This window comes from Phallusia mammillata, chromosome 1 (genome assembly GCF_965637545.1).
Source record: "Phallusia mammillata chromosome 1, kaPhaMamm4.hap1.1, whole genome shotgun sequence".
Taxonomy (NCBI): domain Eukaryota; kingdom Metazoa; phylum Chordata; class Ascidiacea; order Phlebobranchia; family Ascidiidae; genus Phallusia; species Phallusia mammillata.
In genome coordinates, this window is record NC_137252.1 from 4,895,231 (window position 1) to 4,965,598 (window position 70,368).

The 70,368-nt window shown below is 35.0% G+C and overlaps 2 protein-coding genes and 2 long non-coding RNA genes across 10 annotated transcripts; 1 reads left to right on the plus strand and 3 right to left on the minus strand.

Moving 5' to 3' along the window:
- The first annotated feature begins 2,233 nt into the window (after positions 1-2,233).
- LOC145209138 (uncharacterized) lies at positions 2,234-4,578 on the plus strand. 6 transcript variants are annotated; one of them, XM_080079388.1, is made up of 4 exons: positions 2,249-2,264; positions 2,613-2,802; positions 3,088-3,185; positions 3,284-4,578. In XM_080079388.1, the coding sequence occupies exons 2-4, from the start codon at positions 2,759-2,761 to the stop codon at positions 3,463-3,465; spliced, it is 324 nt and encodes a 107-aa protein (XP_079935514.1). In that variant the 5' UTR covers positions 2,249-2,264; positions 2,613-2,758; the 3' UTR covers positions 3,466-4,578. The 6 variants fall into 6 exon arrangements, with proteins under 6 accessions (XP_079935516.1, XP_079935512.1, XP_079935517.1 ...); XM_080079387.1 differs by having other exon boundaries at positions 2,260-2,278; XM_080079390.1 differs by having other exon boundaries at positions 2,234-2,802; positions 3,268-4,578.
- On the minus strand, positions 4,295-4,988 carry LOC145209140 (uncharacterized). Its single transcript, XR_013855015.1, has 2 exons — positions 4,882-4,988; positions 4,295-4,677 (listed from the first exon to the last, which is right to left on the minus strand). It is a non-coding gene; the product is annotated as an uncharacterized LOC145209140 (long non-coding RNA).
- A 5,620-nt stretch (positions 4,989-10,608) lies between these two features.
- On the minus strand, positions 10,609-14,516 carry LOC145209179 (uncharacterized). 2 transcript variants are annotated; one of them, XM_080079439.1, is made up of 5 exons: positions 13,222-14,516; positions 13,017-13,061; positions 12,613-12,666; positions 12,204-12,428; positions 10,609-12,078 (listed from the first exon to the last, which is right to left on the minus strand). In XM_080079439.1, the coding sequence occupies exons 1-5, from the start codon at positions 13,409-13,411 to the stop codon at positions 12,011-12,013; spliced, it is 582 nt and encodes a 193-aa protein (XP_079935565.1). In that variant the 5' UTR covers positions 13,412-14,516; the 3' UTR covers positions 10,609-12,010. The 2 variants fall into 2 exon arrangements, with proteins under 2 accessions (XP_079935565.1, XP_079935566.1); XM_080079440.1 differs by having other exon boundaries at positions 10,614-12,078; positions 12,234-12,428; positions 13,222-14,510.
- A 26,553-nt stretch (positions 14,517-41,069) lies between these two features.
- Positions 41,070-41,614, minus strand: LOC145237129 (uncharacterized). Its single transcript, XR_013861949.1, has 2 exons — positions 41,552-41,614; positions 41,070-41,170 (listed from the first exon to the last, which is right to left on the minus strand). It is a non-coding gene; the product is annotated as an uncharacterized LOC145237129 (long non-coding RNA).
- Between the last annotated feature and the right edge of the window lie 28,754 nt (positions 41,615-70,368).

The window sequence follows — 70,368 nt, forward strand, 5'->3', positions numbered from 1 at the left end:
TTAAAATACATAATATGTCTTGTACGAGTTTAAGACAAGTCAATTATGAAAACATCTTGGCTTTGTTTTTCTCCCTCATTGTTGGGTGCACTTTGGGCTTTTACATGTTAGTGTTAAATGTTGAAAACAAAAATGTTTTTGGGGGTAATGGGTAAGACAGCAGTTCTTAACATTCTTAAGCTTTAAACCTCACAAACTTCTGCTAAACATTGTTGCCCCTCTATCGACAATATTTGATACCATATCTCTTAACCATACTTTGACGCGTTTACCCCTAGTAAGGTACACCGTCAGATTCCCTGCATAAAAAAGTATGCTCGGAGTGGGAAAAAAGGTGAAAACATATTTTGCTTACCATTTTCCGTGTCCCTGCAAAAATAATTATTTTATAAAAAACATCTTAAAAGACAAAAGTATGAACTTCATATTATACTATATGTTTCCTTTCAGGAGAGCATTCAGTTTAAAAAACTGATCATTTCAGATTATATCTTTCCCAATAACTTTGGCCAACAAAACATACCCCAAATGTTTTGTAACGTGGGTTACTACTCCCTTGACACACGGCACAAGATTTTATTCATATTGTCAACTAGACGGCTCCCAGCTTTACCAAACGCATTTGATATTGGATGAGGTTGTGGTTCAAGTTTATAGTAGATGAAAAGAACCAATTACCGATCGAAAAATCCCCGTTTTGTTCCATGCCGATTTAACTATGAAATTTCATGAATGGGTATTTTCCCCGTGTTACGTGGCACGATTTATATTGAAGCAAAAATCTATTCCCTTTTTTTTCTTGAAACAGTTTGACGGAATATTGTGAAGCGCCAACAAAAAAACCTTTTGAGCCCATTTTGGTATTTTTTCACAAACTGGGAGATTTTTGTATCGTTTTAAAAAAAAGCTAAAAATACCCTGCTATTAAATTCTGCTAACACTGATGATGGTTAAGTTTTAAGTTTTGTTTATTATTTTAATATAAATGCAATCAGTGATTACATTAAAGCGGGGTGCCGACAGTGCACTATGTTTCGATCTCAGAAGATGTAATCAGTGCAGTAGGTGACAAGATATATAAATTCAAAGTGATATAATTTGTAACACAAGGCACATCATTGCCACAAACATATTCTTGTATTTCTTAACAATCAAAGTCTTTCCGTTCCAAAAATATTTTGATTTTATGAGATTAGTTAGTTTATTCACATTTGAGAGTATTGATGATTAGACCTTGGCAGGGTGTACTGAGGTCAAAATCAAATAAACGACATACAGTTTACAACAGTGTTAAGCATTTCAGTTAAGTAAATTGAAATATGTTTCAGTAGGTAAAGCTTCGTCTTAAACAAAACAAACATTTTTCAGTTGTCCAAACTATTATACACTAAGTTTGGGGCAGTATTTCTCAATCTCTGCAACATATACCACTAGTGGTCAACGAGGGCTTTTCAAGAGATGCGTAAGAGGTTGTTTGCTGTACATATTCCAGTCATAACAAGAACTACTGCCAGTGTTGAGATACTACAAAGACAAAGAAAACTTAGTCACGTTTGCTTTTTTTTCATTTTCTAGTTTTGAAAGTCCATCAATGCTTGGTTTATTGCTTCGGCAAGGAATACCTCCATTTCAGCTGCGGTGTTTATAAAAACGGTTAATAAAAATCTAATTTAGACCAAAATATACGATAGATATACCAATACAAGAACGCACATTACGTCGGTTTGGTAATTGCTCACAGTACGCCAGTTTGCTACCGCTAAGTGACGTACTTAAATATTTTAAAAGCAGTTTGTGTACAAAATGTTAACGGTGGGCAGGAACTTAGCCGAATGGCCCTCGTTCCGTATCCACACACCCACATCAAAAATAAAGTAATCCAGGTTTGTCGCCGGGAGTGTCCTTGGTTCGAACTCCGTGAAAAGAATACTAACGGTTAGGAGGGTTAGGTTAGCCTGAGGTTTCATAATAATAATAACAACAAAATCGACCCCAAAACTTTTTTGTGTTAAACTTAGTCCTTAACTCTATCTTGGTTTTACTGATTTATTAACTGCGCGCTCTCTCCTCTACCGCAAAACCTTTTGTACCGTGAGTTTCTATATTAGCTTCTCTACCAAAATATACAGATTTAAAACTATTTGAAACAATAAATTTGTTGGCCATTAAAACAAAAGTAATTATGGTCTCTGAATATAACAATAAATAACATATCTTTGGTTTCGAGGTAAGCACTTTTTTCCAAGGAATGCAGCCTGACTACGGTAACTATAGCCAGGTGATTGTTTCCGTCATGGTAGTTGGTTTCAATTTGGCGCGTGGTGATACCGGTTTTGTTGCTTCTTGTTATAATGTGACATGTAGTCTGCAGTCTGCACCAACTATTTTTGTTAAAAAAACTTTACGGATAACATTTTGAATTGTAATTTATTTTGCGCAAAGTCGCGAACATCGTCTGCAACCTGTTTAATATCACACAATGTATTTTTGTTTGTTTGTTTAGAAAGACTGTAGCCTATAAAGAACAGCTACACTGTACTATAGTTTACTAAAATTTTAAAATATTTTATAGTATACTAAAATAGTATAATACAGGTCATGTGCCCTTTAAGTCTACAGCATCAAGTCAGCCACTGGTGAAAGCATTTGGTTCTGATGGGCGAAACCTTTTTTCCTGACTGACATGCCATGACCATCACCATTGGGAACATATTGCTCAACTTTAACAATTTTGCCTGCCAATTACAAAAGCAACAAAATGGTGTTGAAATCAGGGACAAGAAATCAACCAATAAGTGTGAGGTAGGTATCAGATGGCAGAACACAAACATATTTTTTGTGTCAGATTAAGAACAGACATAAATAACAGAAACTTCACAAGTTAACAGAAAAAAACCCTAATTTTTGAAAGGATTTTGCTTCATTAAAAATGTCCAGTTAACCAAAGACCCTTGCCTTAAAAAATGAATACTCACTCAAAATAGTACACACTGTGTTCCTCATAAAAACTTAACTTTTAGTTGCTAATTTTACTAATTTAGAAAGTTCAGGTTTTTACATCAATATTGATTCTGAATTTATAAACAGATCTCATAAACAAGTAAAAGATGCTTCTTGCAATGAGGTGGTGTTTACACAAGATGATAGCATCAACAAGAAATTTGGTCAGTTACTATTGTCATCCAGTGAGTGCATGGTGTTTATGACTGAAAAAAGTGCAACTTCTAGAAATACTTAAAAACATTTTTTTTCTATTTTCTAATACAGATTTTGTTGGTTGCAGACTTGCAGTACACTTTCTTTCTGTGCAACCCACTCTCACATAAAATCTCCAGCATGCACGCCTGTGTTATCGGGCTGATAATTGTGCGCAGGTATTTTTGCAGTGTATATGGCTATGCTAAATTTTCTTCCAATGTACAAAATTTATTGCTCATACAATATGTAAATCTGTTGCCATGGTAGTTTTATTTTTGTTGAAAAGGTTTAGTATTTCTTTAGCAATGTCTACATCAGGGGTTCTTAACCAAGGGTTCTCGTACCCCCAAGGGGTGTGAGAACTGTTCCTAGGGGGTGCGGGGATGCTGAATCATTAAGGTTGGTTAGATCTATTCTATATAATTAAGAAACCCAGGGGGGTTAAGAACCACTGGTCTACATTCTACAGGCAGTCAGAATAAAGATTACATATTGTCTGGGTGTTGGTTATTACCCATTGATAAATTAATCATTTCTCCAACCAATTAGAACTTGGTTGTCGAATACAGTAGTACAAACATTTTTTTTTTCTTGTATGATATTTACCACAAATGACATTTGAAGATAGTTTATATAATGGAAGCTGTTTTTATGCATGCTGAGTGCAGATTTTTTTCTTGGTACTATTGGGTTATTTTTACATTTTTTGAGGAAGACTCGGTTAAGGTTTAATTAACATCAGGAGCTAAATATACCAATAACTTGAGGTTTTTGTTCTAATTGACAAACCTGCCACATCTTTCAGCAAATGTGTTTTTGGTTGTTTTGTTGGTAAAAGCCTTCTCACTACGGTCAAATTTTACTGTACCTATTTCAATCAAATTGTATACTTTCAGTTTAATATTGTAATAAAAATAAATATTCCTTATTTTCTTTTTGAAGTTTTTGAAAAACTGATGTTTGTTTATTGATTCATTTACAATACAATTTCAAAATCAATATGATTACCTAATTTGCCTTTTTAATGACAGTCACAGGCTTGTACTCCATATAACTAAAGGACTCATATTTTATGTGTGTTTAATTTATGAATAAAACAGCCTTTTGCAATGCACTGGCACAAACAGTAAAATGTTACAAAACAGAAATGTGAAAGAGAATGTGAAACATGGATTTTTTTTGTTTAAAACAAAAATATGGCTTCTTTAGTTACAATTGTATGATTAAATGCTTTTTTAAGAAAATCGCAAACATGTTTGCTTCAAACTAGCCAGTAAACTGTGTTTTATGTTAGGATATTAATGCATGATCAAAACATTGTGTATGGTGTAGTAGGTTCTGGGTGGAGTTTATACCAAAAATAAAAAGGCATTTGCACAGCTTTGTGGTCTTCATTTCTCAGAAAAAGTTTCCATTTAAAAAGGGAGAACAGTTCCGTTTTGTTAGTCATTTAAGTCGCAATATGGCTGGGTCTCCCAACTGTGTTAAAAATTCGATGTTGAATAAAATAGTTCGAGTATATATATTAAAAAAACAGGACAGTGAAGTTCATGAGTAGGAGCAAAACTTCATCAGAATTAACCCTAACATTGAATCTTTTATATGGGAGTGTTTATACGCATTTAATGTTTAATAAGTACCTCAAACTCCTTTTGAGAGCGTACACAATATAACTTAACCTACCTAAAACCAAGAACACAAACTGGCGCCAGTTTGTTTACAACGGTATGTGACGTCATAATGCGTACATTTTTATTCATGGTAGTCAGGCTGCATTCCTTGGAAAAAAGTGCTTACCTGGTTTCGAAGTCTCTGCAAAAGAAAAACAAAATAGTTTAACTTTCTAAACGAACGTCTTGAATAACCCAGCCTAATGTTTTTTCACACCAATTTTTCTTCAGAAAAACAATATTTTTTTCTGCAAAGAGAAAATTGGCACATCAATTGAAGGCAATGACTAATCCTATTGACAACACGTTTCTGGTGCCGGTTCGATCCGGTTCACGTGTTTACTTGTCATTCGGTTATTCGCCAAAACAACGTTAGGCTGAGGTTTACTACTTACCCCTGTTGATATCTCTGATTTAACTTTATTTGCAACGTGAGCAAGTCCACTTTGAGCACCGTGCTTGGCCACATTTTTAAACAAGGGTCTACAATGTGCTCTATTACTGCTCTGCGAACTGAAATTGTAAATAACCGCGTGTAATATGTAGATCAACAAGTAGAAACATAACTAAACAATCAACCAAAACAATCTGATTCCGAGTCTCTGTAAAAAACAACAACAATATTTGGCATCTTTTAAAACACGTTTCACAAATTTCTACTTACCCAAACTTTTCTCTCGCGTGTTTGCATACTTTTCCGGCTCCTGAACTGACGATTCCTTCTATACAAGGTTTGAGTGAATGATTGACCACATATGTTCCCATGTGTCCTTCATTTCCATTTAGAAGTATAATAGAAAGCACAGCAACACACTTGAAGAACTTCGTCTTGTTGGCAATGATTTTTTGAGTTTACAAAGTTTTACAGATTGAGGTTATATGCAAAAGTGCATTTCTGTTTTAGTTTGTCAAGTTTTTTTAAAATTGAAAATTGTAAAAAATCTATTAATAGGAATTATACCGGGAAAACGTGTTTTAGGTCTTATATTTTTTCTATTTAAATCGACTATGGCGATGTAGATCAATAGTACAACAAAGGCGTATTTTTGCTTAGAAGAATGGGTTAAGAAAATTTACCAGAAAAAGTTTGCAAAACGTTTGGGTGCAAATCCCGATTATGAAAAGTTCGTGACCAAATTTTTAATGCGTGACATTATTGTGGAACAAATCGTGCAATCCGGAGGGGAAAAAGTATTTGGAAAATTTCGGACGTCAAAAACAGTTTCTGTTATAAATACTGGCATTTTATTGGGTCAAAATTATTACTCGAAGATTAAAAAAAAACTGAAAAAACGCACCGTCATGAATAACAAGATTTTCTTCTGCGCTATCGTGGTTTCTTCTATGCTCCTGGTTGAAACTGAAGCAGGATGGATTTCAGGGATCGTTCACGCCGTAAAGGGTATTGTCAAACTCGCCCACAAGCATCACCATCACTCGCATCCACATCACCAGCAACAAGAGGGCGAAGGACAGGAAGGAGACGGTAAGAAATATCAACCTTGTGTGTGGTTGGGCAGGAACTTGACTGAATGGTCCGGCGCGCCTCTCTCATATAGGAACATAAAAAACTGCTCGGAATTCGTTCCGGGAACACGTAGGTTCGAACCTCGGAAAATAACCTTGCGTGTGGTTTATGAAGCACAGTTTGCCATAAAACATCTACACATGTTTTTGAAAACTAGCTGTATAAAAAGACGTATTGGCTGAGGGCTCATTCATAGCAAATGATGTAGTTTCTCTGCAGGCTCGTAGCAAGCTCTCTAAAACAGAGCGCTTTGTTTTGTAGCAATACAACAAAATATCATAGCCTATGTCCACTATCGACAAAAATTGTGATTAGTATCAGTTTGGTCGATAACAGAATTGTATTAAAGTTTTAAATTAAAAAACAATTTGTTTTTGTTTGTTTTTCAGCTCTCTCGGAAGCCTACATCAACGCCCTACTTGATGATATTGATGAGCAGTAACTGACGTAAGTATAGCACTACTTAAGCTGTACGTGGGATTATTGATCAAAAAATTTTTTTCGCAATAAGACTCAAATAAAAACAAATCCCAAAACTCAAAGTATGACGATTTTGGATTGCCACGGTTTAGATTTACAAATGTTGGTGTAAAAGTATTTGGTATCAACGAAAAATTAAATCTCACCTGGTAATAACCTGACAAGTTTACCTTTAACTCTTTGTTAAAAAAATTGTTTGCAGAACGAAACAGACGATGTTAGAATACATCAAGAAACCAAACATTGAACACGGATTTCTTGTTCATTGAACATGAAAGAAAAATATTTATTCAGCTTTTTTACCTTTTTATTTGAAATGCCTAAACTGCAAAATAAAAAGATATTGAAACAAGAAACCAATTTGCAAATTTTAACATGGTGATTAGGCCTATGCGTTACCCCAGACCAAAAAAATACATTGATCAAGACAATGCATCTATAAAATCCTATGGATGAACAAAATGCATTAAACTGCAACCAGTAGAAAAAATTCTGCACTTTGGGATTCAGAAGCGATATAAATATCTACAAGCTTCAGGGAAAATATAATTGTATCAAAGACAAACTCACTCACATTGTTTTAACTTAGTGTGCTAAAATTACAAAACAAATAAGTTCTTTATTACCTTAATAAATCCTGGTTAGCCCTAGTACCTCAGATATTGCATATTTATATTATATCAGAAAACAAACAAATTATCTCAGGTTTTAGCGCGAATGAAGATTACAAAGTTGAAGCCACGTTGGAAAATGGCTCCTAAACTTTTTTACGGTACTCTTTAGAGCAGTGTTTTTCAAGCTTTTTTAAACGACGGAACACTTCGTGCACAAAACTAATTGTCACATCGCCATTGTACATATTATTATGTTTTCTATGTTTCCCGCCTATAGCATTAACTTACTTGTATGGCTCAATGTTGTGCACCGGGTGACATTATCTATCACACAATCGGTGCTAATGATGACACATCTTTAGCATGGTTTTACTGAGGTCACGACATGTAAGCGTGGCTACCTCGTGTTTATTAGCGACTGGATGTTATAGACTCTATAACATCTATAATATAGAGGCAGCATGCTTTATTTAATTGACTGGTTATGTTTGTTTCTTTGGTAACGAATAGGAAACTTGTGCTAGCTGAACTGTTGCCGGTCGTCCAATGTGTAATTGTGCATTTCTGGACCACGGATCCCACAGCGTCGTCGGCCAACTTGCTCTTGCTGTAAATAACTGAATTATTCCGGTAAGGCTTGTTGCTTAAAGTCTCGCAATTCGTTACCAATGTGTTTTGGTGATGTTTATTGAATTTGATGCTGTATTTGCAGATCCTAAAATCTTTTGATCGCTTTAAATGTTACTGTGACTCTGGTCCTATAATAGTTCGGTAAGGGTCAACTGTACTGATAATTTCTCGTCTGTTCTAAATTAGTGCATATTTGCAGAAACCGCTTTTGCCTTTGTGCTCGTCTTGCTGCTAAACCTTCGAGCGCCACCTCTGTCCTTATTGCCTTAATAAAAGAATTCGTTATTCTTGCTCTTGGTGCCTTGGAGTTGTTAAACGCGAGGAAAGGCGCGTTGAGAACCCTTCTGGGAATATAAGCGACCGCCTCTGCTGTGCTGTCTGGGCGCATAGAGTCACGCCCTCTACCAATTAAAAGACAGCGCAACACCAATTATCTCAGGTTTTAGCACGAATAAAGATTACAAAATTGGGCCATGTTGGAAAATAGCTCCTAAAGTTTAGAAAATTACGGTACACTTTCGAGCAGTGTTTTTCAACCTTTTTTGATCGACGGAACACTTCGTGCACAAAACTAATCTTGCGGAACACCAATCCATTAGGATGCCATAAAACATTGCACATCAAGTCTTATTTTACCCCACTATATCATGACTTGCGTCTTCTAAAATTTAAAGACATTTGCCACCTCGAAGTAGCTAAATTGTTGCATGCGTTTCATTCTAGTGCACTACCTTCCACATATAACTCCCTGTTTACACCAATACATAGCCACAACACCAGAAGGGCTGATTGTCAGAATTACTTTCATCCCCGGGTAAACACCGCGATCGGCGCAAGATCAATTCGCCATCGAGGACCATAATAATGGAAAGAAATACCATACGACATTAAGTCTCTGCAACGCTTGTCCTTTTTCAAAAAAAGGTTTCGCTCTTATCTATTGAAGCAATACGAACCCTCAACAAGTCCTTTTCGCTCATTCAACGTTTCATAAAACAACAGCATGTTCCCTCATACCAAATTACCCTTGTTTTCACTTTTTTGGCTTTTAGTGTGTTTTTTTTTAATTTTTCTATCATACCAATTAACTAGATAACTTAGTCACACACAAAAGAACAAAAAACTGCCGTAGGATTCGGTATTTTTGAACAGCCATTCGGGTCGAAGATTGTGCAGCACCTTCCCCAGAGAACAACATCTGGGATCTCGCCATCAATCCTACAAGCGCAGAGAAGGAGATGCTCGACGGCAACATTTTCATCGTCGTAAAGAACTGTCCTAGGGACAACCGGGTTTGCCTACGGCTCACAGGAAATGTTCCGAGGGACCGAGCTGGCGTTTCTGTTTAGGCGGGTTTCATTTTGGCCAGCAGAACCCGCGTCTTATGCAACCGGACGTACCCCCGCCAGATTCGTGCGGTCGGTTGCGATCCTATGGCAGAACACACCCAGAAAACGGATTTCAACCAACATTCAAGCAACAGGACACTTGACTCGATAACCCAGGTTTTTTTTCGGTGTCCTTGTGTTTACTCAACTGTCCAACAATGGAACTGTGATGATTTAGAGACAATGCAAAAAACAATTTTGACTTTGACTTTCATTATGCATCAGATTTTAAAACAGAATACCTTTTATATTTTTATAATTACCATATCGATAAAACAGCAACCGTTAGCAAAATAAAAAATGACAGAAACATCTAAGATTTTTAAAGGTTTTCAACAAATATGTCTGTAACACCGAATTTGGTGAATTCCAATAAATACATCAGATAAATGTTGGACAGTTAAAGGCGTTATGGCATTCAATCTCGACTTTATTTAATTAAATTCAATAATTTTCAAAAAAATGCAATCATATAGTTATATTATAAATTACAATCCACTTTTATTTCATTTAAGTCACGTTTATTTATTTAGTGACAAGACGCAGTCCGAAAATAAACGAAAGCGTTGTTTGCCAAAATTAAGTTTTCTCCTTGAACCGTAGATGAAAATACACTGGCTAAACAAATCTTTAATTAATATCATAAACCTAAATCATAAGTTATTTACTAGCAAAAGTGAAGATAAATGGCACATTCTGACGACTATTTACTTTTTAATAGAGACGTAATGGAAGACTTAGGCAAAGATCGTAGGCAAAGATTGTTTCTACTGGCAGTTTTTGTGTACAATAAGAATAACTGAATATACTCAACCAGGTTATTTTCAGCTCAAAAGTGATGGTGAAACGAAAAGAAGTCGGATACAATTATTACTTCTTGAACTTTCAAAAATAAACGGTGTGCAAATGCCGAATGTAGATAACCAGCATTGAGGTACAATTAGGTATAACGACAGAAATAATTTAAAAAAGGGTTTTTCTTGCCTATGTAATGGTTGGGAACGAGATTTTTTTTTGTAACATAATTTTTGTTAGCATAGGTAACGGTTTCTAACCACCACATAATGTTACAATTTTTGTTCGGAACATAATTTTTCAAGTTCAACGAAAAACCGTTAGATGGAGGTAGAGGTCTGCAAATTTTAGCATTTACACCGCACACCTAAATTAATTTTATGTGTTTATTAGTTCGGAATTTGATAAAGTGAAAGTTTTCAATGGAAAAATGGGGCTTAGGGATTCAACAACAATGTTGCAAAAGAACATTTGAAACATTCAATAGTAAAATGGGGCTTAGGGCTTCAACAACAAAGTTGCAAAAAGAACATACAGCGATGAAAATAAATGATTAATTACAAAAAAAGGGAAGTGAACACCGAACATTGGAAACATTCAATAGTACAATGGGGCTTAGGGTTTCAACAACATTGTTGCAAAAAGAACATGCAGCGATTAAAATAAATGATTTTGTACAAAAAATGGGAAGTGAACACCGAACATTAGAAACATTCAATAGTAAAATGGGGCTTAGGGTTTCAACAACATTGTTGCAAAAAGAACATTGGGAACATTCAATAGTAAAATGGGGCTTAGGGCTCCAACAACAAAGTTGCAAAAAGGGCATACAGCGATGAAAATAAATGATTATTTACAAAAAAAGGGAAGTGAACACCGAACATTGGAATCATTCAATAGTAAAATGGGGCTTGGGGCTTCAACAACATTGTTGCAAAAAGAACATGCAGCGATGAAAATAAATGATTTTGTACAAAAAATGGGAAGTGAACACCGAACATTGGAATCATTCAATAGTAAAATGGGGTTTAGGGCTCCAACAACAAAGTTGCAAAAAGAACATACAGCGATGAAAATAAATGATTATGTACAAAAAAAGGGAAGTGAACACCGAACATTGATAACATTCAACAGTAAAATGGGGCTTAGGGCTTCAACAACATTGTTGCAAAAAGAATATACAGCGATGAAAATAAATGATTATGCACAGAAAAGGGATGTGAACACCGAAAATTGGAATTATTCAATAGTAAAATGGGGTTTAGGGCTCCAACAACAAAGTTGCAAAAAGAACATGCAGCGATGAAAACAAATGATTATGTACAAAAAAAGGGAAGTGAACACCGAACATTGATAACATTCAACAGTAAAATGGGGCTTAGGGCTTCAACAACATTGTTGCAAAAAGAATATACAGCGATGAAAATAAATGATTATTTACAAAAATAATAAAAGTGAACACTGAACATTGGAAACATTCACTAAGATAAGGGTTAATGGCAATGCAAAACAGAAATGCAATGATTTTAAGTTTCCAAAATAGCTTGAGACATGTAAAATGTAAGTTAATGTATGTTTGTTTGGCAGTCAATAAATTAGGTAATTTTAAAGCTGCATCACAGACTATCAACTACAGTGAGAAATATGAATAGAAAAAAGTTATTTTACAGAAACAATGTAACTGCATGACATGTTATTTTAAATAATTTAGAAAAGTCTTTTCTTTTTTGGTGATGCTTCAGAATCTGAGCTGCATTTTTCTTTAGTTGGTGTACCTGGAAGTAGACAAAAAAATATTAATATTTCCTGGAAAGATTGGAATTTTATATTATTTCATGTATGTTTAATGGGATGTCATTAGGCTGTTACAATTATCCTACTTGTATCTAGTATTACTAACCTTTAAAAAGTTCAAGTCTAGTAAACTTACATAGCGACTGTTGGATTCTTTTAGCTTTGTAAAACAGCTTGTCTGCTGGCCACCTCGCTTTGCATAAACCACCTTCAGGAATTTGAGAGAAGTCTTTAAATTTCTTGTTGTCCAATGTTTTTAAGTCAGAGATTCGAAAAATTTGTAAAACTTCATTATCGTCCACAAACTGAACCATAATATACAATGATTCATCTGCAACATAATATAAATAATTGTAAATACAATTATAACTGCCATGACTTGGACTATAACAACTTCAATGCACTATGTTCAGAGGTAGTTCATGACAGCGATTGGTTGCAGTCAAGTAAACTTGTCAGTTATTAAAATTGCATTGAAATAAATAAAATACTGAAAGCAAAAAACGCAAGCCTACCAGTGCTGAGTTTTTGATTTTTTGTCGTTGTGGTTGCGATTGTTTCTCCACTTTCTGTGACACAGTAAATGAAATTAGACAAGTATAATATTAAGTTAGGGCAAAATAAGCGTAACTCTAAAAATAATGAAGTCAATATATTTGACATAACAGTCAAAATTCTTGCAGAGTTTAGTTTAAAATTTCCTTCTTATGGCAGGAAGATGCTTGAGTTGTGACTCTTATGTCAAATTTATTGGCATTGCTGCTTTTGTATAATGTAATATAAAGTTAGATTACAGCCCCAATGGTTGTTATGGAATGACTGTATAGGTGGCAAGCACACCATGTACAACTAGAGTGCTTACTTATAACATGTGAATGCCTGTCTAACATTGATTGTAGTATGTAAGTCATATACATACCAGATTCTGATGACTCCTGATCCGGTTGAGATTGAGATATATCTTCTATACAAAACAAACAACTATTTAATATCATATTAAAACATACTTATATCATCTAGAATATAATGATGAAAAGGTTTTAACTGACCAAATTGCGAAACAGAAACTATTGAAGAAAAATCCTGTAGGGTAGTTGAAAATTAATTAGTAAACGGGTACTTACTTGAAACCACCTCCTCCATAGCCATCCTAGCTGTTTCAACAATTTTCAAAGGATGAGACAAGTCATAAACCCGATTTGCCATTTCGATTGAGTGCCCCTCGGACCTGGCAACTGCTTTTTGAACTTCTACTGGAGCATCTCGCATTTTGGTTGTTATTATTTTTCTGACATCAGTTGCTGAAACTGCCATTTACGTTGATAGAAACCAGTTTGAAAAGTCTATTGAATGTAGTGGCTTCCATTTCAGCACCAGCAGTAACCAATGATGGAAAAGCTTGAGATTTCTCTCCCGGCTTATGTTTCAAAAAAGCCCATGCACGTCAGATGACACCTTGAGGTGATCATATTCAAGTTTGGACAAAACAATGCAACCATGTCGATTTTGTTCTTTCTGCTTTTCAACTAAAATTGAAAAATTCCTTGGGCAGTTTCCTCTTTTCCTAACAGTTCATCTCGCCTCATTCCTCTAAATATTCCACCCCTGCATCCTAGTCTGCATATTACACGACAGAAAATGTCACCCAACAAAAGCTCCAAATGTTGTTTTTTTAAGTTTCTAAACTTAGTTTGACAGACCCTGTCCATTTCTTTTGTGATCTTGTTGTTATTTTCATATTGCAAGATTGCTTTCTTTGGTGTGTCGAGATCCTTAAGCTGCTTTCTACTTTTTTCTTTTACATATTGTTCACGTTTCTCTTTCTGTTTCTTTCTGAATTTGTGGTAGATGACGCAAAGGAGCGTAGGCTTTTACAGTGACAATAAGTGCTGAATCAGCAAGTTGCATATTGTTGACTCATCAATTATTGTCAAGACGTCCCATAGCTAGTTCAAAATGATTCTAAAGAATATATTCCTTTTTTTGCAACATTAGCTATAGCATTAACAAAAGTTGTAACAAAAGGTGTGTTACAAAACGATAAAATACTTTGGTTGGTAAATTATTGCTTCCATTCCAATCAAAATTACACACATCAAGGTACAATGAACATGTCACAATACAAACACGAAACAGTGATAGATTTCATCGTTTTAATAGAATACATAACACATCACTAGATAACGTACACCCATATTTCGCAACATGGCTTTAAATGATTTTGTTAAAAGTGACTCTTTCTGTTGTTGTTCTAATCTTTGGCACTTTCTGTAGTTCATGCTTTGATTAGCCTACATCTGTCGTAGAGTACTTGTTTTCAACCAGTGCACTTGAAACTTTTTTTCATACTTCTAAAGAAGTGAATATTTGATTGTGTACTGAGAGGAATGCAGTGTTTACAGACTATCTAGTGTTACATTAGCGAATTTTTATGTGAACAGTAATGTTATGACGCACAATATCAGCTCCAAAATTTAAGACTTAATGCAGCTGAGAAGCGCACACCGTCATCATTCGCAAGGAGCGACCGTTAAAATTAAGGCGCGCTGACATACAGACAAGCACCTTTCGGTTATAAAACACGAACGGTTTGACATAAATTCAAACGGTTTTCACTGGCCAACTACAAATTTCACTTAGATACAGCATGCAAAGTTATAGGTCATTCCAATGAGTGAATCGGAATTCAGAAGCGTACATCATCATTATTCGCAGGTCACGACCGTTAAAATTAAGGCGCGCTGACATACAGACAAGCACCTTTCGGTTATAAAACACCAACGGTTTGACATAAATTCAAACGGTTTTCACTGGCCAACTACAAATTTCACTTAGATACAGCATGCAAAGTTTCAGGTAATTCCATAGAGTAAATAGGAAATAAGAAGCGTACATGGTCATTTTGGGCAGGTCACGACCGTTAAAATTAAGGCGCGCTGACATACAGACAAGCACCTTTCGGTTATAAAACACGAACGGTTTGACATAAATTCAAACGGTTTTTACTGGCCAACTCCAAATTTCACTTAGATACAGCATGCAAAGTTATAGGTCATTCCAATGAGTGAATCGTAATTCAGAAGCGTACATGGTCATTATTCGCAAGGAACGACCGTTAAAATTAAGGCGCGCTGACATATACAGACAAGCACTTTTCGGTTATAAAACACGAACGGTTTGACATAAATTCAAACGGTTTTCACTGGCCAACTACAAATTTCACTTAGATACAGCATGCAAAGTTATAGGTCATTCCAATGAGTGAATCGGAATTCAGAAGCGTACATCATCATTATTCGCAGGTCACGACCGTTAAAATTAAGGCGCGCTGACATACAGACAAAGACCTTACGATTATAAAACACGAACGGTTTGACATAAATTCAAACGGTTTTCACTAGTCATCTACAAATTGCAGTCAGATGCAGCAAGCAAAGTTATAGGTCACTCCAGTAAGTAAATCGGAAATGAGAAGCGTACATGGTCATTATTCGCAGGTCACGACCGTTAAAAATTAAGGCGAGCTGACATACCGACAAAGACCTTTCGGTTATAAAACACCAACGGTTTGACATAAATTCAAACGGTTTTCACTAGTCATCTACAAATTGCAGTCAGATGCAGCAAGCAAAGTTATAGGTCAATCCAGTAAGTAAATCGGAATTCAGAAGCGTACATGGTCATTATTCGCAATGAACGACCGTTAAAATTAAGGCGCGCTGACATACAGACAAGCACCTTTCGGTTATAAAACACCAACGGTTTGACATAAATTCAAACGGTTTTCACTGGCCAACTACAAATTGCAGTTAGATACAGCATGCAAAGTTTCAGGTAATTCCATAGAGTAAATGGGAAATAAGAAGCGTACATGGTCATTTTGGGCAGGTCACGACCGTTAAAATTAAGGCGCGCTGACAAACAGACAAACACCTTTCGATTATAAAACACGAACGGTTTGACATAAATTCAAACAGTTTTCACTGGCCAACTCCAAATTGCACTCAGATACAGCATGCAAAGTTATAGGTCACTCCAGTAAGTAAATCGGAAATGAGAAGCGTACATGGTCATTATTCGCAAGGAACGACCGTTAAAATTAAGGCGCGCTGACATATACAGACAAGCACTTTTCGGTTATAAAACACGAACGGTTTGACATAAATTCAAACGGTTTTCACTGGCCAACTCCAAATTTCACTTAGATACAGCATGCAAAGTTATAGGTCATTCCAATGAGTAAATCGGAAATGAGAAGCGCACACGGTCATTTTGGGCAGGTCACGACCGTTAAAAATTAAGGCGCGCTAACAAACAGACAAAGACCTTACGATTATAAAACACCAACGGTTTGACATAAATTCAAACGGTTTTCACTAGTCATCTACAAATTGCAGTCAGATGCAGCAAGCAAAGTTATAAGTCACTCCAGTAAGTAAATCGGAAATGAGAAGCGTACATGGTCATTATTCGCAGGTCACGACCGTTAAAAATTAAGGCGCGCTGACAAACAGACAAAGACCTTACGATTATAAAACACCAACGGTTTGACATAAATTCAAACGGTTTTCACTAGTCATCTACAAATTGCAGTCAGATGCAGCAAGCAAAGTTTTAGGTCACTCCAGTAAGTAAATCGGAAATGAGAAGCGTACATGGTCATTATTCGCAAGGAACGACCGTTAAAATTAAGGCGCGCTGACATACAGACAAGCACCTTTCGGTTATAAAACAAGAACGGTTTGACATAAATTCAAACGGTTTTCACTGGCCAACTCCAAATTTCACTTAGATACAGCATGCAAATTTATAGGTCATTCCAATGAGTGAATCGGAATTCAGAAGCGTACATCATCATTATTCGCAGGTCACGACCGTTAAAATTAAGGCGCGCTGACATACAGACAAGCACCTTTCGGTTATAAAACACGAACGGTTTGACATAAATTCAAACGGTTTTCACTGGCCAACTACAAATTGCAGTCAGATGCAGCAAGCAAAGTTATAGGTCACTCCAGTAAGTAAATCGGAAATAAGAAGCGTACATGGTCATTATTCGCAGGTCACGACCGTTAAAAATTAAGGCGAGCTGACATACCGACAAAGACCTTTCGGTTATAAAACACCAACGGTTTGACATAAATTCAAACGGTTTTCACTGGCCAACTACAAATTGCAGTCAGATGCAGCAAGCAAAGTTTTAGGTCACTCCAGTAAGTAAATCGGAAATAAGAAGCGTACATGGTCATTATTCGCAAGGAACGACCGTTAAAATTAAGGCGCGCTGACATACAGACAAGCACCTTTCGGTTATAAAACAAGAACGGTTTGACATAAATTCAAACGGTTTTCACTGGCCAACTCCAAATTTCACTTAGATACAGCATGCAAAGTTATAGGTCATTCCAATGAGTGAATCGGAATTCAGAAGCGTACATGGTCATTATTCGCAAGGAACGACCGTTAAAATTAAGGCGCGCTGACATACAGACAACACCTTTCGGTTATAAAACACGAACGGTTTGACATAAATTCAAACGGTTTTCACTGGCCAACTCCAAATTGCAGTTAGATACAGCATGCATAGTTTCAGGACATTCCATAGAGTAAATCGGAAATGAGAAGCGCACACGGTCATTTTGGGCAGGTCACGACCGTTAAAAATTAAGGCGCGCTGACAAACAGACAAAGACCTTACGATTATAAAACACGAACGGTTTGACATAAATTCAAACGGTTTTCACTAGTCATCTACAAATTGCAGTCAGATGTAGCAAGCAAAGTTTTAGGTCACTCCAGTAAGTAAATCGGAAATAAGAAGCGTACATGGTCATTATTCGCAAGGAACGACCGTTAAAATTAAGGCGCGCTGACATACAGACAAGCACCTTTCGGTTATAAAACAAGAACGGTTTGACATAAATTCAAACGGTTTTCACTGGCCAACTCCAAATTTCACTTAGATACAGCATGCAAAGTTATAGGTCATTCCAATGAGTGAATCGGAATTCAGAAGCGTACATGGTCATTATTCGCAGGTCACGACCGTTAAAATTAAGGCGCGCTGACATACAGACAAGCACCTTTCGGTTATAAAACACCAACGGTTTGACATAAATTCAAACGGTTTTCACTGGTCAACTCCAATTTCACTTAGATGCAGCATGCAAAGTTATAGGTCACTCCAGTAAGTAAATCGGAATTCAGAAGCGTACATGGTCATTATTCGCAATGAACGACCGTTAAAATTAAGGCGCGCTGACATATACAGACAAGCACTTTTCGATTATAAAACACGAACGGTTTGACATAAATTCAAACGGTTTTCACTGGCCAACTCCAATTTCACTTAGATGCAGCATGCAAAGTTATAGGTCACTCCAGTAAGTAAATCGGAAATGAGAAGCGTACATGGTCATTATTCGCAAGGAACGACCGTTAAAATTAAGGCGCGCTGACATATACAGACAAGCACTTTTCGGTTATAAAACACGAACGGTTTGACATAAATTCAAACGGTTTTCACTGGCCAACTCCAAATTTCACTCAGATACAGCATGCAAAGTTTTAGGTCATTCCAGTAATTAAATCGGAATTGAGAAGCGTACATGGTCATTATTCGCAAGGAACGACCGTTAAAATTAAGGCGCGCTGACATACAGACAAGCACCTTTCAGTTATAAAACACGAACGGTTTGACATAAATTCAAACGGTTTTCACTGGCCAACTCCAAATTGCAGTCAGATACAGCAGGCTTGTCAAACTCGCGGCCCGCCGGCCGCATGCGGCTCACGAACAGTCAATAACATTTGTAGTATTTTTTTAGATTTTTTTGATTATACTAAATGTTTCTTACTTTTCAAAGCTATTATTTAAACAGACATTTAGCGAAATTTAATTTGTGAACACAAATTCTTATGTTTTGAATAGAAACGATAGTAATTAAACCGTTCCTCAAACTTTCAGTCAAGGCTGTGCAATCTGCGGCCGTACGGCCACATTAAAATATATGTACTGGCGGCCGTGATGTAATTAAATCTCCTTTGCCAAAACTTTTGATTTTCAAACTGCCCGAAAGAGATGTTGTGTTACTGAAAAGAGTATTACCAGCCTAGCAGTCATATGCGTCAGTCTTTTTGTAGGCCTATTGTGTGCAAACAATACGATAAAACAGGTAGAAAAAGCATCACAATATAGATTATGACGTAATAAACATTAAAACTGATCTTTATTGTGCAACTCAATCTGTTCATCAAGTTGTAAGTTAATGTGATAATAAATCCGGACCCCCCTTTTCAAAAAGTTTTGCGTAAATTAAATAGGCCCAAATCGTTTCCGTTTACCGCTGATAACAGGGAGTCGTTATCTCAAAGCCCTGAGCCTTCAAACTCTTGTATTCGCTTGTTATCTAATCGCCAATTGTGACGTAACAAGGGTTTAATACGGAGTTTTATGCGCTAACAATCGGAAAGTTACGTTCCGGCTAGAACGCTGGTTGCAATTTCTTGGATATCAAACTGTTTTTGCATTTGTATTGTTTCGACCTGCCAAAAACGTAATAGTTTTGTCCCACACATTAGATCGATGTTAATCGAGTTATGTTATTAGGGTACACGGAATTTGCGACTGCCACAATTTATGCCTTCTACAGTTACCACCAACTTTAGTGCATTTGTGACATTGCGCAACTTAACAGTAGCATTATCGCTTCAGAAAGGCGTTCAGTCCTTGAGAATCTGTTCCCCCTTTTTAAGCAACGATTTTGACGCTTATCTTGCAGCTGCAGTTTTGCTGAGTAAGCTAGATAGCAGCGGCAAAATCAGGAAACTACAAAGCTGTTGCGAAAATTATTTGTTCTTTCTGTCAATTGGAGTTAGTGGCAGTTTAACATGTGAATTACGTATTCAGTCTCGTGCGGTCTAGCGTGTTTGCAAACACTTTTCGTAACAAAACTCCGTTCCAAATAGTACTTTTCGTAACAATTTTTTTTCCAGCTAACACTTTTCCGTAACAAACTTTTTTACAGCTATAGCTTTTTGCGAACTCAATTTATTTGAAACCGATGATTTTCGCAACTTAAAGTACGTTTCAAACTAACACTTTTCGTAACAAAATTTTTTTCCAGCTAACACTTTTCGTAACAAAATTTTGTTCCAATTAACACTTGTTGCCTCAAAATTTTGTTCCAACTAACACTTTTTCGTAACAAATTTTCTTAGAGCTTTAGCGTTTTGCGAGCTAAATCTATTGAAAACCGATTATTTTCGCAACTTAAAGTATGTTTCAAACTATAACACTTTTCGTAACAAAATTTTGTTACAGCTAACACTTTTCCGTAACAAAATTTTGTTCCAACTAACACTTTTCGTAACAAAATTTTGTTCCAACTAACACTTTTCGTAACAAAATTTTGTTACGGCTAAAGCTTTTTGAGAGCTAAATTTGTTTAAAACCGATGATTTTCGCAACTTAAAGTATGTTTCAAACCAACACTTTTCGTAACAAAATTTTGTTACAGCTAACAATTTTCGTAACAAATTTTTGTTACGGCTAACACTTTTCATAACAAAATTTTGTTCCAGCTAACAATTTTCGTAACAATTTTGTTCCAACTAACACTTTCCGTAACACAATTTTGTTCCAGCTAACAATTTTGTTCCAACTAACACTTTCCGTAACAAAATTTTGTTACAGCTAACACTTTTCGTAACAAAATTTTGTTCCAGCTAACACTTTTCGTAACAAAATTTTCTTTCAACTAACACTTGTTGCCTCAAAATTTTGTTCCAACTAACACTTTTTGTAACAAATTTTCTTAGAGCTTTAGCGTTTTGCGAGCTAAATTGATTGAAAACCGTTGATTTTCGCAACTTAAAGTATGTTTCAAACGAACACTTTTCGTAACAAATTTTTTTTCCAACTAACACTTTTTATAACAAAATTTTGTTACGGCTAAAGCTTTTTGCGAACTCAATTTATTTGAAACCGATGATTTTCGCAACTTAAAGTATGTTTCAAACTAACCCTTTTTATAACAAAATTTTGTTCCAACTAACACTTTTCGTAACAATTTAGTTCCAACTAACACTTTTCCGTAACAAAATTTTGTTACAGCTAACACTTTTCGTAACAAAATTTTGTTACAACTAACACTTTTCATATAAAAATTTTTGTTACGGCTAACACTTTTCCGTAAGAAAATTTTGTTCCAACTAACACTTTTCGTAACAAAATTTTGTTCCAACTAACACTTTTTGTAACAAATTTTCTTAGAGCTTTAGCTTTTTGCGAGCTAAATTGATTGAAAACCGTTGATTTTCGCAACTTAAAGTATGTTTCAAACTAACCCTTTTTATAACAAAATTTTGTTCCAACTAACACTTTTCGTAACAATTTAGTTCCAACTAACACTTTTCCGTAACAAAATTTTGTTACAGCTAACACTTTTCGTAACAAAATTTTGTTACAACTAACACTTTTCATATAAAAATTTTTGTTACGGCTAACACTTTTCCGTAAGAAAATTTTGTTACAGCTAACACTTTTCGTAATAAAATTTTGTTACAACTAACACTTTTTGTAACAAAATTTTGTTACAGCTAACACTTTTCGTAACAAAATTTTGTTACAACTAACACTTTTTGTAACAAAATTTTGTTACAGCTAACACTTTTCGTAACAAAATTTTGTTACAACTAACACTTTTTGTAACAAAATTTTGTTACAGCTAACACTTTTCGTAACAAAATTTTGTTCCAACTAACACTTTTCGTAACAAAATTTTGTTCCTACTAACACTTTTCGTAACAAAATTTTGTTCCAACTAACACTTTTCGTAACAAAATTTTGTTCCTACTAACACTTTTCCGTGACCAAATTCTCTGCTAACAAATACCTTTTCTAACACATTTTAGTTCGAGCTAACACTTTTCCGTAACAAAATTTTGTTCCACTTAATAGTTTTGTAACGTAATTTTTTCTAATTAACAATTTTGTATCTCAATTTTGTGACAGCTAACACTTTTCGGAACGAGATTCAATTTGTATGGTTTCACCATGTATGTGCAGATTTAAAACACAAAATGTTTAAAATATGCTTAAAAAATTCTCTTTGTCGCCATCTAATGAACAAAAAAATACGGTAACAAAATTTTTTGTTACCCCCAATTTAACGATGTTTTTCTGTTCAAAAATTTTCGTTACGACGTACCAGAAATTTTTGTAACTTGGAACAAAATTCGGAACAAAATTTTCGTTCCGAAACGAAATTGTTCAATTTGGAACGAAATTTTGTTACTCGGAACGGTTTCGCTAACGGTATTTCCGAGTTAATGGAAAATTGCATTATGCCCCATTACCTGTGTAACGGTTATGATATTATATGCACAAAGTTTTTGTTTAACGTCGGCATGTTGTTTGCAATAATGTCGCACAGCATGTATGGGAAGTGTTTAACCTCTTTATAACGGGATTTAAGTGTTGGTATTTCCGTTCTCATGCAAGTCATAATATATTTTGAGTTATTTGGTTATTCTAGAATGTTCTGCACAAACATAAGGTGTTCGTTTATCATTACACACACTTCCTCTTGTTTATACTGTCGTTTCCGTTTCAAGTTTAAAGTAGAACACGTATTGAGAAGAAGCATAGCAGCTCGGTTAGATGGCGCTATGACATTATAAATCGCACCTTTGCCATAAAATAAATTCTTTAGGGCAGGAACTTGGCCGAATGGCCTGGCGCGCCTGACCCACATACAGACATAAAAAACCCTGATCGGGATTCATCCCCGGGAGAGTCCTGGGTTCGAACCCCGTGAAAAAAAAATAAACAAATTCTTTAACTTAAAGCAAAAAAGTTTTACTGTAAACCCAAGTTTTCGCATTTCTATAAATAGCTTGTTTTCGACTTTGTCGCCGGTTTGTTTTTTGGGCTATTCTAGGTCTATTCTTAGACTATTTTTAGTCATCTGGTAGTCCATTTTCTTCTATTTTTCTCCCTTTGGGGATGTAGAAGCTGATTTAATCGTTCGCCATTAAAACGTTTACTCAAGAATACAAAGAAAGAAGAGACATCTGTGTGGCTGTTGATTAGTCAGCTGTTATTGAGATGTAAAGATCAGACTCTCCAAACAATTTCCAATGAACATCATAGTTTACACTGTAGCCGCCTTTAACAAGTCGTCATCGAGGCAGTCGTGCCTATACCTGCCTTTGTTAACCGCAATGAAGTTACATGCGTTATTTAAACATTTATTTTTAAAACCAACAAATGGAACTAAACGGACTCGAGTGCTAAACAGCCAACAACGACGCTGCATTAATTCTTTACTCAGTTTAAGAAAGCGATTAATCTTGCAGTGTTAGTGGTCATTGATATAAAGGCATCAGGCAAGCCGCGAAAGAAATAATGTAATTGATGAAAAATTATAAATTACAGTTTGTTTGCTTTGTTAAATTTGGGAAACATTCATTAAAAAAATAGGAGGTAAAGAACATTCTAGCTACGTACACTCACGTAACCCGTCAAATAATTTAGGGTATTTCATCGAAGATAGGGCATTAAATCGAACTGGTTTCTATCTGGAGCTCTTTTACGTCACCTTGCGGTGAATTGCTGGCATGATTGCTGGTTACATTTGTGTTGTGGTAAAAGTCATGGTAGTTTTGCCGAAATCAGTATTTAAAAACGTTATTTAAACTGCATTGTTTTGATGTCGTGTGTAATTTGGTCTGGCAGCAATCAAGTACTATAAAAATACGAATATTTGGGTTCTCGGAATGTAGACACAACACAATCGCAGCGTTAACGCATAGGTACTGCAATAAGGCAGTAAACCACTGTATTACGATCGCAAACAATTTTGTGCATATGAAATCTGTGGCCTACTTGAATCTGTTTGTTGTTGGTGATCAGTTACTTTTATTCAAATCGGACCCATTCCACACGTGGTGTACCGGCGATAATAAAATCACCATGATGGCACTATTGCCTTAGCTTCACTCATTTTCAGTTTCTACTTAATAACGGTTGAAAGTTTATAACTTTAAAACACTGCTGCACATAGTTTCTATAATTCTTATATAGCCACAACTTCCAAAAACTTTCTAGGTATATTTCCATCCTAAAAATCGTGAGTTACTTTGAGTCAATGAATGTTTTAGGCAACGTAGTCGATAACGTGATCACGTTGAATAGGATTTTTCAAATCGTGGCACCAATGGCTGAAAAGGCGTTTTATCAGTAGACACTTTTCCAAGAAATTTTGGTAACCATCAACACGTTGAAGTTTTAAATATCAGAAATAAGTACCTCCAAACCATCACTTGTGACTGAAACATCGACATCATGAACAAGATCGTTCTCTGTTGCTTCTTGGTTTCCTCTCTGCTTCTGGTTGACACTCAAGCTATGCTCTTTGGGTAAGCCTTACTTTACAGCGAATGTTTGTAAATTATTTTCCAAGGCTTAACTGTTGGGCCACGACTAATATTTTTTCTCAGTTTGATAGGAGATACAAAGAGAAACATAGAGAAAGATGGTAAAACTGAACTCAAAAATTACTGTAAGTAAAATCTAATATTTGTTATTACATCAGTTATATGAGCATTTTTGCCACGTTTGCAGTTGACATGGATGACAAAATAGCGGCTGCTTTTGTTAAAGCCTTGATGGATGAGACTAATCAACACCAAGAATAATACAAAAACTTGCTGTAAGTTTTGTTTTTAATTTCATTTACTTCATATGTGTTTTATCAAAACATCCCATTAAAGCTCTTCACTACCTATTGTCACTAAATTTAAAACGGTCTTTGTTTTAAATACAGTGATAACACTCATTTAGTTTTGTAACACTTTAATTTTTATTTCCGCAGTTGGAGCAAACACCTTTTCCTGAAACCTAAACCAAAACAACCGTTTTGCAACGCAAATAAAAAACTTAAAAAACCTTTATATTTGAGTTATTGCATCGTCTTGACTTCAAATAAAGGAGATTTAACTGGAACATGAAACAATTATTGTACGTATCTAAAGGCAGCAGATAGGGCAATTTTTTAGTGATTATTAATTATGTAGAGATCAACAAGGTTTTTCTTATGATTAAACGGTTTTTAAACAAGATACCAAGCTACTTACACAAATATATGTGCGGAAACCAAAAACGTCAAAATATGTAGAAGCATCCACTGATTTATTGTGTGAAGGACGACCACGACCTTACATGTTACATTTGTAATTACTGCAAAACGAATGTCCTTTATGATCGAAGGTTTTAAAACTTTGTTCACATTGTTTATGCTACAGATCTTCCCAGATTGTAATTGTCTATAGACCAATATGTCATGTGTTTGTCGAAAACAAAGTGTGTGTGCCTGTAAGATCTATTGAATATCATACCAAAACGTTTGACTTCGATGCCGGTTTAAACCATGCGTTTATATACAAGTGTTCCTTAACCTTCAACCCAAAGACTCAGTTGAAAATATCATTATGCCCGCACCCCATATTTTTTAACTGGATAATATTTAGATAATTATTTTAGATAATTACCTAGATACTATTTAGATAATTAAACATTTTTGATGAGTCGTTTTGCTGATGTAGAGATAATGCGAGGCAAAAAAGGTGAAGAAACGCTTCTGTAATAAGTTACAATAAGAAACCCGACTTAGAGACCCAGCAGAAACCGAAATGTCCTCTATTTTTGCATCCTCAATAATCCCAAAAAGAGGCTCTCGTTTTTTTTTTTCGATAATCGCTTTAACTTTTTTGGGTTTTTGATTCAGGTTTACATCTGTTAAATGAACAGTAGGAGGCAGTAACCGGATAAAACTATTTTGAACTGGGATATTTTGAAAAGGACAACACCAAAAAGCATTTTTCTTCAATTTTTCACTAGAGAAAAAGGAAAGGCTTTAAAACTTTCGGCCTCAAAAGTCTTAAATTTAAAATACGGTTTGCTAAAATTTGGCAGGATCTACTAGGATTGCAGAAAATTTTTGAAATTAGTTAAAAAAAGTCAAAATTGAAACTGCCATAACGCCTTTAACTGCCACACATTCATCTGATGTTTTTATTGTAATTTACCAAACTCGGTGTTACGGACATATTTGCTGAAAACCTTAGAAAATCTTGGGTGTTTCTGTCATTTTTAATGTTCGATTTTGCTAAGAGGTTGCTGATGCTTGGATTTTTTAAATTATAAGCAAGACATTCTGATTTTAAAATTTATTTGATTCCTTTTCAAAATCTTTATTATTTCTTGTTCAAAACGTCCAAATAATATGGAAAAATAAAAAGCTGAAAGTATCCATGTAGATGTTTGAAATGTTCCATTGTCTTTGTTTCATCTACAAACAAGTATTTATGTTACGAAAAAGCTAAATAAATGTAAGTGGGTTTATCGTAATGTGAAAGTTATTAGTTTGTTTGAATTTATAATTTCAGTGCAACACCTCGTAAATTTGTTCCAGGTCAATCTTTTTTTTAATTTTAGTTGAAATAATTAGTAATAAAAGGTTTCTTGCCACAAACACCACACAACCAAATAAATTTTACTCACTTCAGTTATTGTCCATCATATCAGCAAGCATGGCATTAATGTATGCTGCTGCGAGGGCTGAAAAAAAAACGAATACCAATTAATTATTATTATTTGTTTCAATTAAAACTTCACGAAAATATATATCGACCAAACTAACAAAAATTACATTCTTAAGTCTCAAGAGAAAACAACATTGTTTGTGCACTGTAGTAGTATTACTTAGTGATGCGACCATGTGATCTCTGGTAAACAGCTGAATATTTTGACAAATTTCATTTAAATGGTAAAGGTACCCCATGCATTTTCCCAAATGAAAACGAAAAATTGCTCGGGCCAACATTACCAAAAATTTTCACAAACTAAGTTTTATTAGAACATAAATTGTCACAACAACAATTGTTAAATTGTCTGTATCACAATGTATTTACTTTTACCCACAGCAAATCTAATAAACAAGTTTTATATTTCTTACCGTCCTCCATTGATTGTTGCTTTCCTTCGTCCTCTCGTGGCTGATGCTGTTGGAGTAAGTCATTTTTTTGATGATCTTTGCTGACGGCATGGACGATATGCTTTACGACGTGAAAGGCACTTTTAAGCCATCCTGCTTCGGTTTCAACAAGCAGCATAGAAGCCACCACGAAAGCGCAGAGGAAAATTTTGTTATTCATGATAACGTAATTTGTTTCAGCTAAAGGTCTTGAAGTAATTGTTTTAACCCAATAAAATGCCAATATTTATAACAGAAACTGTTTATGATGCCCGACTTTTTTCAACTACGTTTTCCGCTCCGGATAGCACGATTTGTTCCACAATAGCATCACGATGAAAAAATTCGTCACGAACTCTTTGAATCTAGGTTAGTAATAAAATTTTTGGAAAACTTTTTAATGAGAAATTTTGCAGTTACCTCATTTTTTCGACGAAATTTTACGCTTAAGCTGGTTCTTTGTTCGACATCAGTGTAGAATTAAAAGGAGATAATGTAAAACTTTATGCACCATATTGTCCCGGTGTAATTCCCCTAACGAGATTCAATTGACTACATTGCTATGCTTAAAAATGGAATACTAGTTTCGTAATATAAACAAACCGCTTCTTCAATTATAATTGCGTCGGCTTTACCACCGAGCCTGTGTAGCTTTAAAACTCGGTGTGTTAAATTTGGCTCAAAGTATATGTTTTTTTTATGGCAATGCTTGGGAGACAGGCTGATTCGGTATTGCGCCTTTAATGGGCCTGTTGTACTATAGTTTACAATTTAACATCACGATAATAGATGTGCACTAGCGTGTCTAGTTTCCCAGCCACGATAATATCGTTCTAGGGTCGAAAACAGCACAAACCGGTCTGCGGCTAGTTTGTCAATGTAATAAACTTTTGCTTTAGAGTTCTAATAATATCAGATTTTCTAAAAAAAACACCAATACAACCTCCAAAAGGGCGACGAACTTTAAGAACGTTTAATCTTACTGTTGTAATCACAAGATTTGCATTTTTTGAAGAAAAATATCTCCGAATCTATTAAGGTCTACCAAAACCACACTTTTCTGCATTTTTAACTCTTTCGATTCAAAGTTTGAAATGATTTTAATCAGTTTGGATTTTCGAGCTTTTCTTGGGTTATGCATTTTGTTTTTTTGAGGTAACACATTTTGTTTTTTTGAGGTAACCTGAGGTAACACATAATAACTGGGTTGAAATTTGCGAATGGATTCCTTGTTCCTATATCTTTTTATTTTCCAGTTAAAGCATTTTAAACAAACAATAACAAAAAAACTGAATAAATATTTTTCTTTGTGTTGAATAAAAGGTTTCTTGGTGTGTTCTATGATCTTTTATTTCGTTCTGCAAACAAATTTTTAAGTTAAGAAAGAATTAAGGTATTAAACCCATTAAACTTAACACAATGTGAGATTTAATTTTTCGTTGATACGATTTACTTTTACAGCAGCATTTTGTAAATCTGAAACGCGGCAATCTCAAATGTTTGTACATTTAGTTTTTGGATTTGTTTTTATTTGAGTCAATTATTAAAATATGTTTTTTTAATAACTAACCCCACGTAAAACTATAATAGTGTTACCTACGTCAGTTACTGCTCATCAATATCATCAAGCAGGGCATTGATGTAGGCTTCCGAGAGAGCTGAAAAAACGAACAAAAATAGGTTAAATTATTTTTAAATTTTAAACTGTAATACTGTCGGCCAAAGTGTATCCACTTTATCTGTTTTTTTTGCTATTTCTCACCGTCTCTTTCCTGTCCTTCGCCCTCTTGTGTCTGGTGATGTGGATGCGAGTGATGGTGATGTTTGTGGACGAGTTTGACAATACCCTTTACGGCGTGAACGATCCCTGAAATCCATCCTGCTTCAGTTTCAACCAGGAGCATAGAAGAAACCACGATAGCGCAGAAAAAAAACTTAATGTTCATGATGGTGCGTTTTTCAGTTATATTTTAAATCTCTAATTAATAATTTGACGAAATAAAATGTCAGTATATATAACAGAAACTGTTTATCATGTCCAAAATTTTCCTATTAATTTTTCCCATCCGGATTGCACGATTTGTTCCACAATAGTGTCACGCATTCACAATTTGGTCACGAAGTTTTATATTTGGGATTTGCACAATTTTTCTTGTAAATTTTCTTAACCCACTCTTTGAAGTAAAAATACGTCTTTGTTGTATTATTGTTCTACATCGCCATAATCCGAATTAAATAGAGACATTATAAGACCAGAACGCGTTTTCCCGGTAGAATTCTCAGCAACGGATTTCAACTAAGAAAAACCAGATAAACAATTGAAAAGCACTTCTGCATATAACCTCTTTCCAGAAACTGTGCCATCGCTTCTAGCTGTAAACTCAAAATATTATAGTCAATATGAAGTTCTTTCTGTGTGTTGCTGTGCTTGCTACAATACTTGTAATCGGAATTGAGGGACACATAGGAACACATGTGGTCAATCATTTACTCAAGCCTTGTGCAGAAGGAATCGTCAGTTCAGGAGCCGGAAAAGTATACAAACATGTGAGAGAAAAGTTTGGGTAAGTAGAAATTTGTGAAACGTATTTTGAATGATGCCAACTATTCTTGTTTTATTTTACAGAGACCGGAACCAGATTGTATGGGTTTATGGTTGATTTTTCTTTTTGTTTGTTGAGCAACATATTACATGCGCTTGTTTACAATTTCAGTTCGCAGAGCAGTCATGGAGCACATTGTAGCCCTTGCTTGGAAAATGTGGCCAAGCACGGTGCTAAAAGTGGACTTGGCCACGTTGCAACTAAAGTTCATCAGAGATATCAACATGGGTGAGTAGTAAACCTTAACCTAACGTAGTTTTGTGAAATAACTCAAAGACAAGTAAACACGCAAACCGGGTAGAACCGGAACCAGAAACCGGTTGTCAATGGAAATAGGCATTGCCTTTTAATCCATGTGCCAGTTTCCTCTTTGTAGTTTGAAATATTGTTTCTCTGCAGTAATTGGTGCGAAAAAACAGTAGGCTGTGTTATTCGAAGTTTTTTTTTATAAAACTTAAGCTATTTTCTTGTTCTTTTGCAGAGACTTCGAAACCGAAGGTATGTTCATTATTTATATTCTGGTATAGTAATTGCCCTTATAACCTGTTTTACCTAATACCCCACAAGTCTCTTTATATTTTGGTTTAACTTCATTTTCATTAAACCACTTACATCGCAGCTGAAATGGAGGATTTCCTTGATGAAGCAATAACCCAAGCATTGATGGACATTGAAAATTAGAAAATGAAAGAACAGAAAATATGTAGGTATTGATTTTGCATTAAAAGGAAGAGATTTAACCCTTTCCTCTTTTTTCCTAAGTTTCCTTTTTTTTGCAGGAACTCAACACTACAAATGAAAATGATACACCAATAAAAAAATCATATTACGACTATATCAGCCAGTAAATTTTCAATCAGCGAATTAACTTTCATGAAATAAATATTAACGTTGATAGCCAATACAACTATGAAACCAATATGTGTGTAAATTTGTAGTCAATACCAAAAGTACCTTTCTACCGCAGTTTATCACATTGAAAAGTCACTTTAAACAAAATGGTTCAGCCTTACACTGCTCGCGTGTTATTCTATTCTTGTTATTCGCGACTATATCAAATTTATAAAACTCAAAGCAGCAAACAAAGTCAAAGAAACAGGTTCTGCAAAAAACGGGGCTGATCAATGAGATCAGTTAAGTAGCAATTCTTGATTTGACTTAAATCAGTCAAGCAGAAAGCAACTTATGTATCACCTTACAAACCCTGGTGTACCACTAGTGGTATACATACCACAGATTGAGCAACACTGCTCTAAACTTCGTGGAAGATAGTTTTAATATCCAATAAATGATATAATATCCTTGCTGAAGCAATAACCCAAGCATTGATGGACATTAAAAATTAGAAAATTAAAAAAAAAGAAAATTTGTAGGTGTTGATTTTGCATTATAAGGAAGGATTTAAACTAAGTTTCCTCATTTTTGTAGGAACACAACACTACAAATGAAAATGATACACCAATAAAAAAATCATATTACGACTATATCAGCCAGTAAATTTTCAATCAGCGAATAATCTTTTATGAAGTTAATATTTACGTTGGTAGCCAATACAACAATGGAACCAGTCTGTGTGTAAAATTTGTAGTCAATACCAAAAGTACATTTCTACTTTCTACCAGTTTATCACGTATTGAAAAGTCACTTTAAACTAAATGATTCAATCTTATACTGGTGGCGTGTTATTCTTGCGTGTTATTCGTGACTACATTAGCAAATCTTTGAAACGCAAACCAGCAAACAAAGTCCAAGACACGGGTTCTGCAAAAAACGGGGCATATCAATGGGATCAGTTAAGTAGCAATTCTTGATCTGAATAAATAAGTCAAGCAGAAAGCCATTTACGTATTAACCCTGGTGTACCACTAGTAATATACGTACCAGAGATTGAGCAACAATGCCATAAACTTCGTGAAAGATAGTTTTAATATCCAATAAATGATATATTATCATGAATTGGTCCTGCATCATTACGGTAGTTCAGTCGCCAATCAATTACAGTTTTTAGCTACGGAATAATACTGTTTGTTTGGTTGGGACGCTTTTGCGCCTACTGAAAGACATTTCTCAACTGAAATGCACAGCATGTTGTAAACTATATAAGCTGTTTGTTTCACCTTGACTGCAGTACACAAGACCCAAGAAGTTATTAATATTTTTATATGTATCTAAAAAAACTCACAAAACCAAAATAATTCTGAAAGACTAAGACTTTGGTTTTTAAGAAATGTAAGAATATATTTGTGGCAATGGTGTGTCTTGTGTTGCATTGGACGTATGTTGCGTTCCTCTGATGCGTTTATCAAAACCCTGTGCACTCTGTCTAGACCAGTGGTTCTCAACCTTTTTTCTTTTGTGGGCCACTTTCATTGCACAAAAATTCTGTGGCCCAGTAAGTATTTATGAAAAAAAGAAACAAGTATAAAGTATGTTCAGAACCAAAAAAATTCAGGACATATTTCAAACAGATAATAAGTTAAAAATAAGTTAATGCAAAACATCATAAAACAGCACTTTCCTTCTTTAGTTAAGCACTTTCAGTTTTGACCAAATAATTGGACAATTGATATGCTGCTATTATCTGGCTTTTGAAATTACAAAGTAGTTTGTTTCATAATAAACAAATGGGGTTTCAGAAGCTGAAAGTAGCTTTATACCGTAAATAGAATTCCTCCCCAAGCCATTACTCTTGTAAAATTGAGTGTATAGTGACACAAATGAAAATTCTTAAAAAAAGCTTTCTATTTGATTGGCCCAATCTTTCTATTTGATTGGCCCAATCAAAACGCTTCCATGGCCCACTGGTTGAGAACCGCCGGTATAGACACTCTGGGGAGCTACTAACACAAAAACTCTCATGATGTTTGTGGACGACTTTGGCGATCCCCTTTACGGCGTGAATGGGACCTGAAATCCATCCCGTTTCGGTTTCAACAAGCAGCATAGAAGCCACCACGAAAGCACAGAAGAAAATCTTGTTATTCATGATGATGTAATTTGTTTCAGCTAAAGGTCTTGAAGTAATTGTATAAACCCCAAAAATGCCAGTATTTATAACAGAAACTGTTTATGATGCCCGACTTTTTTCAATTAAGTTTTCCTCTCGGGATAGCACGATTTGTTCCACAATAGTATCACGTTGAAAAAAATCGTCACGAACCCTTTGAATCTAGGTTAGTAAGAAAAGTTTTGGAAAATTTTGTTATGGGAAATTTGGCAGTTACCTCATTTTTTCGAAGAAAGTTTACGCTTAAGCTGGTTCTTTGTTCGACATCACCGTAGAATTAAAAGAAGATAATATAAAACTTGCACCATATCGTCCCGGTGTTTTTCCCCTAACGAGATTCAATTGACTACCTTGTTATCAAAATAAAATGGTTAAACAAAACTAGTTTCGTAATATAAGCAAATCGCTACTGCAAATAACCGCTTTTAGTAAAATTGAACCACCACTTCTACCTGTAAACTCAAAAATCTCGTTGTCAATATGACGATGTTTTTCGTTCTTTTGGCTGAATCATTGCTTGGAAAAAATACAGAGGGAAACATGGGAAAACATATGGTCAACCATTTACTCCCACATTGTGTAAAAGGAATCGTTGGTGCAGCAGCCGGGATAGCATACGTTCACGTGAAAACGCATTATGTGCAAGCAAGAATCTATCTGAATAAACTATATTCCATCTTGTATAAAAAGTACGCAGAATCAGTACTGGACAACACGTTGCTTCTTATTATTGTAGCATTTACGGCCCGCCAAAAAAGTAACTTTGCTAATCGAGTTCTTTTTAAAAACATAAACCTGTTTTGTTTTTTGTTGCAGAGAATTTGAAAGTGAAGATATCTGATCTACTCTGATCTAGTTTATTAATTGTCCCTTAGAACCTGCATCACGTAATAGCCTGAAAATTTGCTGTGCCTAATAGCATTAAATATGAAAATGTTGTTGATGCTATTATTGAAACGTTTTTAAAAACCATAGCTGCCATGGACGACTTCCTTGCTGAAGCAATTACCCAAGCTTTCATGGAGGAAATGATAAAATGTATATATATACAAATATATATATATATATATATATATATATATATATATATATAAACTTTCTTTATACCTCTTACACCGCAGCTGAAATAGAGAATTTCTTTGCTGAAGAAATAACCCAAGCATTGATGGACGTTAAAAATTAAAAAAATGTAAGATAAAAATGTTTTGGTGTTGATTTTGCTTTATATGGATTTAATCAACTGAAATACACAGCAAGTTGTAAACTGTAGGTCGTTTATTTGATTTTGACTGCAATATACACCCTGTCAAGACCCAAATATCAATATATTATATATTGTATTTTTGTAACCATAAAAAACTCAATATTTGAGATCTTTTTAGATCGAAACATAGTGCACTTTCGGCAGCCAGCTTTATTGTAATCACGTAGTGCATTTATATTAACTGTCTATAGAAACGTCTAAACTTAGGCCCATCATCAGTTTTAGTAGAATTTAACAGAATTTAATATCAAAAACGTTTGGTAAAGCTGGGAGCCGTCTAGTTGACAATATGAAAAGTCTTGTTTGGTGCTCTTGTGGTTAGTGCAGTGATACTGGTGGAAACAGAGGCAATTATAAGCACTGCGGCACGTGGAACAGTGGGTGTAAAAAATATGTTCAATTCACGAAAAATAAGCTAAATAAAAAGAAACAACATTGAAAGTTTTGCCTTTGTATATGTTACATTCAGAATATGATGTTTTCTTGATCAAGTTTTTGACAAGAAAATAGAAACAAAGGAAAATAGATGGAGAAAAAAGAGAGTGTGTGCCACACAACAAAATTTTGCATCTCAAAACATCAATATTTTGTTTTATCTGTTTATGGTGTCCGACTTTTTCCAATTAAGTTTTTTTTTTCAATTCAATCACGAATTGAAAAATGGTCACGATTTTTTAAGCAGGGTTTACAAAAGAGGTCTTGGAAAATTTGTGTGTGGGAAATTCCGTGGTTACCTGTTTTTTTGTGACAAACTTACGTCGTAATTGTTTCTTTGTTGACATCACGATTATCCGCATTAAATGGAAACAATACAAAACCGGAAACACGTTTGCCTGATTTAACTCCCCCAACAGAGTTAAATGATAAGCAAATTTTGCTCAACAATGTAGGGAAGTGGTTAAGTAAACTTAGTGAACAATATCAACAAAGCACTTCTGCGTATAAAAGCTTTCTCTGCAACTGGGTAATCACTTGTAGCTATAGTAAACTCACAAATCTTGTCGCCAACATGAAGTTCTTTATGTGTGCGACTTTGGTTGCAACATTGCTGGTAAATCAAATTGAGGGACACATAGGAAAACACGTGGTCAAGCATCTACTCGAACCCTGTGCAAAAGGAATCGTCGGTTCAGCAGCTGGAAAGACATATACACATGTGAAAGAACACTACGGGTAAGTGAAAATCTGTGTTAATGAGCAAAACTAGTGCAAAGATCGCATTTTTCAAGAAACTAATTGTGTTTTTGTTTCCTTTCACAGAGATTTGGATCCAGATGGTATGATTTCATAGTTTGATCTTTTATCTTTTACCTTTCTTAAATAGGCTATTGCTCCCGGGCATAGTGTACAAACTAGTATTGTTATTCTAGCCGTTTTTTGTAAATAGTCTACGTTTCAGCGTCTCATACAAGATGCCGTCATAAGGATAATCACATATGTTGCAAGACAAATTTCTTTTAAAGCTACAATTGCAACAAATGCTGCTGCTTGCACCAACGGAGTAATAAAACATAGTTTAGTAGTTATTTATAATAAAAACAAAAATAATTCTCGTTTATGTATTACGTCTTTGGTTGTTTTCAATTACAGTTGGAGTAGTTATGGCACATGTTGTTCACCCTTGCCTGAAAGGAGTGGTTTCGCAAGCTGCTGGCAATGGATTTGTGCATGTTGCTAAGAAAGTTTATCACAGATACCAACGAGGGTAAGCAGAAAACTAACTTTTCTTCCTGTTACTCCAAACGAATTGGAGTGCCGTAATGTGGCTACACCAGCCCATTCAGGCGGTGTCTTGTTGCCAGTTCTATAACCATATGAATAAAACGGTTTGCATGGTCTGCGACAAACTGTAAAAAACACTTTTTTTACGTATATCTAAAACTTAAGTAAACACGCAAAATGGATGAATCCGAAAACTAGGAAGCAATTGGTATCGGGAAAAGCAATTGCTTCATTTTATTATGGCAAGTTGTTTTTTGTTTAAAATGTTTTTCTTATGCCTGAGAGAGTGTGAGTGGTGCAACAGATATTCTACTTGAGGAGTTTTAATAAATCTTTTGTTTTTCAATTTCAGAGACTTCGAAAGCGAAGGTATGTTATTGGTTTTTTGTATGCTCTGGTATAAAACATGTATTATGTAATAGCCTATATATATTCTGTGTAAAATTGCATTTATTCTCATTGTTCAGTTGTTGCTTTTATTAAAATCTTTTTCTAAACCACAGCTGAAATGGACGAATTCATTGCCGAAGCAATTACTCAGGCTTTGATGGACGAAATGAAATAAAGAAATATGTAAGCTCATAATTTGTGTTGAAAACTATAAAATTAACTCATTTATTTTTGCAGGAACTAAAGACTACAATGAAGATAATATATCAATTGAATGTTTCTATAAGTGTATCAATTGTATTAAAAACTAAATCCGAATTGTTATCACCCAATAAATTTCTGCACACATTTACAAAGCCAATTGTAAAAAATTAAATATTGCTTGTTTCGTTAATACACAATACAACTCTGGAACCAACCTGTGCGCAAAGTGTTACGTTGTCGTGAACTACATGGAAATTTTCAGTCAAATATCCACTAGTTAAACAAAAAAATAAAAAAATGCCTTTTTGTGTGAGATAGTTTTGACAACACAAAGCAGTTCACTACTTAATATCATGAAAATGGTTGTGCTTTATTAGCGTGGTTTGTAATTTAATCTTTTTGAGAGAGTAAAGAAAATAATTATTCTCGTGTTGCCAAATTGTGAGACGTTTTTGCACGGCTACGAAAACATGTTATAAACTGAAACCCAACGTTTACCTGTATCTGAATTGTTGTTTTATTTCTATTCTCAGAACAAGCTGCTATGACATTTACATGCTATTGGTTAAGTAACAACACTAACTCATGAAAACAGATAATTGTGGATAACAAAGTTTTTGACTTTAAGTCCAGCGCACACAATTAGCAGCTTGCTTAGCATTGTAATTACGCATTGCTGTTAAACATTTTGTAAAAACCACCACACAATCTTCATAAAGCAGGACTAAAGTTAAAAACGTCTTAACTTAAACTTATTATCAACGTTTAGTTATTTTAACATGGAATTAATAGCAGGGTGGTTTTTCATAGCCCGTGTCTTTTAAAACAATACAATTTGCACTTAGTTTCTAATAAAAAGTACCGAACCATGCCTACAAATTTATTGTGTTTAATCATGAAGATTCATACAGCAAAACTGCTTCAGGGAAATATTAAGGAACGTATCCTTTCTTCTATAAAACATCAGTATAAATCGTGCCACACTCTTCGGGTAGAGCCCTTGCAACTGATACTTAAAATCAGCATGACAAAAATACCAGAGGAATTTTTGATCACACATTGGATCTTATATCCCAAATAAACTTGCAACACGATCAGGCCATCCAATATCAAATGCGTTTGGTAAAGCTGAGAACAGTCTAATTGACAAGATGATCAAATTTATAATTCGTGCTCTTGTGGTTAGTGCAATGCTGCTGGTGGAAACAGAAGCATTTGTAAGCACTGTGGCACGAGGGGTTGTTAATCACGTCTTTAACCCTTGTGCTGTAGGATTAGTAAATCACGATTCAGGTAAACACATGTATTGGGAAACATATTATCGTGAATACTCAGTCTTGACGATTTTTTTGAAAACAGAAAGAAAATATTTTTACACCATTTTAGAGCAGTGGTTTTCAACCTTTTTATTGTCGGGCCATATTTTTTTTAAGTGTGTCGCAAAAAAAAACGTCGTGGGAGCCGCATGGGGTTGATAATTACTTTTTTAGAGACATGTCATGATAGTATTTTGTTTTCGCAAAGACACAAATAAATGGTAAGCAAAATAAGGTAGGCAAATATAGGTTGTTTGGAAATATTTAAAAAACTTTTAGTGTGGTTTGGTTGATCTATCGAACAACATTTTCACAACAATGCCAAAATATGCATAAAAGACTAACAGGCTTACTTTAGACTTTTACGTTTATTATGCAATTTAATTTGTTCCTGGGAGACATTGTCAATAGGAGTACAATCATTTTTGCAACAGCGTGAAGAAGGATAAGAACCACTGAACTTGAAAACAAACTGTGTTGCAAAACTAACATGAAAAGGCCAAAAGTACACTAAAAAATTAAAGAGAAAGGATCATTATCAAGATGTTTTCATATAGTTGACTCATGTAACCACTTTTCTCACTTATCATGTACTTTAAAAGATGCCTTGAAGTATCTTCTTGCTGGTGTCATGATGGAAGCTGTAGTAGAAAAAATTTAGAATGATGAGTGGTAAAGTAAGTTGAAAATATAAAATTGAAATGTTGTTCCACGTAACATTATGCAATTTTGAAGACTTCCTGTAGGATTGAGAGTTTAACATTATTGTAAACTATGGTTTGGTTAGTACAAGCTTTTTGTTTTGTTTCATCAAGGAAAAAGCAACAGCAGTGGGTGTAACAAAAATGTTGAAATCTCGAAAAATTTGCTAAATAAAACGAAAAAAGATTAAATTTTTAGTCATTGGTATATATAACCTTCAGAAAATCTTGTTTTCTTGTTTTTGTTTAAATGGGAAGAGACAGAAAAAAAGGAAACACGCAGAGAAATGGAAGCAAATTTGCCACATGATACCTTGTCTGGTAAAAACGTTGTGAGATTTTTGTTTCAACTTTGTCAAAAATATACTGTTTGACAAAATATATTACGAAACCCATTATATACGCAGTGAAATAAATAATGTTAATGTTGTCGTTATTTTTATGCTGTTGTTGATAATAATGGCAACAGTTGATTAAAACAGAGTGTACGGTTAAAAACAATTTTTTAAAATACTTTTGTCCAAATCCGTCTTACACGACAAACATAAGAGACATTCATCACAAAACGTCACAATCCTTGTCAGGTGAATCAAACGCATATGGCACCAAACCGTATGCTACTTATTAGTTAGGTTAACTAAAATAAATTACCCCAAAAAAATTCAAAACAACCCTACTTTACTTTTAAATAATAAAAACGTGCCAAAAGTTTAAAAAGTGGGACAAAATCGTGATCAGAAACCTATTTGGTTTGAGCTATATAACTCACGTTGCAAATGTTCCAAGAAAAATACCGGGAACAGAATGTATTGTATAAAATTTTCGCTTAAATCGTGTCAGGAGACATTGGGGAATTTCCAAAACCAATCTTTCACAGAAAAATCGAGACGCTGAAAACAGCACCTGACAATTTCCTATCACCCAGGCACGTTTTTGTCCTTTAAATACTCGCACCTCAAACTGGTACGGCATCAAGAACATTTGGTTCAGGCCTAGAAATTCCTGAAAAAACATCATGAACAAACTGGTTATTTGTGTTATTCTGGTTGGCGCAGTGCTTATGGCCAATGCGCAGATTGATGAGCCAAAGGAAGGCAAAACTAAAAAAAATGCAGTGCATGTGGCCAATGCGGAGGAAGATAAACCAAAGGAAAGCAAAAGTGAATCAAAAGTAGAAGCAATGTTGGGCACCGCTCTTAGGACTTTTTTGTCAGCACTAGTATCTCACTTCATTGGGTACGTTGTTCTCCGGTTTTGTGGTAATCAGTAAAATTCATTTGATTTGTTTTATTATCTACCATTTACTTTTATTTTATAGTTCAGCAGTGGACTTTCCCGATAATAAACTGGAGGGTAAGAAAAATTTGTTTGCCGCAAATATAGTTTTCTCTTCGAACCTTGAATGAAAATAAACTGACTATAAATCTATTATTTATAATTATGAACGTCAATTATCAATTAAGTTATTTAAAAAATATATTAAATTATTTTCATGCTTTCAAATTTGAATGGAGAATAATGCCATATTCTGACAGCCACATACTTTTAAAGGAGACATAGTGGAACGCCTGATTGCCGATGCCATGGCTGATACTATGAAGGATGAAATGAGGGGGGATTGGTAGAGTAAGTAAAGTATCAACTGTGCAAACGTTACTCAAATTTTAAGTCAAAAGCTAAATTGAGTTTCTAGAATGGTTATGTTTTGATATATACTGTACAGATTTGATTTATCTTGTAACAGGGTATCTTTTTAGATCAACTACTGAAGCTTTGGGGAAACAAACATATTTCGTTTTCACAATTTTGGAACAAAGGCAAAAACATAAAAAAATTAAAAAAATAACAGTTGTGTGTTTTTCTCAATCCTTTGTTGTAAAACGTAGTTTATATTGTTCATTATTGTCCGTCAAAACGGAAATACAGGAACCGCGAGGAGAAAATGAGATAGAGATGAAAAAAAGAAAAGAGAAAAAGCAAAAAAAAATTGTGGCATAACATTCGTCTCCTAATTTTGAACAAAAAATTGCTTTTTTGTCGAAACTATGCAGTATAATGATAATTGTATGGGTGCAAATAGACGATGAAAAGCAACATGCTTTATTGTTGAAACGTTTCGGTAAACGCTCATGCCACCATCAGTAATATGAGGCGCCACATCGTTACACCCGTTTGAAACTACTTTAGTCACATAAAACAATGATAAAAAGGTAATTTAACTCATGACATTGCTTCGTGAACATTGTGTAATGATGCCAAATTACACATTGGTTAACCTGTGGGAGTTTTAAAGCATTAACATAAATTAGGTAATGAGAAAGGGTCTCTATGTAGATTAGATCTTTGTCGGATAAGCTTACGAGCCTATTACAACAACCGCACACAGCTTATACAAACCACAAACAAGAAAAAGGCATTCAGACAGAGGTTAAGTTTGTTCTTATACATACTTGCGCAATAAGGAGTTTATTTTGTTAAATAATAGACTTTAAATTGGATTTGGGTCAGTGCAGTTATTGTCCATAAATTTTAACAGTGATCCGCGTGTAGCGATTACGACACTATTGTGCAATGTTTATGAAAACGATTGCATGTTATTTCGCAATAACGTTTCACACCACGAAATGGAAATGTTTACCCTCATTTCTGCAGAGACTAATGTTTATATTTCCGTTTCTATGGTAGTCATAAGTTATTTTCAGCCATTTTTCGGGTTCCAGAAAGATCTAACAGTAAACATAGTGTTTATTCCCTTATGACACATATTTCCGTCGGTATTTGCAATGTTTCCGCAGTTGTGATTCGTATTAGAACGCGTCGTTTCCACCCTGTGAAAAAGCATATGGTGTTCACCAAAAGGCGCTATGGCACTATAAATTACATGGCTACCTTAAAATAAATAATATAAGTAATATGAGAAAAAGAATTCGTACACCGGCCAAGGTTTCACATTGTTATATAAGCGTAGACTTTGATGTTTTCGCCGTTCTATTTGTGGGTTCTATTTGTGGATTCTATTTGTTCCTGCTATTTCCACCGGGAAAGCTATTTTGGGACTTCTATTTTTTGGCTTCTATTTTTATCCCATGTGGATGTGTAGCTGATTTGAACGTTCGCCTTTAACGTTATTCAAGAATACAAAGAAAGAAGAGACATATGTGTGGCTGTTAATCAGTCAGCTGTTATTGAGATGCAAAGATCAGACTCACCAAACAATTTGCAATGAACATCATAGTTTACATTGTAGCCGCCATTCACAAGTCGCCATCGAGGCAGGCATCGCTACACGCGCTACCAGGCGTGACAAATAAAATAAAAAAAATGGATTTGGAAAAATATATGATTTCTATGTCACCTTTGGGAACAGTGCTGTTTCGAGATGCAAGCAACCGTATCGTTTTGCTTCAGGGCGTTTAAACAGAAAGTTAAACAGTTGATGCGAAGGTGACAAATAGGTGTGGGGCAGGTTTTGTTTGCCGGCAAAACACGGAGACATAAATAGACCAGTTTCGTTTTGTCATCATTGAATAGGTCATGCTGGCGATCAGCATATATACGACTTGGCTGCAGTCTTTTACAACAGTTTTTACAATTGATGGACATTGAAAATTAGAAAATGCATAGAAAAGAAAATGTGTAGGAGTTGATTTTGCATTATAAGGAAGAGATTTAACTAAGTTTCCCCTTTTTTGTAGGAACTCAACACTACAAATGAAAATGATACACCAATAAAAAAATCATACGACTATATCAGTCAGTAAATTTTCAATCAGCGAATTAAGTTTCGTGTTATTCTGGTGCCGTGTTATTCTTTCGTGTTATTCGTGACTACATTAGCAAATCTTTGAAACCCAAACCAGCAAACAAACTCCAAGACACGGGTTCTGCATAAAACGAGGCTTATCAAAGGGATCAGTAAAGTAGCAATTCTTGATCTGACTTGAATAAGTCAAGCAGAAAGCCACTTACGTATCACCTTGAAAACCCTGGTTTACCACTAGTGGTATGCGTACCAGAGATTGAGAAATACTGCTCTATACTTGGTGAGAGATAGTTTAAATATCCCTAAAATGATATAATATCATGATTTGGTCGTGCATCATTACGGTGGTTCGGTCGTCAATCAAATACATTTTTTTTGGTTAAGACGCTATTGCACTTACTGAAAGACATTTGCTCAACTGAAACGCACAACATGTTGTAAACTATATAAGCTGTTTGTTTCACCTTGACTGCAGTACACAAGACCCAAGAAGTTATTAATATTTTTGTATGTATGTAAAAAAACTCATAAAACCAAAATAATTTTGAAAGACAAAGACTTTGGTTGTCAAGAAATGCAAGAATATATTTGTGGCAATGTTTTGTGTGATGCATTGGACGTATGTTGCGTTCCTTTTCTGCGTTTATCAAAACCCTGTGCACTCTCTGTCTAGACCAGTGGTTCTCAACCTTTTTTTCTTTTGTGGCCCACTTTCATTGCACAAAAATTCTGTGGCCCAGTGAATATTTATAAAAGAAAGGAACAACTATAAAAAAGGTTCAGAGCAAAAAATGCAGGACATATTTCAAACAGATAATAAGTGAAAAATAAGTTAATGCAAAAAATCAAAATATCAATTGATATGCTGCTATTATCTGGCTTTATGGAAATCACAAAGTAGTTTGTTACATCATAAACATACGGGGTTGCAGAAGATCCAAGTAGCATTATACCGTAAATAGAATTCCTCCCCAAGCTATTATTCTTGTAAGATTGAGTGTAGTGACACAAATGAAAATTCTTAAAAAAAGTTTTTTATTTGATTGGTCTATCAAGAGTTTTCTAAAAAGCTTTCTATTTGATTGGTCCAATCTTTCTATATTTGATTGGTCCAATCAAAATGCTTCCCTGGCCCACTGGTTGAGAACCGCTGGTCTAGACACTCTAGAGCTGCTAACACAAAAACTCCCTTAATGTTTGTGGACGACTTGGCGATCCCCTTTACGACGTTAATCGGACCTGAAATCCATCCCGTTTCGGTTTCAACAAGCAGCATAGAAGCCACCACGAAAGCGCAGAAGAAAATCTTGTTATTCATGATAATGTAATTTGTTTTAGCTAAAGGTCTTGAAGTAATTGTTTTAACCCCATAAAATGCCGGTACTTATAGCAAAAAACTGTTTATGATGTTCCACTTTTTCCAAATACGTTTTCTTTTCTTCTCGGGATAGCACGATTTGTTCCACAATAGCATCACGATGAAAAAATTCGTCACGATCTCTTTTAATCTAGGTTAGTAAGAAAAGTTTTGGAAAATTTTGTTATGGGAAATTTTTCAGTTACCTCATTTTTTCGAAGAAAATTTACGCTTAAGCTGGTTCTTTGTTCGACATCAGCGTGAAATTAAAAGAAGATAATATGAAACTTGGTGCACCATATCGTCCCGGTGTAATTCCCCTAACGAGATTCAATTGACTACCTTGCTATACGTAAAATGGTTAAAACAAAACTAGTTTCGTAATATAAACACACCGCTTCTGCAGAAGACCGCATGCTATAAAATTGAAATACCTGCAAACTCAAAAATCTCGTTCCCAATATGGCTATGTTCTGTTTCTTTTGGCTGCATCTTTGCTTAAAAATGAAATAGTGGGGGGTATAGGAAAACCTATGGTCATCCATTTACTCCCCATTGTGCAAAAAGAACCGTCGGTGCATCAGCCGGGAAAGCATATATTCACGTGAAAACGCATTATGTGCAAGTAAGAATCTATCGTCTAAATAAGCTAAATTCCATCTCGTATAAAAGGTTAAAATTTAAGGGAACAAACAGCTAAAGTATTAAACTTAATTGATTTTTTTTCGTTGATTCCAAATACTTTTACACCAACATTTTGTAAAGCCAGACCGCGGCAATTATAAATCGTCGTACTTTTAGTGTTGGGATTTGTTTTTACTTAAATAAAATTTTGAAATATTTTTTTTCTGAGCACAAATCCCACATACAGCTAAAGTAAGCCTACTTACCTCATTTATTGCTCATCAATATAATCCAGTAGAGTGTTGATGTAGGCTTCCGTGAGATATAAAAAACATACAAAAATAAGGTAGCCTAATTTGTTTTTAATTAAAAACTTTAATACAAACCTGTTATCGAACAAACTGATAAAATCACATAGTTTAATCTGTGGCTGACAAATGCAATTTCGTTGTATTGTTACATGACGAAGCAGCCTGTTTTAGAGAGCTTGCTACGAGCCTGAAATCCACCCTGCTTCAGTTTTAACCAGGAGCATTGAAGTCACAACGAAATCGCAGAAGAAAATCTTGATGTTCATAATGGTGTTTATTTTCTGTAAAATCACTCCCACTGTATAATGTATAACAGAAACTGTTTATGATATCCGAAATTTTTTATTTCCCTTCCGGATTGCACGATATGTTTCACAATAGTGTCAAGCATTCAAAATTGGTCCACGAACTTTTTATAATCGGGGTTTCCACGCAAAGGCTTTGGATTTTTTTCTCGTAAAATTTCCATTATTGTTCTACATCGCCGTAAAACAATTTTGACCCAATAAATGCCTGTAAATATAACAAAACTGTTTATGGTGTCCAAATTTTTCCAATTAGGTTTCCTTTCCAGATTGCACGATTTGTTCCACAATGGTGTCACGCGTTATAAATTTTGTCACGAACTTTTGGAAAACTTTTTAGGTAAATTCTCTTAACCCATTTTTTAGAAGTAAAAATACGCCTTTGTTGTATTATTGTTTTACATCGCCATAGTCCGAATCAAATAGGGACAATATAAGATCTAAAGCACGTTTTCCCGGTATAATTCCCACTAACAGATTTCAATCAAGATAAACTTAATAAACGAAAAAAAGCACTTCTGCATATAACCTCTTTCTGTAAAACTGTTTCAGCACTTTAAGCAGTATACCCTTTACTATCTACCCATAAAATTATTACCAATATGGCGAAGTTCTTCATGTGCGTTGTTTTGCTTGCTGCAATACTTGTAAAAGGAACTGAGGGGCAGATAACAGCACATTTAGTCGAACACATACTGAGACCTTGTATAGAAGGAGTCCTCAGTTCGGCATCTTATCAAGCAATTTCTAGCATTGCATCAAGTCTTTGGAATAGATTCGGGTGAGTAGTAAACCTGAGCCTAACAATGTTTTGACAAATATTTAAATGACAAACACACTAAATCAGATAAAACCGACGTCAGAAATCAATTGTCAAAGGAAATAATCATTGCTCTTTATCCTTATTTGTAGTTTATAATATTCTTTTCCCGAAGAAAATGAGTGTGATCGAACATTATTCTATGTTATTTCAGACGTTAGTTTGAAAAAGTTAAACTGTTTTTTTTTCTGTTGCAGAGACTTCGAAACCCAAGGTTTGTTATTTATTGTTACACGTTATGGCCAACAATTTTTTTGTTCCAAGTTGCTTTAAATATTTATAGTTTGGTGTAAATTTTGTTTTGACTAAACTTCTTACACCGCAGCTGAATTGGAGGACTTCCTTGCTAAATCAATAACCCAAGTATTGATGGACATTCAAAATCAGAAAATGTAAAAAAGGAAATTGTGTAGGTGTTGATTTTGCATCATACGGAAGAGATTTTACTAAGTTTTGTTGTCTTTGTAGGAACTCAACACTAAAAATGGAAAGGATACAACAACAAAAAATACGTTACGACAAAATTTTTAATCTGCAAACTTACTGTTACGAAATAAATATTTTCGTTGACAGCCAATACAACTTTGGAACCAATCTGTGTGTAAAATTTGTAGTCAATACCAGAAAAAGTTTCCTTTTTGCCAGTTTATCACATATTGAAAAGTCCCTTTAAACCAGTGGCTCTCAAACTTATGCTGGTCGCCTGTTGTTCTTGCGTGTTATTCGTGACTACATTAGCAAATCTTTGAAACTCAAACCAGCAAATAAAGTGCAAGACAATGGTTCTGCAAAAAAACTGGACTGATCAGTTGGGACAGTTAAGCAGCAATTATTTAACTAAATTGAATGAGTAGAACAGAAATCCACTTATGTACGGCATGAAAAGCCCTGGAGTATCGCTAGTGGTCGGTTGCAAATCAGTTATCTTTATTTAGCAAAAAATAATACTGTTTGTGTTGAGTTGGGCGCTTTTGTACCTACTGAAACACATACCAACTTACCCAACAAAAATGCATAACAAGTTGTAAACTGTAAGTTGTTTATTTAATTCTGGCTTAAGACATAACTATCAATATTCTTGTATGTAAACAAAAACCTCTTAAAATAAAAAATAATTATGGAATTCAATTACTTTGGTTATCGAAAGTGAGAATAAGTTTGTGGCAATGCTTTCTGATATAATTTTGGCATATGTTGTCATTTAATGGTCTGATGAGTTTTATTAGATAAAAACCGTGTGCACTGTCTGTCTAGAGCTACTAAAACTAGAACTCACACCAGGCAGGTTTGATAGATTTCGGTTCTAGCCCACGCAAATGTGTTATACGTAGTTTGTGCAGAAAATGATGACTTTGGCAGGAACTTGGTCGCATATTCTGGTTGACCCATATACAGACATAAAAAACCTGATCGGGATTCGTCCCCGGGAATGTCCTGGATTCGAACCCCGTGAAAAAAAGTATGGCTATTAGGGCTATCAGGGTTGGTCTGTGGTTTCAGAATAATAATAACAACATGGTAGATTTCCTCCATAACTCTAATAACTGTCTTTCCCCCTCTTGTTGTTAAAGATGTGACTTGTGAGTGTGGATGATGATGATGATGATGATGATGATGATGATGATGATGATGATGATGATGATGATGATGATGATGATGATGATGATGATGATGATGATGATGATGATGATGATGATGATGATGATGATGATGATGATGATGTTTGTGGACTACTATTGCAATTCCTTTAGCGTGGTGAGCGATTTCAGAACACCCACACCTCTTTAGTCTCAACCAGTATCACATAAAAGCCACAACAAAAGCGCAGAAGAAAATCTTAAAGTTCATAATAGTGCTCTTTTTAGTAACAAATCTGTGAATAATAATTTTGACCCGTATAAATGCCAGTATGAATAACAAAGCTGTTTATGATGCCCGACTTTTATAAATTTGGTTTCCTCTCCGGATTGCACGATTCGTTCCACAATAGTGTCACGCATTCACAATTTGGTCACGAACCTTTTTATAAACATCGTGGTTTGCCCCCAAACGTTATGGAAAAATTTTCTGGTAAATTCTCTTAACCCATTTTTTAGAAGTAAAAATACGCCTTTGTTGTACTATTGTTCTACATCGCCATCGTTCGAATCAAATAGGGGTAATATAAGATCCAAAGCACGTTTTCCCTGTATAATTCCCACTAACAGATTTCAATTAAGATGAACTTAATAATCGAAAAAAGAAAGGCACTTCTGCATATAACCTCTTTCTGTAAAACTGTTTCAGCAGTTCTACCCGTAAAATTATTGCCAATATGACGAAGTTCTTCATGTGCGTTGTTTTGTTTGCTGCAATACTTGTAACCGGAACTGAGGGGCTAAACTCAACAGATTTGGTCAATCACTTACTGAAACCTTGTGCAGAAGGAATCAGTTCAGCAGCTGCTGAAGGAATTACTAACATTGCAATAAATCTTTGGCATAGATTTAGAGTGGGGTGAGTAGTAAAACTCTTTCTTACGTTGTTTTGATGAACATCTTAACTTATTTCTTTTTATCTGTAAGCTAATTTACTTTTAACAGTTTATAATATTCTGTTCCTAAAACATTATTCTGTGTTATTTCAGACCTTTGTTAAAGAAAGTTAAACTTGTTATTTTTCTGTTGCAGAGACTTCAAGACCGAAGGTTTGTTATTTACTTTTTAACTGTGGCAAAATAATTTCTCTTAAAACCTGTTATGCGTAATTGCCACAATTTTGTTGTGCCGAATTGCTTTCAATCTTTATATTTTGGTGTAAATTTTGTTTTTACCAAACTGCAGCTAAAAATAGAGCTGAAATGGAGGATTTCCTTGCTAAATCAATAACCCAAGTATTGAAGGACATTGAAAATTAGAAAATGTAAGAAAAAAATGTATAAGTGTTGATTTTGCATTATACGGAAGAGATTTTACTAAGTTTTCTTGTCTTTGTAGGAACTTAACACTACAAATGGAAAGGATACAACAACAAAAAATACGTTACGATAAAATTTTTAATCTGCAAACTTACTGTTACGAAATAAATATTTTCGTTGACAGCCAATACAACTTTGGAACCAATCTGTGTGTAAAATTTGTAGTCAATACCAGAAAAAGTTTCCTTTTTGCCAGTTTATCACATATTGAAAAGTCCCTTTAAACCAGTGGCTCTCAACCTTATTCTGGTCGCGTGTTATTCTTGCGTGTTATTCGTGACTACATTAGCAAATCTTTGAAACTCAAACCAGCAAATAAAGTGCAAGACAATGGTTCTGCAAAAAAACTGGACTGATCAGTTGGGACAGTTAAGCAGCAATTATTTAACTAAATTGAATGAGTAGAACAGAAATCCACTTATGTACGGCATGAAAAGCCCTGGAGTATCGCTAGTGGTCGGTTGCAAATCAGTTATCTTTATTTAGCAAAAAATAATACTGTTTGTGTTGAGTTGGGCGCTTTTGTACCTACTGAAACACATACCAACTTACCCAACAAAAATGCATAACAAGTTGTAAACTGTAAGTTGTTTATTTAATTCTGACTAAGACATAACTATCAATATTCTTGCATGTAACCAAAAACCTCTTAAAATAAAAAATAATTATGGAATTCAATTACTTTGGTTATCGAAAGTGAGAATAAGTTTGTGGCAATGCTTTCTGATATAATTTTGGCATATGTTGTCATTTAATGGTCTGATGAGTTTTATTAGATAAAAACCGTGTGCACTGTCTGTCTAGAGCAGGGGTGGGCAAACTACGGCCCGCGGGCCGCATGCGGCCCGGCAAAGGAGTTCATGCGGCCCGCCAAATGTTTCCGAGTAACGCTGAATAGTAGTATGAGCACAGGCGCAGAGTTTTAAAAATACGGGGGGTGTGACTTGCCGATACCAATACCATGTACAGTATCTGTACCCACACGATCAGTTTTTTTTTAAGGTTTGGTTTGGGTGACCGCTAAGTAGTTTTAAGAGACCGCAAGTGTTTCATTTAAATACTAAAAAATAGCCATTTCCAAATTTTGGGAAACCGCTGGAGAAATTTGGGGAAACACCTTTAAAAAACACTGCCACGATACTTTGGAACTAAACACAGATACTTTTCACGTGCTTTAGCCTGCCACGTTATTATGCAAATCATCACTTGACACAATTTCTTCGTTCGATAAAAGTAAAAGCGATTCACGTTTTCAAATACAGCCCACTTTGCACTGTTGACGCCCAAACTTTGGCACAAGGACTTCATTAACAAAAACGTGGTTCAGCCTTTGTTGCAACAAACACTTGTTTTTTTTGAAACAATTACAATTGTAGGGTTTCAACCAATGTTTGTACAATAATGAACAAGCGTATTTGCATAAAGCTGAAAATATACTACGTAATAATTTTGCGCAGGGGTGCACAACCTGCGGCCGCAATCTATTTTGCTAAATATTTTGATTTTCAAACTGCTAAAACAGATTTTGTGGGACTGGAAAAAAGATTACCAGTCTAGTAACCATATGCGCCAGGCTTTTTATCCGCTTATTATGTGCAAACAATGCGAAAAAACGGGGACTGCAATCGTCACAATACAATTTATGACGTCATACACAGTTAGCTCTGTTCAGCTAAACTTGTGCACAAGTTAGAAATTGTTAATCAGAGCATCTTAGGCGACTTTAAATGGTATATATATGATACAAACCTTATTCTTTACATCAATGTTTTAAAACGAAACAACAAGCAAGCAATTGGCGACCGTTGGTGAAATACCATGCGGCCCGATAAGATTATAAAGTTTTGAATGCGGCCCTTGCACTGAAAAGTTTGCCCACCCCTGGTCTAGAGCTACTTAAACTAGAACTCACACCAGGCAGGTTTGATAGATTTCGGTTCTAGCCCACGCAAATGTGTTATACGTAGTTTGTGCAGAAAATGATGACTTTGGCAGGAACTTGGTCGCATATTCTGGTTGACCCATATACAGACATAAAAAACCTGATCGGGATTCGTCCCCGGGAATGTCCTGGATTCGAACCCCGTGAAAAAAAGTATGGCTATTAGGGCTATCAGGGTTGGTCTGTGGTTTCAGAATAATAATAACAACATGGTAGATTTCCTCCATAACTCTAATAACTGTCTTTCCCCCTCTTGTTGTTAAAGATGTGACTTGTGAGTGTGGATGATGATGATGATGATGATGATGATGATGATGTTTGTGGACTACTATTGCAATTCCTTTAGCGTGGTGAGCGATTTCAGAACACCCACACCTCTTTAGTCTCAACCAGTATCACATAAAAGCCACAACAAAAGCGCAGAAGAAAATCTTAAAGTTCATAATAGTGCTCTTTTTAGTAACAAATCTGTGAATAATAATTTTGACCCGTATAAATGCCAGTATGAATAACAAAGCTGTTTATGATGCCCGACTTTTATAAATTTGGTTTCCTCTCCGGATTGCACGATTCGTTCCACAATAGTGTCACGCATTCACAATTTGGTCACGAACCTTTTTATAAACATCGTGGTTTGCCCCCAAACGTTATGGAAAAATTTTCTGGTAAATTCTCTTAACCCATTTTTTAGAAGTAAAAATACGCCTTTGTTGTACTATTGTTCTACATCGCCATCGTTCGAATCAAATAGGGTTAATATAAGATCCAAAGCACGTTTTCCCTGTATAATTCCCACTAACAGATTTCAATTAAGATGAACTTAATAATCGAAAAAAGAAAGGCACTTCTGCATATAACCTCTTTCTGTAAAACTGTTTCAGCAGTTCTACCCGTAAAATTATTGCCAATATGACGAAGTTCTTCATGTGCGTTGTTTTGTTTGCTGCAATACTTGTAACCGGAACTGAGGGGCTAAACTCAACAGATTTGGTCAATCACTTACTGAAACCTTGTGCAGAAGGAATCAGTTCAGCAGCTGCTGAAGGAATTACTAACATTGCAATAAATCTTTGGCATAGATTTAGAGTGGGGTGAGTAGTAAAACTCTTTCTTACGTTGTTTTGATGAACATCTTAACTTATTTCTTTTTATCTGTAAGCTAATTTACTTTTAACAGTTTATAATATTCTGTTCCTAAAACATTATTCTGTGTTATTTCAGACCTTTGTTAAAGAAAGTTAAACTTGTTATTTTTCTGTTGCAGAGACTTCAAGACCGAAGGTTTGTTATTTACTTTTTAACTGTGGCAAAATAATTTCTCTTAAAACCTGTTATGCGTAATTGCCACAATTTTGTTGTGCCGAATTGCTTTCAATCTTTATATTTTGGTGTAAATTTTGTTTTTACCAAACTGCAGCTAAAAATAGAGCTGAAATGGAGGATTTCCTTGCTAAATCAATAACCCAAGTATTGAAGGACATTGAAAATTAGAAAATGTAAGAAAAAATGTATAAGTGTTGATTTTGCATTATACGGAAGAGATTTTACTAAGTTTTCTTGTCTTTGTAGGAACTTAACACTACAAATGGAAAGGATACAACAACAAAAAATACGTTACGATAAAATTTTTAATCTGCAAACTTACTGTTACGAAATAAATATTTTCGTTGACAGCCAATACAACTTTGGAACCAATCTGTGTGTAAAATTTGTAGTCAATACCAGAAAAAGTTTCCTTTTTGCCAGTTTATCACATATTGAAAAGTCCCTTTAAACCAGTGGCTCTCAACCTTATTCTGGTCGCGTGTTATTCTTGCGTGTTATTCGTGACTACATTAGCAAATCTTTGAAACTCAAACCAGCAAATAAAGTGCAAGACAATGGTTCTGCAAAAAAACTGGACTGATCAGTTGGGACAGTTAAGCAGCAATTATTTAACTAAATTGAATGAGTAGAACAGAAATCCACTTATGTACGGCATGAAAAGCCCTGGAGTATCGCTAGTGGTCGGTTGCAAATCAGTTATCTTTATTTAGCAAAAAATAATACTGTTTGTGTTGAGTTGGGCGCTTTTGTACCTACTGAAACACATACCAACTTACCCAACAAAAATGCATAACAAGTTGTAAACTGTAAGTTGTTTATTTAATTCTGACTAAGACATAACTATCAATATTCTTGCATGTAACCAAAATCATCTTGAAATAAAAAATAATTATGGAATTCAATTACTTTGGTTGTCGAAAAGTGAGAATAAGTTTGTGGCAATGCTTTCTGATATAATTTTGGCATATGTTGTCATTTAATGGTCTGATGAGTTTTATCAGATGAAAACCCTGTTGCACTGTCTGTCTACAGCTACTAAAACTAAAACTCACACCAGGCAGGTTTGATAAATTCCGGTTCTAGCCCACGCAAATGTGTTATACGTAGTTTGTGCAGAAAATGATGACTTGGGCAGGAACTTGCTTGCATATTCTGGTTGACCCATATACAGACATAAAAATCCTGATCGGGATTCGTCCCCGGGTGTGTCCTGGATTCGAACCCCGTAATAAAAAGTAGGGCTATTAGGGCTATCAGGATTGGTCTGTGGTTTCAGAATAATAATAACAATTTCTGAACACCCACACCTCTTTAGTCTCAACCAGTATCACATAAAAGTCACAACGAAAGCGCAGAAGAAAATCTTAAAGTTCATAATAGTGCTCTTTTTAGTAACAAATCTGTGAATAATAATTTTGACCCGTATAAATGCCAGTATGTATAACAAAGCTGTTTATGATGCCCGACTTTTTTGAAATACGTTTTCCTTTCCGGATTGCACAATTCGTTCCACAATAGTGTCACGCATTCACAATTTGGTCACGAACTTTTTATAATAATGGTGGTTTGCCCGCAAACGTTATGAAAAATTTTTCTGGTAAATTTTCTTAACCCATTTTTCGAAGTAAAAATACGCCTTTGTTGTACTATTGTGTGTAAAATTTGTAGTCAATAGTAGAAAAGTTTCTTTTCTTCCAGTTCATCACATAATAAAAAGTCCCTTTAAACCAGTGGCTCTCAACCTATGCTGGTCGTGTTTTATTCTATTCGTGTTATTTGTGATTATATTAGCAAATCTATGAAATTCCATAAACTATAGAAACTGAACGCCTAAATTTATGCCCATTATCAGTTCATGCAGAACTCAAAGCAGGGTATTAATTAGCTTGTTTTCAAAACAAAACAACGATACAAAAGTCACCGCGTTTGTGGAAAAAAGTACCACACTGGGCTCAAATGTTTTTTAGGTGCTTCACAGTATTACATCAAACTGTTTCAGGGAAGAAATAGGGAATTTGTTTTTGCTTTAATAAAACTTTAATATAAATCGTAACACGCGTAAATCCCCACACGCGAAACTTCAAAGATAGATCTGCATGGGAAAAATAACCCGGTATTTTTCGATCGCTAATTGGTTATTTTTTATCTCATATAAACTTGAACCACAACCTGCTCATTCAATATCAAATGCGGTTGGCAAAGCTGAGAACAGTCTAATAGACAATATGAACAAATTTGTAATTAGTGCTCTTGTGGTTAGTACAATGCTACTGGTGGAAACAAAAGCATTTGTAGCGAAGGTGGCAAGTGGACTTGTCAGGCACGGCGTGTCAAGAGAGTAGTAACCAACGTTACAAAACGTTATGGGTATGTTTTGTTGGTTTTCGAGTGTAAAATAAAAAACAAAGTTATTGGGAAACATATCATCTGAAATGGTTAGTTTTAAAAATTATAAATGCTACCCTGAAAAGAAAAAAAAATATAAAGTTCATACTTTTATCTTTTAACATATACAATGTAATTTTTTTGCAGAGACAACGAAAATGGTAAGCAACATGTGTTTGAACCTGTTATCCGCTTTGAACATCCTTTTTTCCTGTCGGAAATTTTTAGGTGTACCTTCCTAGGGGTAAAAAGCGTCATAGCAGGGTTAAGCGATATGGCAGTAATGAAGAATGAGAAGTGGTAAAGTAAGTTGAACATATCAATTTTTAAACGGTGCGCAATTTGGACATTTCAAGTTCTTCAAAATAGATCAAAAACGGAAAGAACTAACATTGGATGTATAAAATATGTTAGTATACCGAAAAGTAAACTAAATAAAAAGAAAAAGGTTGAATGTTTTGCCAGTGGTATATGTTACACTCCGAATATGATGCTTTCTTGATCAAGTTAATTTGGGAAGAGATAGAAATAAGGAAAACATATAAAGAATAAAGAGTGTTTGAGACACAAAATAGTTTTACGCCTCACTGTTGCTAAACATGCGATATTTTCTTTTAACCCTTTTCAAAAACACACTCTTTGATCCAATACCATGTTTATAACACACTATGTACGCAGTGCAATAAATTACTGTTGATCTTATCATTATTTTCACGCTATTGTTGAGGTAACTTCAAAACTCAATAAAGGAAAATTACTAAACAAATTTAAATAGTTCGTCTAAATTCATATTGTACGATAAATATAAGACGCATTGGTTCAGCTTAACTGAAGAAAGTAACGAAACCACGAACAGAAAATTTTGATCTTCATAATGGTGTGTTTTTCAAGTAAAAGTCTGCAATAGCTTTGACCTGATATAATGTCGCTACGTATAACTAAAACAGTTATGGTGTCCCTCTTCGGAATGCACGATATGTTCCACAATATTATCATATTAAATTTGCCACGATTTTATGATAAGCTAGGTTTACAATGGAGGTTTTGGAAAACTTTGGATTGGGAAATTCCGTACGGACCTCTTTTTTATGAGAAAATTTACGACGTAATTATTTCTTTGTTAACATCGTGGTTATCTGTATCAAATAGAAACAATACAAAACCGGAAACACGTTTGCCCAGTATAACTCCAATCAGGATACAATGGTCGGCAAATTTAGTCAACTATGGAAATGGATTAAGTAAAACGATTTTTTTACTATAAACAAAGTACTTCTGCATATAACTGCTTCCTACGATATTGGGCCATCACTTTTCGCTATAGCAAACTCATAAATCTGGTAGCCAATATGCCCAAGTTCTTTATACTTAGAGTACGACCGACGTTAATAAAGTCTAAACAGGGTCGGTCTTGAGACCTCGTGTCTTTAAAAACAATACAAATTTGCTCCATGTTTCTAATAAAAAGTACCAAACCCTGCATAAATTTGTTTTCGGATGATTACCAAAATTTCCACGGCAAAATGTTTCAGGGAAAAATATCAGAAACGTGTTTGAGATCCATAAAACTTAAGTAGAAATCGTGCAATGGAACACTGGTAGAATCCCCGCAACTGATACTCATGGTTAAATCGGCATGACAAAAATACCACGGTAATTTTTGATCACACATTGACTCTTATATCTCATATAAACTTGCAACACGAACTGCCATCCAATATCAAATGCGTTTGGTAAAGCTGAGAACCGTCTAGTTGACAACATGAACAAATTCGTAATTGGTGCTCTTGTGGTTAGTGCAGTGCTACTGGTGGAAACAGAAGCATTTGTAAGCACTGTGCTAAAGGATTAGTAAATTACCATTTCGAGTATGTTGTTTTAGTTTTTAAAAGTAAAACTGAAAACAAGTTATTGGGAATCATGGAATATCAATAGGTTCGTTTTTCTAGATTGTAAATACTACCTTAAAAAATGTACAATAATGTTCTTGGTGTTTTCACATCATTTTGGAGATACATTAAGTTATGTTTTTTGCAGAGACACAAAACATAGTAAGCAAAACAAGGTTTTAAAGATTTTTCCCTGCTTCTTTTCCGTTTCTTAACCAGTCGGAAGTGTACCTCTTAGGGGTACGAAGAGTAAAAAAATATAGGTGATTTGGAAATATTTAAATATAAAGTTTAAGTGTGGATTGGATGATCTATCGAACAACATTTTCACAACAATACCAACAAATGCAAAAACTACTACCAATCTTGCTTCTGGACTTTATGCTAATATAGGCTACTACAATTTCATTTATTTCTATTAGTCATTGCCGATAGGGGTACAAATCTTTTTGCAAAGGTTTATATAAGAACCAGTGTTTTACTAAATTGGAATACAAAATGTGTTTTAAAACTAGTATGAATAGGCCAAAAGTACACCTTATAATGTAAAAAAAGACGAACATGATTAAAGATGGCTTGACTTAAACACGTTTCTGACATATTATGTATTTTTAAAGATGCCATGGAGTATCTACTTGCTGATGGCATAATAGAAGCTATGGTAGCAGACATGAAGAATGAACTTCAAATATAAGTTAAAAAATATAAATGTAAACATTGTTCCATGTAACATTGTGCAATTCTGGGACTTTCTGTAGGATTTGGAGATTAACATGGTTGTAAAATTTCTAACGCATTTAAAATCTCATCTATGGGTTGGTTAGTCCGAAAGGTTTGTTCTTTTTCAGATCATCAATGGAAAGATACAGCAGTGGGTGTAACGAATACGTCGAAATATCGAAAAAAATAGGTAAATGAAAAAAAGATTGAATGTGTTGTCAGTGGTATATGTTACATTCAGAATATCTTGCTTTCTTGTTCTGGATAAATGGGAATAGGAGATAGATATAAGAAAAAGAGAAAAAAATAGCTGATTTGCCACACAATAAGTTGTCTGGTCATAAAGTTGCCCAATATGTGAGAATTTTGTTTTAACACTGTCAAAACTATATTGTTTGACATAATACATTTCGAAACCCGTTATATACGCAGTAAAATAAATTATGTCAATGTTGTCATTATTTATGCTCTTGTTCACTACAATAACTACATTTTATTAAAACTGTGAGATTAAAAACATTTTTTTTAAAAAGTTCGTCCAAATCCGTCTTCGCGACAAACATACGGGACATTTGTCACAAAATAGCACAATCGTTGTCAGGTGAATCAAAACGCTTATGGCACCAAAACTTATACCACGTATTATTTCGGTTTACTGACAAAAATTCCGAAAAAATATGTTTCAATGCAACCCCGTTTCATTTCTAAACAATGAAAACGTGCCAAGTCTTTGAAAAAGGGGACGAAATCGTTATCAGAATCCTATTTTGATTTAGTATTATGATTCCCAGTGCAAAGTGTTTCAAGAAAAATATCGGGAACCGATTGCTTTTTTCATAAAATTTTCGCTCAATTCGTGTGAGGAAACATAGGGTAAATTCCAAAACGATTACTTCGCAGAAAAATCGACAAGCTGAAAATAGCACCTGACAATTTCCTATCACTTATGCACGTTTTTGTCCTATAAATACTCGCACCTCAAACTGGTACGATATCGAGCACGGCTGGGAAATTTCTAGAAAAAGCAGCATGAACAAACTTGTGATCGGTATTCTTGTGGTTAGCGCAGTGCTTATGGCCGAGGCGCATGGAGACAAACTAAAGGAAAAAAAATATAAAAAATTTGTCATGACAGCGTTTCACCAAGTCATTAAGCCTTGTTTGGAAAAATTAGAATCGAAATACAGGGGGTACGTTGTTCTCTGTTTTCGTAGTAATCTGTCAAAAAACATTTATTTTGCTTTACTGTATAGTTATAAACAACTATCTACAATTCACTTATATTTTTGTAGTTCTGAAAAGAGCCTGAAAATTACACCGGAGGGTAAGAAAAGCTGTTTGTCACTTATATAGTTTTCTCTTTGAACCTTTAATGAAAATAAACTGGCTAAACAACTTATTAAAATCATGGACGTAAATTATAAATTATATTTAAAAAATATTATTTTTTTGTGCTGATTTGAATTTGAATGTAGTTTCTGGCAAACATATACTTGTAAAAGGAGATTTAATGGATGACCTTATTGCTGATGCCATGGTTAAAGCTATGATGGATGAAATAAGGGAGGATTGGTAAAGTAAGTAAAAGAAGAGCTTGTTCATTTTGGATTTAAAAGTTATGCAAATTTTAAGTCAGAAGATAAATTAAGTTTTTAGAATTGTTATATTTTGTGCATACTGTACAGATTTGATTTAGCTTGTAACAGGGTTTCTTTTTAGATCCACAACTGAAACTTTGGTGAAACAAACATATTTTGTTTTGTCAATTTTGGAACAAAGGCAAAGTGATGAATAAAAAGATAAAAACAAACAAAACAGTTGTGTGTTTTTGTCAATGTTATACTGTTTATTATTTTACGTCAAAACGGAAATAGAAGAACGGCGAGGAGAAAGTAGGATAGATATGAAGAGAGAAAAGAGAAAAAAAAGTAAAAGGTTATATGTCGCGTAACATTCGGTTCCTAAATTTAAACAAAAATTTGCATTTTTTGTCGAAACTATTCCGTCTAATGATGAATATACTGGTCCGAATAGACAAAAAAAGGGATCTGCTTTATTATTCAAACGTTTCGGTAAACGCTCATGCCACCATCAGTGATATAAGACGATACATCAGTTACACCTGTTTGCAACCACTTCATTCACATAAAATATTGATAAAGAGGTAATTAAACTTATAAATATAGTTGTGTATAGTATTTCAGAGTACACGTGCAATATAATCCACCAATACTTATAAAAACGAGTAGAACACAGGGTAGCAAATCACACAACAACTCGTAGGCATTGCGTCCTGAACATTGTTTAATGATGCCAAATCACACATTGGTTAACCTGTGGGAGTATTAAAGCATTAACATAAGTAGGTAATGAGAAAGGGTCTCTATGTAGATTAGATCTTTGTCGGATAAGCTTACGAGCCTATTACAGCAAACGCACACAGCTTATACAAACCACAAACAAGAAAAAGGCATTCAGCTTGAGGTTAGGTTTGTTCATACATACATGCGCAATAAGGAATTTAGTTTGTTAAATTATAGACTTTAAATTGGATTTGGGACAGTGCAGTTATTGTCCATAAATTTTAGCAGTGATCCGCGCTACCAGGCGTGACAAATAAATTAAAAATTGGATTTGGGCAAATATATGATTTCTATGTCACCTTTGCGATCAGTGCTGTTTCGAGATGCAAGCAACCGTATCGTTTTGCTTCGGCGCGTTTAAACAGAGAGTTGAAAAGTTAATGCGAAGGTGACAAACAGGTGTGGGGCAGGTTTTGTTTGCCGGCAAAATACGGAGACATAAATAGACCAGTTTCGTTTTGTCATCATTGAATAGGTCAAGCTGGCGATCAGCATATATACGACTTGGCTGCAGTCTTTTACAACAGTTTAACATTAAGAGGTTGCCAAAGAGATATATTTTCCAGGTAAAAGTCTTACTGTGTTAATATAGATTTCTGAATTTGATCGTTGATGAGAAAATATGGATGAGCAAGGGGAAAGACTTCATGAATCCAAACTTCGGTGGTGCTTATTCATCGGGACAACAACTGCAGTAATGGAACTCGCGATTTGTTGTGTCTCACCTCATCCTTTCTTCGAAGGAGTAACCTCTTATTTTTGTGTCATCAACTTTTTTGCGTTCCTACAAAACGCACTGGACAAGTCCGTCGCGAAATGGAAATTTGTGTCGTACCGGTGTCCTGAAGTATTTCTGCACATTAGCAGCTTGTACGGTGGCAATCCTGGTACCGCTTTGGCGATGGTAGTGCTAAAACACAAACGTAGCAAAGTGTCTTATCAAAGACGTTATATGTGGATTTCCAAGCTCACAGTCATGATCCTTTTAATATTGCTGGTGGCCACAGTGTGTTTAAGGTTTTCCAAAGAGGCCGTCTGAACAAACTCAGTGGGTGAAAGAAGCGGCGACAGATGACTCAATATTTCTCTGTTACGCCTCCCAGCCCGCAGACGCCACGCTTTAGTGATAATGAGCGTTTCGCGTCAGAATGGAAGCCTCTGCGTCTTTCCGTATGACAACAAACGATCAAGTTTCCTTAGCACTCTGCTTAAGCTTGACCGAGACTCAAAATTTTTGAACAAGACTGTGGTTTTGCATTCATAGCAACTTAGCATCATATGCACTCCAAACGTGTACGTTATTACCATTTTGGAAATTGCAAACTGTTTGTTTTCGCAACTTTAGTGCAATACCTAAAGATAGAAGCAAACTTTGAATTACCTTTTCATTTCTCACCGTCTCCTTCCTGTCCTTCGCCCTCTTGTGCAAAGTCTATATACAACACAAGTTGTCCAACCTATTGTTACGCAATAAAGCCTATGTAGCCATTTTGTGTCCAAAATGATACTGTGTGTAGAGAAAATAAACATATATTATCTGATTTTTACAAACTGGAGAACATAGACGCGAATTTAATTCTCCAAAAATTTCGGGTACTAACATTTCAACGCAATATTAAAAGCTAAATTGCTGTTTTCACGTAATTTGGCCGTTAAATATTTGCGTTAAGGGTGCATTATCACGCTCAAATGTTAGAATCCAAAAGTTTTATTCGATTTTACCTATCAAACTCGCGTTAAATCCCACCAGTTTGTAAAAATCAGACAATTCATGTGTTTTTCCCTATACCTGCTGTATTAATTTGGACACAAAATGGCGTCCATGCGGCTCTATCGCGTAAAAATGGGTTGGACTACTTGTGTTTTATATATACTTTGCTCTTGTGGCTGGTGATGTGGATGCGAGTGATGGTGATGTTTGTGGACGAGTTTGACAATTCCCTTTACGGCGTGAACGATCCCTGAAATCCATCCTGCTTCAGTTTCAACCAGGAGCATAGAAGAAACCACGATAGCGCAGAAAAAAGCCTTTATGTTCATGATGGTACGTTTTTCAGTTATATTTTACATCTCTAAGTAATAATTTGACGAAATAAAATGTCAGTATATATAACAGAAAATTTCCTATTAATTTTTCCCCTCCGGATTGCACGACGTGTTCCACAATAGTGTCATGAAGTAAAAATTTGGTCACGAACTTTTCATAATCGGGATTTGCATCCAAACGTTTTGCAAAATTTTTCTGGTAAATTTTCTTAACCCATTCTTCGAAGTAAAAATACGCCTTTGTTGTATTATTGTTCTACATCGCCATAATCCGAACTAAATTGAGATAATATAAGACCAAAACACGCTTTCCCGGTAGAAGTCTCAGCAACGGACTTCAACTAAGAAAAGCCAGATAAACAGTAGAAAAGCACTTCTGCATATAACCTCTTTCTAGAAACTGTAACATCACTTCCAGCTGTAAACTCAAAATATTATAGTTAATATGAAGTTCTTTCTGTGTGTTGCTGTGCTTGCTACAATACTTGTAATCGGAATTGAGGGACACATAGGAACACATGTGGTCAATCATTTACTCAAACCTTGTGCAGAAGGAATCGTCAGTTCAGGAGCCGGAAAAGTATACAAACATGTGAGAGAAAAGTTTGGGTAAGTAAAAATTTGTGAAACGTATTTTGAATGATGCCAACTATTGTTGTTTTATTTTACAGAGACTCGGAACCTCCCCAAGCCATTATTCTGTAAGATTGAGTGTAGTGACACAAATGAAAATTCTTAAAAAAAGTTTTTTATTTGATTGGTCTATCAAGAGTTTTCTAAAAAGCTTTCTATTTGATTGGTCCAATCTTTCTATATTTGATTGGTCCAATCAAAATGCTTCCCTGGCCCACTGCTTGAGAACCGCTGGTCTAGACACTCTAGAGCTGCTAACACAAAAACTCCCATGATGTTTGTGGACGACTTGGCGATCCCCTTTACGACGTTAATGGGACCTGAAATCCATCCCGTTTCGGTTTCAACAAGCAGCATAGAAGCCACCACGAAAGCGCAGAAGAAAATCTTGTTATTCATGATGATGTAATTTGTTTTAGCTAAAGGTCTTGAAGTAATTGTTTTAACCCAATAAAATGCCAGTACTTATAGCAAAAAACTGTTTATGATGTTCACTTTTTCCAAATACGTTTTCCTCTCGGGATAGCACGATTTGTTCCACAATAGCATCACGATGAAAAAATTCGTCACGAACTCTTTTAATCTAGGTTAGTAAGAAAAGTTTTGGAAAATTTTGTTATGGGAAATTTTGCAGTTGCCTCATTTTTGCGAAGAAAATTCACGCTTAAGCTGGTTCTTTGTTCGACATCAGCGTGAAATTAAAAGAGATAATATAAAACTTGGTGCACCATATCGTTCCGGTGTAATTCCCCTAACGAGATTCAATTGACTAAATTGCTATACAAGTAAAATGGTTAAACAAAACTAGTTTCGTAATATAAACACACCGCTTCTGCAGAAGACCGCTTGCTATAAAATTGAACTACCTGCAAACTCAAAAATCTCGTTCCCAATATGGCTATGTTCTGTTTCTTTTGGCTGCATCTTTGCTTAAAGATGAAATAGAGGGGGTATAGGAAAACATATGGTCGACCATTTACTTCCCCATTGTGCAAAAGGAAAAAGGAACCGTCGGTGCATCAGCCGGGAAAGCATATATTCGCGTGTAAACAAGTATTAAACTTATGTGTGACAATTTGAAATTTAATTTTTCGTTGATTCCAAATACTTTTACACAAACATTTTGTAAAGCCTTACCGCGACAATCATAAATCGTCGTACTTTTAGTGTAGGGATTTGTTTTTACTTAAATAAAATTCTGAAATAAGTTTTCTTGAGCACAAATCTCACATACAGCTAAAATAAGCCTACTTACCTCAGTTATTGCTCATCAATTTATCCAGTAAAGCGTTGATGTAGGCTTCTGTAAGATATAAAAAAAACATACAAAAATCAGGTCATTTGCTTTTAATTAAAAACTTTAATACAATCCTGTTATCGAACAAACTGATAAAATCACATAGTTTAATCTGTGGCTGACAAATGCAATTTCGTTGTATTGTTACATGACGAAGCAGCCTGTTTTAGAGAGCTTGCTACGAGCCTGAAATCCACCCTGCTTCAGTTTTAACCAGGAGCATTGAAGTCACCACGAAATCGCAGAAGAAAATCTTGATGTTCATAATGGTGTTTATTTTCTGTAAAATCACTCCCACTGTATAATGTATAACAGAAACTGTTTATGATATCCGAAATTTTTTAACTACTTTTCCCCTCCGGATTGCACGATATGGTTCACAATAGTGTCACGCACTTAAAATTTTTCCACAAACTTTTTATAATCGGGATTTCCACGCAAACGTTTTGGAATTTGTTTTCTAGTAAAATTTCTATTATTGTTCTACATCGCCGTAAAATCTGTAACAATTTTGACCCAATAAAATGCCTGTAAATATAACAAAACTGTTTATGGTGTCCGACTTTTTCCAATTAGGTTTCCTTTCCAGATGGCACAATTTGTTCCGCAATGGTGTCACGCGTTATAAATTTGTTTACGAAGTTTTGGAAAACTTTTTTGGTAAATTCTCTTGACCCATTTTTCGAAGTAAAAACACGCCTTTGTGATATTATTGTTCTACATTCCGATTTAAATAGAGAGAATATAAGACCTAAAGCATTTAAGTTAAGAAAAACCTAATGAACGAAACCGGAAACGAACTTATGCATATAACCTCTTTCTGTGAAACTTTGGCTTTACTTTAAGCTGTAACTACAAAAAAACCATTGCCAATATGACGAAGTTCTTCATGTGTGTTGTTTTGCTTGCTGCAATACTTGTAAATGGAACTGAAGGATTTGGATGGACGAACATAATAAAGGGTTTGGTCGAGCACGTGCTCAAACCTTGTGCAGAAGGAATCGTCGGCGGAGGAGTTGTCCAGGCAATTACTAAGGTTGCTTCAGACGTTCATGAGAAAATTGAAGCGGGGTGAGTAGTAAACCTCCGCCTAACAATGTTTTGACGAATGTAAATCGGATAAAATCGGCAACGTAAACCGGTTGTCAATGGAAATAGTCATTGCTTTTTATCCATGTGCCAATTTTCTCTTCATAGCTTGAAATTTTGTTTTCCTGAAGAAAATTGGTATGATAAAACATTAAGTTGTGTTATTCCATATGTTCGTTTAAAAAAGTTGAACTGTTTTGTTGTTCTGTTGCAGAGACTTCGAAACCGAAGGTATGTTATTTATTTATATTCTGGTAGAATAATTACTCTTCAAACCTGTTTTAATTGTCAACAAATTTGTTGTTCCAAATTGCTTTAAATTTGCATCTTTGGTGAAACAACTTACACAGAAACTCGCTGTACAAAAGGCTTGCAAAGTACCGACAAACCACTTATTTTACAATAACAGCGAAACTGGGATAGATTTAAGGACTAAATTTAAAATAATATGAAACCTCAGACTAACCATAATAGCCCGAACCGTCTGCATTTTGTACTGCATTTTAAATATTTGAGTGCGTCACTTAGCGGTAGCAAACGGCTTACTGTGAGTTCCTGTATTAGTATCTTTACCGTATATTTTGGTATAAATTTTATGTTTATTCACCCATTACACCGCAGCTGAAATGCAGGATTTCCTTGCCAAAGCAATAACCCAAGCATTGATGGACGTTGAAAATTAGAAAATGAAAGAAAACAAAAAAGTGTAGGTGTTGATTTTGCATCATACCGAAAAGATTTAACGAGTTTTCTTAATCTTTACAGGAACTCAACACAACAAATCAGGAGGATACATCGATAAGAATATTATATTACGACCATACCAGCCAGTAAATTTAGACGTTGTCAATCAGCAAACTAATTGTCATAAAGTAAATATTTTCGTAGTCAATACCAGAGAAAGATCCTTTCTACCAGTTCATCACATAAATTTACGAAACTCAAACCAGCAAATAACGTCTAAGAGAGAACCAATGCTGTTGTGCAACCAAGAAGAAATTTGTACCATCAGGCAGACAGTGTTGCGTTCAAGACAAATTAGGAAACCCCCTAGTGCGGCGGTCGGTGCAGATGCAGGCTGCACAGATTTTTTAATAAATTACAGCCGCTACACACGGGTGCTTCACAAAGAGCAGTTGGGTCAGTTCAGCAGCGATTTTTGATCTGAGTACAGATGAAAGCCACTTAGGCATCGCCTGGAAAGCTCCGATGTACCACTAGTTGTAAGCATAGCACAGATTTAGAAACACACAAAACCTAATATAAGATAGATTTGACAACTGAAACTAGTTTACAATTTATTATCAAGAATTGGTTGAGACGCTTTGGCGTGTTTTCAACCGCGAGTTTTTTTGCAGCCGTTTCCCGATTCCGTAGCGCTTGTGTAGTGTTTCCGTTCTACCATGTACCATTTTCCTGCGCGGTTTCAAAATTAATACAATACGATACAAAGTAGGGTGTTGATGTAGGCTTCCCAGAGAGCTGAAAAACAGACCAGAATAAGTTACATTGTTTTATCGACTAAACTGATAAAAATCACATTCTATAATCTTTAGAGGACAAATGCAATTTCGTCAAGACAAAGCAGCTGGTTTTGGAGAGCTTGCTACGAGCCTGAAATCCACTCTGCTTCAGTTTTAACCAGGAGCACTGAAGTCACAACGACAGCGCAGAATAAAATGTTGATGTTCATATTGGTGTTTATTTTCTGTAAAAATCTACGTAATTGTCACTCAATATGTTTCACAATAGTGTCACTCACTAAAAAATTTTCTGGTACATTTTCTGAACCCGTTTTCGAAGTAAAAATACGCCTTTGTTGTATTATTGTTCTGCATCGCCATAAAATATCTAATAGTTTTTACCCAATAAAATGCCTGTATATATAAGTCTGACAAAACTGTTTATGGTGTTCGACTTTTTCCAATTAGGTTTCCTTTTCAGATTGAAAGATTTGTTCCACAATGGTGTCACACATTCAAAATTTGATCACGAACTTTTGGCAAACTTTTTTTGGTAAATTCAGCTCCTTTATCGAAGTGTACAACCGAAGTGTACTGACCCTTTACGGGTAGACAATATAGAACACTACCGTTTACCTGACTCTAATAAACAAACTATCGCTGACTAAACAAACCTAAAAAGACGCAAAGCTAAATTAACGTTCCCACATTATATTTCAATAAAGCATGCCACAAAAGCGCCCCTTGCGTCGAAACACGCTACACAAAAGTCACAAAGCCAACGCGTGAGCTACACCAAAGCACGCTATTGTAACTGATGAACTTGGTAACTTAAGGTAACTTAAGGTAACTCTGCAGAGTTGCAGTACCCATGGGTAACTGATTTTAAGTTTAAAATGCGTCGATTTTTATAGCGTTCAGGTCACATAGTTGTTATACGGGCATAGTTGTAAAAACGTACGCCCGAAAAGGTTAACTAAGTTCTAAACCGTAATTATTCGTTAAATTGCTTGTAGAAGCGTCAAAGGTAACATGGCTGAAAGCCAAATAAGATGTGGTTACTGTTAATACGTTAAAAGCGATGCAACGATAGCCTTAAGCCAGTATATGACCAGTGTGGTGATTAGAAAACATGTTTAAACAGGTTTAATAGCCGGTCAAGCTTTTGTGTAGAAAAAAGGCGAGGTTTGACCGAGTTTGACCGTGGCAAATGCGTCACACAATTACATGCAAGTTATAAAATTAAAAGTCCAAAGTCCGATATGTTTTGAATTAAAAGTCGAAGGTCCGATACAGAAACATGAGCGTATTTTTACTGCAATAAGGCAGTAGACCATTGTATTACAATAACAAACATTTTTCGACAGTTTTTGCGCATATTAAATCTGTGGCCTACTTGACTCCGTTTAGTATCACTTGTTCGTTGGTGATCAATTATTACTCTTATTCGAGCCGGACAATTCTACACTTGGTGTGAATTGATTTTCGCCCCGTGTCTCGGTTGATTAATTTAAACAAGAACGAAATCATCTTGATAGCGACGTGTGGTTTAAACTGAATCAGATAATAAAAGAAGGTGGTAGAAATGCTGTGTCCCTGGTCTTCACAATTTTTTAGCCCTTTCTACCACTTCTAAACTAGGGTTTACAAATGAAAATGAATTTTCGCCCACAAACGTAATCTGATGTTTTGTGTGACTGAAGTGTGAAACCCCTACCTAAATTTACAAATTGCCAACTTTACAGTCTAGTTTATTAGACTTTACACTCTGTCTCAGGAATTTTGTTGAATAAATTTAACTAGTTAAGTAGCCAGTTGCTGGAACTGACCAACTGTGATTTTAAAAACAGATGAATATAACTGAGTAAACGTTGATAATTCGATATCTTTTGTCAAAATCTTTATTATTTCTCATTAGAAACATCCGAAATAGCATGGAAAAATTAAAAGCTGAAAAAATGTCCGTGTAGATGTTTGAAATGTTTCATTGTCTTTTGTTTCATCTGCAAACAAATTATTTTGTTACCAAGTGGGTTTATCATAATGCGATATTTATTAGTTTGTTTCAAATTGATAATTTCATTGCAACATTTCGTAAATTTGCACTAGGTCTTTCTTATTTTTAAATGAGTTAAAATATTAAAAATTAGCCACAATTTGCCATCAAAATTTCTTGCCAGAAACACCACAAAACCAAATACATTTTACTCACTTCAGTTATTGTCAATCATATCAGCAAGTAGGGCGTTGATGTAGGCTTTAGCGAGGGCTGCAAAAACGAATATAAAAAATGCTTTCAATTTAAAACTTCACCACAAATATATATCGACCAAACTGACAAAAATCACATTCCCAAGTGTAAAGAGGAAAAAAACAAGATATTTTGCGCGCTGTAGTAGTATTACTTAGTCATATGATCTAGGAGACAATATGATCTTTGGTAAACAGCTGAATATTTCGACAAATATTTTTATATTTTGACAAATATTTTGTTCATTGAAATGGTAACGGTACCTCATGCAATTCAAAAAACATTCTTTTTAATAACACAATAATTCAACATCAACAAAAATTGTACAGTCAGTTTTATTAGAACACAGACAGTAAGTTTTATTAGAACATATATGGTAACAACAGCAATTACTAAATCTTCTGTATCACAATGTATCTACTTACTTACTGCAAAGTTAATAAACAAGTTTTGTATTTCTTACCGTCTTCCTGTGCTTGTTGCTCTCCTTCGTCCTCTTGTGGCTGATAGTGCGAGTCATGTTTGTGATGATGATTGTGGACGGCTTTGGCGATACCCTTTGCGGCGTGAAATGCCATTGAAAGCAATCCTGCTTCGGTTTGAACGAGCAGCAAAGAGGCCACCACGAAAGCGCACAGGAAAATCTTGTTATTCATGATGATGTAATTTGTTTCAGCTGAAGGTCTTGAAGTAATTGTTTTAACCTAATAAAATGCCAGTATTTATAACAGAAACTGTTTATGATGCGCGACGTTTTTCAAATACGTTTTTCTCTCCGGATCGCACGATTTGTTCCACAATAGTATCACGATTAAAAAATTCGACACGAACTCATTGAATCTAGGTTGGTAAGAAAAGTTTTGGAAAAGTTTGTTATGGGAAATTTAGTAGTTACCTCACTTTTTCGAAGAAATATTACGCTTAAGCTGATTCTTTGTTCGACATCACCGTAGAATGAAACGGAGATAATGTAAAGCTTTATGAACCATATCGCCCCGGTGGTGTTCCCCTAACGAGATTCAATTGACTACCTTGCTATACAAGTCAAATGGTTAAAAACAACTAGTTTCGTAATATAAACAAACCGCTTCTGCAAAATAACCGCTTTCTATAAAATTGGACCACCACTTCTAACTGTAAACTCAAAAATTTCGTTGTCAATATGACGTTGTTCTTTTTTCTTTTGGCTGAGAGAAGCATAGGGAAACATATGGTCAACCATTTACTCCCACATTGTGCAAAAGGAACCGTCGGTGCATGAGCCGGGAAAGCATATACTCACGTGAAAACGCATTATGTGCAAGTAAGAATCTATCATCTATATATAAGCTAAATTCCATCTCGTATAAAAAGTTAAAATTCAAGGGAACAAACAGCTAAAGTATTAAACTTATTAAATTGATGACAATGTGTGACAATGTGAAATTTAATTTTACGTTGATACCAAACACTTTTACACCAACATTTTGTAAAGCCTTACCGCGGCAATCATAAATCGTCGTACTTTTAGTGTTGGGATTTGTTTTCACTCTTAAAACTCTGAAATAAACTTTTTGAGCACAAATCCCACATACAGTTAAAGTAGTGTTACTTACGTCAGTTATTGCTCATCAATATCATCCTGAAATCCACCTTGCTTCAGTTTCAACCAGGAGCATTAAAGACACTTAGAAGAAAGTGCAGAAGAAAACTTTGATGTCCATACTAGTATTTATTTTCTGTAAAAAATATTTATTTAACCCAATAAAATGCCAGTATATATAACAAAAACTGTTTATGATGTCCGAACTTTATGGCACGATATGTTTCACAATAGTGTCACTGTCACACACTAAAAATTTGGTCACAAACATTTTATAACCGGGGTTTCCACGCGAACGTTTCGGAATTTTTTTCTGGTAAATTTTCATTTTTCGAAGTAAAAATACGCCTTTGTTCTATTAATTATTGTTCTACATCGCCAAAAAATCTGCAATAATTTTGACCCAATAAAATGCCTGTAAATATAACAAAACTGTTTATGGTGTCCAAATTTTTCCAATTAGGTTTCCTTTCCAGACTGCACGATTTGTTCCACAATGGTGTCACGCCTTATAAATTTTGTCACGAAGTTTTGGAAAACGTTTTAGGTAAACTCTCTTAACCCATTTTTTAGAAGTAAAAATACGCCTTTGTTGTATTATTGTTTTACATCGCTAGTCCGAATCAAATAGGGACAATATAAGATCTAAAACACGTTTTCCCGGTGTAATTCCCACTAACAGATTTCAATTAAGATAAACTTAATAAACGAAAAAAGCACTTCTGCATATAACCTCTTTCTGTAAAACCGTTTCAGCACTTCTACCCGTAAAATTATTGCCAATATGACGAAGTTCTTCATGTGCGTTGTTTTGTTTGCTGCTATACTTGTAAAAGGAACTGAGGGGCAAATAACACAACAATTAGTACAACACTTACTGAGACCTTGTATAGAAGGAATCCTT

What these genes read in the sequence shown, in the direction of transcription:
- LOC145209179 (XM_080079439.1), bottom strand. Translation starts at nt 13,411, where the DNA reads ATGGCAGTTTCAGCAACTGATGTCAGAAAAATAATAACAACCAAAATG. An exon ending in TCAGGAGTCATCAGAATCTG is followed by an intron (nt 12,667 to 13,016) that starts GTATGTATATGA and finishes ACTGTGTCACAG; the next exon opens with AAAGTGGAGAAACAATCGCA. An exon ending in AAATCAAAAACTCAGCACTG is followed by an intron (nt 12,429 to 12,612) that starts GTAGGCTTGCGT and finishes ATTATGTTGCAG; the next exon opens with ATGAATCATTGTATATTATG.
- LOC145209138 (XM_080079386.1), top strand. Translation starts at nt 2,759, where the DNA reads ATGGTGTTGAAATCAGGGACAAGAAATCAACCAATAAGTGTGAG. An exon ending in AATCAACCAATAAGTGTGAG is followed by an intron (nt 2,803 to 3,087) that starts GTAGGTATCAGA and finishes ATTTATAAACAG; the next exon opens with ATCTCATAAACAAGTAAAAG. An exon ending in TCAGTTACTATTGTCATCCA is followed by an intron (nt 3,186 to 3,283) that starts GTGAGTGCATGG and finishes TGTTGGTTGCAG; the next exon opens with ACTTGCAGTACACTTTCTTT.